This window comes from Ascaphus truei, chromosome 2, assembly GCF_040206685.1.
Source record: "Ascaphus truei isolate aAscTru1 chromosome 2, aAscTru1.hap1, whole genome shotgun sequence".
In the NCBI taxonomy this organism is placed as follows: domain Eukaryota; kingdom Metazoa; phylum Chordata; class Amphibia; order Anura; family Ascaphidae; genus Ascaphus; species Ascaphus truei.
The window spans coordinates 90,023,541-90,095,629 of NC_134484.1; the positions used below are offsets into that span (position 1 = coordinate 90,023,541).

A 72,089-nucleotide genomic window follows, 5' to 3' on the forward strand; every position below is an offset into this window, starting at 1 on the left:
TCCGCAGTCCTATTTTGGTTCATACTTTTCAGCACATCATGTATTCTAATTAGGAATACAGAGAGCTCTATTCATAACTATATATTTTTATGCTTCATTCTATGAGATACAATAGCCACTGTTAAATTTTTATTTTTTTAAAGTTTAATCTTACCGATGCACATTTTACAAATAAGATACAGATTTCAGGTTACCAGTTTGCAGTACCCCTTTTGGCATTGCAGTTCTCTCTGGCCCTGAAAGGGTTAAGGATAGTTAGGATGATATGACTAAATACTGTATGATGTCTGTTGTACTGCAGGTTGGCCACACTGCTCCAGGTTAAAAAGACAACTCAACACAGAGCTGTTAAAATAAGAAATGTGATGTAAATGCCTAAGCAGGCTACAGCCACTCTCTGCATGGCAAGGGAAGCCTCAGTCCGTTCTGATTTTAGATCTACTATTCAGGAGAGATGGATGAGTTCTCTAGGAATGCAATCCTAAATTTTTTTTTATTTTCTTTTGTAACAAAAATGACGCTTAGAAATATTCATTTTTTTTATTCCTATTACAAATCACATACTGTAGTATTCATTTAGCTAAAGAGGAAAATGATTACCTGGATATCAACAAAAAAGAAAATCCAGTTATCAATTTAAGGCCTAGATTTAGTATAGGTATATATTGCAGCATTAAAAAAATAATGTGTTATAAAATATTGGGTTTGCGGCAATATTTTTGGGTATTCTGATGTATTTACTATAAGTTCATAAGAGGGATCCAATATTCAATTTCACTTGCATACACCAAAAAAAAAGCAGTAACTCGGCCTTAAATAATGCTAGCGATGGGGATTGTCACATTTTTCTAGCATAGGTTTATGTACTGTACTGTAATATGCCTTTTAACAAAACCCTATGGCACAGTAATATTTAACCCCTTTGATACCCTAGGTTGCCAATGCACTGCAAGGTAATGCCTTCTGGAAATACTAAGGTGAACATACAACACAAATTCTTTACAAATAAAACACAAAAAGCATATCATGCACATGTTTAGCCTTTAGTAGCCCAAGTGATCGACTAGTCATGGGTTGATTTGGGATTTAAAGGGGATAATATATTAGTAAGTTCAACCGTGTTATTAATATGTCTTTTTAACATGCATTCTATGTTGGATAGTGTTATATTGCCTATGTCTATAGTGGCTATTATATAGAAAGACAAGATTGGTCTAACACCAGCCTGGGTAGGTGATAACAATTGCCAATATTGTTTGGTGACAGCCAGTATCGGAGTTTAGTGAGTAGCATGTGATTTTCAATACTGTCATTAAATGTACCGCTCTTGCATATAAGTGTAAACATGGCTGGTCCAGACTATACTTTCTGCCTCCTGTCACATAAGTCCCAGTAGTTATAGGCAGTGGCAGGCTGTCCTGTGGGGTTTACCACCCCCTCTTGCTGCCTCCTTGACTGACATGGGTGGAGGTGAACTGAGTCTGTGTACAGCCAATCATGGTGCAGACTCTGTGCCCCCCCCCCTCTCTGTGCCTTAGGGAGGAAGTGTTCTAAATTATAGTCAGTCAAGTTGTGAGTCAGGTTGGAGGAGTGGAGCTGAATTCCTCCTGGCCGGGAGGAGACATGCTCTCAGCCCCTTAAGGGGTTGAGGGTAGGAGACCTACCAGATTGCAAGGCCTCAAGATTGTAAGAAGGCCAGTACCATCCAGAGGCCTGGGGCTGATTCTGAAAACCCATGCATATGCTGTAATGACAACTGCAATGGTTGCCTCAAAAAAGGATCCTGTTTTATATACTTCTGCCTAAGTAAAAGTCTATTGGGTAGAGGTATGCTTGAGAACTGTCATGGTGGGGACTGTCACCAGTACACCTGGAGCCTGCTATGACTGGATTCGCTGACACCATGAGAAGAACCTGAAGGATCATCAAACGCCTTTCCTGTTTCCCCTTACCATCGCGGACCCTCAGCATCTCCTGGACTCTCACAGGTATTTAGCACCATGATACCTGTAGCCAAAGCAAGATCTCCCATAGGGGGGAGAGGATGGTGGAAGCAGAGCTACAAGTAATTAGGCAGTGCATACTCATTTACATGCTAATTAAAATTAGTGATCCTGGCTTAAAATGTAGCCAAATTTTATTGCTCCGATCAAACGACAGTTATGTGTTATTTAAGCGTTACACCTTTCGTAAATACAGCAGTACAAATTTATTTTCATTTGACGATTAACACACATTATAGGCTAAAGCTGCAAAATTCCGGGCATTACTGAAATCACTGCTCTCTGATTGGTCCGAATTCTGGGCATTATTAATGCCCGGAATTATTGACAATTTGCCAATTCACATCAAAGCAGAGATACAGGGGCTCGCGCTGACAAAACCGGCAAGTTTAAAACTTAACTGCTCCTCTCCTCACTGATCACACTGAACACAGCAGCACAAGCAGCCTCTCTCCCCCTCTCCCTCACAGCTGCTAGTGCTGTCAGAAGCTGTCTATCCCAACTGGTAACTTTGTTGCTTGCAACAAAGTAATATTTCTCACCACATCTATTGCCAGTGCTACTGTAAGGTAATTTGTATTTCTTTTTATTTAGTTGTAGTTAATATCACAGTCCCCCCACTTCTCTCCCACATCCCCCCTCCACCCACCTCTCCCCCTCCATTCCCCCCCCACCCCTTTTCTCCCCTCACCTCTCCCCCCTCACCTCTCCCCTCTCACCTCTCTTCCCCCCCCTCGCCTCCCTCTTACCCCTCACCTCTCTCCCCCCATGACCACTTCTCTCTTCCCCCTCCTTCACTTCTCTCTTTCCCCCCTCCACCTCTCTCTTTCCCCCCTCACCTCTCTCTTTCCCCCCTCACCTCTCGCTTTCCCCCCTCATCTCTCTTCCTCCCCTCACCTCCCTCCCCTCACCTCCCTCTTCCCCCATCACCTCCCTCCTCACCTCCCTCTTCTCACCTCCCTCTTTCCCCCCCTCATCTCCCTCTTTCCCCCCCTCATCTCCCTCTTTCCCCCCCTCACCTCCCTCTTCCCCCCTCACCTCCCTCTTCCCCCCTCACCTCCCTCTTCCCCCTCTCACCTCCCTCTTCCCCCCCTCACCTCCCTCTCCCCCCTCACCTCCCTCTTTCCCCCCTCACCTCTCTCTTCCCCCCTCAACCTCCCTCTTTCCCCCCTCACCTCCCTATTCCCCCCCCTCACCTCCCTCTTCCCCCCTCTCACCTCCCTCTTCCCCCCTCTCACCTCCCTCTTACCCCTCACCTCTCTCCCCCCACCACTTCTCTCTTCCCCCCTCCTTCACTTCTCTCTTTCCCCTCCCACTTCACCTCTCTCTTCCCCCCCTCCTTCACCTCTCTCCCCCCCTACACCTCTCTTCCCCCCTAAACCTCTCTCCCGCCCCTCAGCCCTCTCATCTTCTACTTTACTACTTTTTCCTACACAGGTATATACACTTATAAAAATCAATGACTACAAAAATGTATCTTTGTTTATGAAAAATTTAAAAAAAAAAAAAAAAACTACAGTTAGCCTATAATAGTAATAATCCCCGAAGAACAGGGCATTACTGGCCAATAATGCCCTGGCTGGGTTAAAGTCCCTCGGCTTCGCCTCCGGCCTTCAACTCTTCCAGCCAGGGCATTATTGGCCAGTAATGCCCTGTTCTTCGGGGATTATTACTTAAACGATTTCAATATATCAAATTTGTATCCAGTTCAGATACCATCTCTAAAATAATATGTGTACTATGCATGTTTATCTTTACTTATATAGCACACACAGATGTACTTAGGGCTTTACAAGAGAGACAATACAGTACAGGGAATTATTGTACAATAAGTGCAACAAACAAGATTATATGCTAGAAAAGAAAATCCCTTCCCCAGAGAATTTACAATCTAAGTGATATCCACTGTTTCTGTATTATTGCCATACGTGAAGAAGAACACTGCAATGGAATGGGAAATTTGGTCAAGATCAAGTCCTCGCCGGCATTTCGCTGCAGAGCGATCCTGCACTGCAGCTGTACTGGACCCTCTGCCGCTGCCTACTTCTACAATAAGAATATATAATACACACTAGAAGGCGCTCAATATCTAAAACACAGTGCAATAAAATCTTAATATATACACTTAGTGAAAAAATGTGAAAATAATAAACACAAAAAAGGTAAAGACACTCAAACCCTTAGACGGACTGTTTCAGGGTCCACACGAAGCACAGGTAAGAAAAAACCAGGGGAGCGTAGATACCTTTAAAAAGAAAAAAAGCAAACATAGTGCAAACTGTAGCAATATGTAAATGGAGCTCCTATGCGGGCACCACAGACTAAGGCAAATGCCAGACCAAGGTGTCCCAGTAAGAACTATATGGAGGAGATAATCTTGAGAAAGAGATGCACACGTGCAAAATAGAAGTAAAATCACACAGTTTATCCAAAATGATAAAAGTGGAGGCTTACAGAATCCCAGTGGGAAAACAGCATTGACGTTGGTGATCGCAAGATCACATCACCGTATCTCTGCAACAGCAAACCGCCACGATACACCGCAGCCTGGAGCCGTCGCGTCACTTCCGGTCTTCCGGTCTTGGGGCCGTCACGTCACTTCCGGTTACGCCGCCGGTAGGAAACCAGCTACACGGGATTCCAGGCAATCTCTCCCTCTCGATCAATAGGGTCACGCTCAACGCGTTTCGCCGTTCTAGCAGACGGCTTCGCCAGGAGTACTGTATTGAATTACTCCCATAGAAGCAGACACTATTAACCCTAATAGTGCCAGAGGGCAGAGGTATGTATGCATGTATATCTTTATTTATATAGTGCTATCCAGGCACATAATGCTTTGTAATATACATGACATAATATTATAACACAATGGCAATAAGCCCTTAAGACAAAGCAAAAAATTTGAGTTCATGCCCCGGAAAAAAGCTTACATCTAACAGGTGGCGCGAAAATAACCAACTAATAACTGTTTAAATGCTAAGGATGAGTGGTGAAGGACAATTTCTACAATATTAAATAATTAAAAGTCAATTTTACTGTTTGGGGTTTTGGTTAATTTCATTCCATGTTAATTTAGTTTTGATGACCTACAGTAAGTCTACTGTCTTAATTACCCGATATACCACGGTTCCTTTGACATTTTTCCCTCTGCTATATCCCAGTGAAACTGGGATAATTACAGAGTGAAAATTTAAACAAAAGACTAACTTTTTATAGCACCATTGTATATGACCTATTATATTCAAATATAAATCTTTGATAAAATAGCCTGCTTAGCACAAAAGCCCCCCATCATTGCAGATAATCCTGCATGTAAGATCGTTGAAGGAATATTAAGTATTTTTTATTCTCAAATGCTGTCTTTTATGACTATCCAATACCCTTTTATACTACATTTTGTATAATTTAGCAGTAACCAATTTCCCATCTATTACAATTTATATGCTATCCCTATTGTTATACTTAACGATACGTAGAATTTAGTGACTGAAAACAAATCTCTATCCTCACATGTGCATAATCAGTATTGTAATACATTAGTTAATTAATGAATATTTAAGTAAAATACTGTATTATACTTAGGGGTAAATTTATTTCTATAAATCTGAAACAGGAAAACGATATTGGGCTATGTGTCCTAAACTGTGTTATTCTATAAGACACCTTCTGCTGGGAGACATAAAGGTCCGGATATATCAAGCTGTGTTAACCTACAAATGCAATACTATCACCACCAAAAATGCATTATTTTTTCAGCAAAATACATCAACATTGCACCTCTAAAAATAATGCATTTTTTATCGGATCCCTTAAAACTTTTGCATTGCATAAAACATAGTAATAATACCACATTTTTAGGTATTATCAAGCCCTACATCATGTTCCGATATTTATCGGAAAGTGCTTGACGCCAGGAATTACACACTTTTTTATCACCTAGTCCAGGCTGCCATTAGCCCAGTCTTGCCTATGTATATAACGGCCAATATTTTGCCCGTTATATGTATCGATAAGATTAGCTACCCCAGCATGGAATCGGTGATAAAATATTACTTTTAATACATTACAGTACATATTAACTACTTAGTAACCAAAATGTCCAACTAGCCATAGGTTTCAATGGCTAGCTGACCACAAAAGGCTACACAGAGGTTAATATCAACATAAAACAACACCACCTAATCCCCTTGGCTCCCTTAGTGGCTAGTAAAGCATTGCCATGCAATGTTTTACTAATCACTAAGGTAATCAAGGGGTTACCCCCTACCACAGACACCAACCCCTGGGGGCCTAACCACCATCCTTGGGACAACTACATTTATCTCTCTTTCTGTGTCTTTGTGTACAGTATGTGTCAGTCACTGTGTGTCAGTGTGTGTGTATTTCAGTGTATGTCCGTCAGTGTGTGTGTATCTGTGTGTGTGTGTGTGTGGGGGGGATCTCTGTGTCCTGCTGCTTGTGTGTCTGTGCCTTCTGCACATGCGCGAGAATGGGGACAGTACCTATTAGGCTTGTGCGTATGCGCAATGATTCTGTAGCCTCCCCTGTCTCCTCCCTCCAATGGAGGTGCAGGGACACAGCCAGTCACCATCGCATCTCCCGGCCGAAGAGAAGATTTCGGGGGAGCCGGGGCATAGGATTATCTGTATTGCGTATGTTTGGGGGTAACAATTGGCTTCTGCTTATACGCACCGCGGCTCACAACCCCTTCTTGTGCGCATGCAAGTTTAGTGTAAGGTCTGTGCAGCCTAGAATGCTGTTTGTGTGCTCATGCGCGAGAGCGACGAGCGCGCACCCATTAGTACCGTGATGTCACTCGCGTTATGGTTTTTTATTACACGGCAAGGATTTTTTTCCATGAAAACTCTGTAGGTGCCAGTAAAGAAGTTTCACTTCAAAAACTACAATGCAACCATAAATCCATTGATTGTCACTTTGGCTGCCTATGCCCTCTCAATTGGGCCTAGATACGGGTAGCCACATTGCCATTCAAAGTTGACATGTACTAGAAATTGGATTACTTATCCAAGCATAGATAAAGGTCATTCTCAAGTTCATGACTGAAGCCAACTGGATCTCTGCACATAACTCTTAACTGCTTCATAACCAATGCACATAAGTATTAATATGTACCTGTGACGGTGAAGAGGTTTACCAGGCTTTATAATAAATGTCATGCCCACTTGATTTAACCCTTACCCATGTGTTAGGGTCTTAGCGTGTCAGATCTGGGACCCAGGTGTCGAAAATGTATTACTGCAACTGCAAACTGAGTTTGCGACAATAAAGATTTATGTGACTTTTGCCTTTACTGGGATGCTGGGATCGGGAGATTTCTAGGCTGTAAGTTTCAGGGTGGGTTTGTCGGAGAGAGTCTTTACAGGATGTGGCTATGTATCGGGGTTCCAAAGTTAAGGGATACCCCAAAAGTTGTATCCGGGGATTGAGTGAGATTCTCGGATACAGCTAGCACGTTACTCCGCCAAACTCTGACTCTGAAAACGTTCTTGCGACTCACCGCCATGATCCCTGCTGCAGCATCATCCAGACAAGGTAAATGGGTATGAAGGAGTTAAACTATATCTGTGGCCATACTCGGTGTCTCTAGTGTAGCAGGGGTTCCCCAGTATAGCAGAGATACCCACATACACACCCAGGAACACTGAACCTAGTTTAGGGGTTCACGGGATTCTCCAGCTAGGTTATAAAGTTGAGCAGGTTTTTAAAGTGTCTAAAAGTTTTAAATGTTATTTTCTCATGTGTGCCAAAAATGAGGCTCATGATTGTAGGGAATATATACACTCACTCCAGTCCTGACACCAGAATAGGAACCCATAGCTTTTAGCACACTGAAAACAGGACACAATATATTTTATTAAATGGGTATAGTTTAATGTGTATATATATTGATAACCTGTATATGAACTGAGGGCTTTCTAAGTCGTGGATTCCGGAAGACCCAGATGGCTATCAAGCATGGTGCCTCTGTGTCTGTCTGAAGTCCAAACTTGAAAGACTCCAGTATGCCAAGGTGTTAGAACAGGAGGGGTACTGCAGTTATTCTTGAGTACCCTCGTCCTGGGCTAACACAAGGCTATCTGATGACCATTTGCCAGAATCTAGAGTCTGTGGAGCTTGAGCAGTGGGGGGGCTTAGTATGTAAAGAGGCAGAGGGGCCAGGTTAGCCCATGCCCCCTTGCTACCTGAGAAAAGGTGCCCTCCCGGTTTTACAATACCGGCAAATCGGTGATTGGCTGGCAGGAGAATTTCCATGCTCTGAAAGGCTGTTCAGGTTAGTGAATGAGAGCCTGAAAGCTTAAGAGAGCCTGCAGCCAATGAGGAGCGCAGATTCCAAGCGCCAACCAACAACAGCAAATTCAAAGATGCTCAGCACTGAATAGACGCAAACCGGCTTCAAAGATTTTCAAGGCAGAAAAGTTTCAAAGTCCAGCTTTCTAGAACGTAGCGGTTGCAGCAGGCATTACATGCCCAAAACAGTTCCAGGACTTTTGGGAGTAACTACCAGTCATTGGAAAGTGCTCTAAAAATGTAATCTTAAGGAATTTCATTCCGGAAACGGATTTATTACTTAGCCCCATTCCCAGTAAGTGTGTTAATCTTGAATTGTGTAACTTTGTGTGTCTGTCTTTTACGAGAAATAAAAAAATATTTATTTTACCATCTCGTTTTGCTCAATCAAATGATCCCAGTTATAAAAAGGTGTTGAAGAACCTGGTCTCCCGTGACAGTACCTACTGTATATGTATTTAATACATTTACCGCTTATGAGATATATATAATATGCAAATATCTGATTTGGACTACTTCACATGATTTAAAAGAAATAAAAGGTAACATGAAAGTGAAACTGCACGTGGACACTTTTTGTGTTGTCTTGTTTTTGTCCTGTATTTATTAGATGTATGTGTGCTAAATATTCACCTGTGCCTGTCTCAGTGGAGGGACAGACTGAGTGCGATTAAGCAGTGTGACGTTCATTTTCTAGTTTGTATTTATTGCCTTGTCTGTTAATTCCTTCTCTGCATCATCTGCCTTAGATCTTATTTTTCTATTTATTTTTTAACATCTGTGTGAAACTCATGGAATCTTTGTAAATCACTGTAGGGACCTGAGGAAGAGAGGAGAAGTCTTGAAAGCTTGTCTTATAATATCAATTGTTAGTCCAAAAAAAAGGTATCACCTAATACTGAAGTACTTATTTAGAGTTAGGAATCTTGTGTGGCTATAAAGAATGGTGTTTGTCTGAGGTATTAAGAGATTGTATATTGTACAGTTAATATATCTATGTTTTAACAAAGTATGTGTGGTAATAAAAAAACATTTCTTCACAATTTCAGGTTGGTGTACCTCATTTGTCTAATCTTCTGTGACGCATATAAATCCTTCTGCAACAATTACTTTCCCTATCACATTATGCATTGTAAAAAGAAATATGGTGTGCGTACAGTAGATCCCAGACAGTCCAGTAATCCAAAAAGTCCCTCCTGCAACTCCAATCTTTCTCCCGCGACCAAGAACGGGGCCAACTAAAACACAAACATACAATAAAGTGAGCACAAAAAAGAACTGTAATTGTAAAATAACACTTTATCTAAATTAAGAACAATACAATAACTCACAAAACAGTTGTCCCTATATCCCTACTCATCACACAGTCTGATGGAAAAAACAAGCGGTCCCACTGGAAGATGTACAGTAATCTAATATGTAACATAAAAAACACACAATGACTACAGTATATGAGTATATACATTTTAGTCATTGTGTGTTTTTGATTTTACATATTAGATCTGTAAGGATTGTGGTATTTTAATTAATGTGTGTTAATGTATTCTTTGTTATTGGGATAATGATTATGTATGTGTCTATGTCATCTTTGTTTGATTTGAACGGCACCTTAAACACTTGGCACCTGAGCACTTTAATTACCTAGATCGGAGGGTAACCAATAATGGGAGACTGTGGGGTACATATGGCAGTCCTTTTGAACCAGTGATTACACCCCATGACAAAGCATAGTGAACGCGAAACACATAGAGGTGATACTGGTTGCCTTGGTACCACGTGTGACGCTGTGACGTCATACGCCAGCATCGTTTCCCTGCTTTCCCTGCATGTACTAGGAGGTTGTTTGGAGCTTGGCGGCCTCTGTACTTAGATCTACTACGGCGGTTCCATTTTGGATCTGAGTGTGGGTCGGGTGATTACATCTTCCAGAGGGACAGCTTGTTTTTTCCATCAGACTATTTGGCAGGCAGGGATATCATGGCACCAACATACTATTTTGTGAGTTATTTTATTGTTCTTAATTTACATAAAGTGTTATTTTACAATTACAGTTCTTTTTTTTGCGCTCTCTTTTTTTTGTCTGTTCACATGTATTGCACATGGAATCATATAAATAAACTATACAGATTAACATGTTAATGTTTGTTTTCATTGGGTGCTGTAAATCTACATAGGGCAATTCCTTTGCATTTTATAATGCTAAAACATTAATAATTATATTTCAGAATGTACAGTATATTATTTGTAAAGTATAAGATTAAGGTAGAAAACATTAAGCAGTACTTTGTGTCAACATTATTTATATACAGGGTTATTAGTGTCACTTAAATATTATTTGAGGAACAAGAATTATTATTATCAGTGGCTGTGTTTTGATGTGTGTGTAGCAAGAGCTCATACAATTAATATGTATGAAAGCAACACGTCATTGGAGTGATATGAATGCCACCTGACCATTCCCAGACACTATAAATATTTTTACAAATAAGCAAAACAACCATTACACAAATCTGATGAGATTTAGTAAACTTTATCTCAAAAGAAGACGCAACAAAAAACACACACACACACACACTCACGTAAGAACAGAAACATTATTTACATAACTTAAACATTTCATTTTCTTCCTCTCTCACAAGTGATGGGGCAAAGTAACGATTCAGGAGACCTACAGTAACTGCTCCGTCGGACCCCACGTGTTTGGACACGTACACAAGGTGGCGAGGGCAGGGGCTGATTGTCAGGTGCAGTTGCCTCAGTTGAGGGAGGTAGCTGCTGGCATAGCTGTGCTGAATGGTGGGGTTTGGGGCCGCCAAATGGCCATCACCTGGTTTATCAGGCCACAGACCTGGTCATTATTTGTTAGAGCTCTTTTCTGAAGCATTTTAGATTCTTTTTTAAACAGTAGTAGCGTTTTTTTACTGCATGACTTCCTTTTTGTTTTTGTTTCCGTGTGATACAATATCCTGGTGAATGGCGTTGACTTTGTGCATTAGCTGCTTTCAATGGTGTACTTGGGTGGTATGCAACTGCACAGTTTCTCTTGAAAAGAGGGGCTGCCTGCGTGTTCTCTGTGCCCTTTCAGTATGTTGGGGCAGACAGGGTTGTACCAGGTGCTCCTCTCTAGTTCCTTGTGGACTTTCCTGATGGTCCGGTGGTGTTGTGACAGTGCCCGCTGGTGGGGATGGGGATCATTCTCGTGAAGAGGGGGTCAGTGGCCGAGTTGGGTGATGTGATGTACATAAGAAGGTAAGAGACAATGTATTAAGTAAAGGTTCAGTACATCATGATATGTGATGGTTTCACATACAGCTCAACCCCGTTATAGCACGATCCGCTGTAACACGGATCCGCATATAACGTGGTTTGAGCATGGACCCGAATTAAAAAATAAATTTTTTTTTTTTTGCACACTGCACACTGCACACTGCACACTGCACACTGCACACTGCACACAGCATACACTGCACACAGCATACACTGCACACACACACAGCACACTGCATACACTCACTGCACACTGCATACACTCACTGCACACTGCATACACTCACAGCACACTCACAGCACACTGCATACACTCACAGCACACTGCACACACAGCACCAGCACACAGCACACAGCACACTGCATACACTCACTGCACACTGCATATACTCACAGCACACTGCACACACTCACAGCACACAGCACACTGCACACACTCACAGCACACTGCACACACTCACAGCACAAATAGCACCAGCACACTACACATACGCACAGCACACTGCATACACTCACAGCATCAGCACGCAGCACACTGCATACACTCACAGCACACAGCACACTGCATACATTCACAGCACACACAGCACCAGCACACAGCACACTGCATACACTCACAGCACACTGCACACACTCACAGCACACACAGCATCAGCACACTGCACACACTCACAACACACTGCACACACTCACAGCACACTGCATACACTCACAGCACACTGTACACACTCACAGCACACACAGCACCAGCACACTGCACACATTCACAGCACACTGCATACACTCCCAGCACACACAGCACACTCTCACAGCACACTGCACACACTCACAGCACACTGCACACTCTCACAGCACACTGCACACACTCACAGCACACTGCATACACTCACAGCACACTGCACACACTCACAGCACACACATCACCAGCACACTGCACACACTCACAGCCCACTGCATACACTCCCAGCACACACAGCACCAGCACACAGCACACTCTCACAGCACACTGCACACACTCACAGCACACTGTACACACTCACAGCACACTGCACACACTCACAGCACAAACAGCACCAGCACACTACACATACTCACAGCACACTGCATACACTCACAGCATCAGCACGCAGCACACTGCATACACTCACAGCACACATCACACTGCATACACTCACAGCACACACAGCACCAGCACACAGCACACTGCATACACTCACAGCACACTGCACACACTCACAGCACACACAGCACCAGCACACTGCACATACTCACTGCACAATGCATACACTCCCAGCACACACAGCACACTCTCACAGCACACTGCACACACTCACAGCACACTGCATACACTCACAGCACACTGCACACACTCACAGCACACACAGCACCAGCACACTGCACACACTCACAGCACACTGCATACACTCCAAGCACACACAGCACCAGTACACAGCACACTCTCACAGCACACTGCACACACTCACAGCACACTGCACACACTCACAGCATACTGCACATACTCACAGCACACTGCACACACTCACAGCACCCTGCACACACTCACAGCACCCTGCACACACTCATAGCACACTCAGCACACAGAGCACACACAGCACACCACACACACAGCCACCCTATCTTTGGTGTCCCAGCCCACCTTTGGGGGCATTGTGGAGCTGCTGGGGGGGGGGGGGTGGGAGGAACGGTGCAAGGCTGGGGGATCGGAGCGGGGCTGGGGGGTCGGTGCGGGGATCAGCGTGAGGCTGAGGGGGTGCAGGGATCGGTGCAAGCCTGGTGGGGGGGGGGGGTGTGGGGATCAGTGCAAGAGGCTGGGGGGGGGGAATAGGTGGGGGGGGGATCGGTGCGAGGCTGGGGGGGGCGGGGGGGGATCAGTGCAAGAGGCTGGGGGGGGGAATAGGTGGGGGGGGATCGGTGCGAGGCTGGAGGATAGTTGCTGGGATCCATGGTGTGCTGGCCCCCCTCCCCCCGATCGAGCACGCGGTGGCCATTTAATTTTTTTTAGCTCGACTCCAGTTATAGCGCGGTCAGATTCGGTGGCCCCCGAGGACCGTGCTATAACGGAGTTGAGCTGTATTTACATTTAGTGGCATTGAAATACATGTACAGGTGCACCTGCCTGAGCCAGCAGGGGTGTGGTTTGTTGATTGCTAACCTAACACACCTGGTTTGTGTGTGTTTGCCTATTTAAACAGAGGTTTCTCACAAATCCTAAGTTTATCTTGAAAAAAGGGGCTGCCTGCGTGTTCTCTGTGCCCTTTCAGTATGTTGGGGCAGACAGGGTTGTACCAGATGCTCCTCTGTAGTTCCTTGTGGACTTTCCTGATGGTCCGGTGATGTTGTGACAGTGCCCGCTGGTGGGGATCATTCTCGTGAAGAGGGGGTCAGTGGCCGAGTTGGGTGATGTGATGTACATTAGGAAGGACCTATAAGAAGGTAAGAGACAATGTATTAAGTAAAGGTTCAGTACATCATGATATGTGATGGTTTCACATACAGCTCAACCCCGTTATAGCACGATCCGCTATAACACGGATCCGCTTATAACGTGGTTTGAGCATGGACCCGAATTAAAAAAAAAATATATATTTTTTGCACACTGCACACTGCACACTGCACACTGCACATAGCATACACTACACACACAGCACACTGCATACACTCACTGCACACTGCACACACTCACTGCACACTGCATACACTCACAGCACAGTGCACACACAGCACACAGCACACTGCACACACTCACAGCACATTGCACACACTCACAGCACACTGCATACATTCACTGCACACTGCATACACTCAGCACACAGCACACTGCATACACTCACTGCACACTGCATACACTCACAGCACACTGCACACTGCACACACTCACAGCACACAGCACACTGCATACACTCACAGCACACTGCACACACTCATAGCACACTGCACAGACTCACAGCACAAACAGCACCAGCACACTACACATACTCACAGCACACTGCATACACTCACAGCATCAGCACACAGCACACTGCATACACTCACAGCACACAGCACACTACACACACTCACTGCACACTGCCTACACTCACAGCACACACAGCACCATCACCAGCACACAGCACACTGCATACACTCACAGCACACTGCACACACTCACAGCACACACAGCACCAGCACACTGCACACACTCACAGCACACTGCACACACTCACAGCACACACAGCACCAGCACACTGTACACACTCACAGCACACAGCACACTCTCACAGCACACTGCACACACTCACAGCACACTGCACACTTTCACAGCACACTGCACACACTCACAGCACACTGCATACACTCACAGCATCAGCACACACTCACAGCACACACAGCACCAGCACACTGCTCACACTCACAGCACACTGCACACACTCACAGCACACACAGCACCAGCACACTGTACACACTCAAAGCACACAGCACACAGCACACTCTCACAGCACACTGCACACACTCACAGCACACTGCACACTTTCACAGCACACTGCACACACTCACAGCACACTGCATACACTCACAGCACACTGCACACACTCACAGCACACACAGCACCAGCACACTGCACACACTCACAGCACACTGCATACACTCCCAGCACACACAGCACCAGCACACAGCACACTCTCACAGCACACTGCACACACTCACAGCACACTGCACACACTCACAGCACACTGCACACACTCACAGCACACTGCACACACTCACAGCACCCTGCACACACTCATAGCACACTGCACACAGAGCACACACAGCACACCACACACACAGCCCCCCTATTTTTGGTGTCCCAGCCCACCTTTGGGGGCATTGTGGAGTTGCTGGGGGGGGGGAGGAATGGTGCAAGGCTGAGGGATCGGAGCGAGGCTGGGGGGTCGGTGCGGGGATCAGAATGAGGCTGGGGGGGGCGGTGCAGGGTACGGCGCAAGGCTGGGGGGGGGGGGTGGTGCGGGGATCAGTGCGAGAGGCTGGGGGGGGGGAATAGGTGGGGGGGATCGGTGCGAGGCTGGAGGATAGTTGCTGGTATCCGTGGTGTGCTTGCCCCCCTCCCCCCGATCGAGCACGCGGTGGCCATTTAAAAAAAATTAGCTTGACTCCAGTTATAGCGCAGTCAGATCCGGTGGCCCCCGAGGACGATGCTATAACGGAGTTGAGCTGTATTTACATTTAGTGGCATTGAAATACATGTACAGGTGCACCTGCCTGAGCCAGTAGGGGTGTGGTTTGTTGATTGCTAACCTAACACACCTGGTTTGTGTGTGTTTGCCTATTTAAACAGAGGTTTCTCACAAATCCTAAGTTTGTGTGTTCTGATCAGTGTGGCTGATTCATTTCAAGTGCTGATTGTATGCAGTAAGAACCAGAAGGAAAGTGATGTGTATACTAGTGTATACTAACATGGGTGGCAGAATTTGGGAGTGAACAGTGGGTTGATTTATTTTCAAAGTGTGTGGTAATTGAAAGCCTGTAACTTTTTTTCTCTCCTGCCTGAGCCAGCAGTGGGTGTGGTTAGTTGATTGGTAACGTAACACACCCGGTGGGTGTGTGTTTCCCAATTTAAACAGAGGTTTCTCATGAATCCTGAGCTTGCGTGTCCTGATCAGTGTGACTAGTTTATTTCAAGTGCTGGTTGTATTATGTGTGCAGATAGAACCAGATGGAGTTTGAACAAGGAAGGGGTTAAACAAGGTATAGTATATTGAAGTACAGTTTATTGTTGGTACTTATAACTTCATAGTTGCAATAATGAGCAGGATTGAGAATGCCACTCAATGCACATCTTGCCACATGTATGTGCACCTGGAGCAGCTGTTCCAAGGAGGATACCACTGAGAAGTGTGAGCATGTGGTCTCTTTAGAGTCAGAGATTGCTGATCTGATGAAGAAACTTGCAACATTTAGGTACACTGGCGACACACTTTATTCGAGCTCGGCTAGTCCCACGAATTCGGGTATACCCGGGTGTATTGAGGTTTGTGACTGTTTTCTGCCCGAGTGCATTGAGGTATTTTCAAGGCAGGGATTGAAGCATTTTATTCCCGTTGGCTGCAATACTGTACAGTATATATATATATACTGCATTACTATTCATAAATTTATGCCATCTGGTAGACATGCGAAGCATTGCAGCCTATTAAATCCTAATCATTATCATTTAACAGATCAGCCGCCCGTCAGCCAGGCATGAACCCAGGCTGGGAAGGCAAATGCAACGGGGCTTGTCAGAGGTGAGGAGCGGCGCATTCCAGGTATCTGCCAGGTACATATTGGGTATTTGCTCGAATAAAGTGTGTCGGTGCAGTACATTGACAATCTTGAAAGGGGTTTAGTGCTCACTGAGCAGGCCCTTGCTTCGACTAGTGGTGCAGACGGTGGTGCTGTTAGTGAGGAGCAGGCAGGTAGCTGAGTAACAGTTAGAAGGGGAAGCAGGGGCAATAGGAAGAGGCAAGCCAGTACTGAGCTGACCCATCCTAATAGATTTGTCATATTGAGTGAAGATATTGGGAGTGTCAGGGCAGAAATGGCAAGGCTAGGGGAGACTGATTCCTCTAGCAGCCAGCGGAATAGTTCCTCAGCACAGAGGGGACTCAGGATGCTCAGGTACCAAGAAAGATTGTGGTAGTAGAGAACTCCATTATTAGGAAGGTAGATAGGGCAATCTGTTGCCATGACCATATGAACCGAACAGTTTGTTGTCTCCCGGGTGCTCGGGTTCGGTACATTGTGGATCAGGTAGACAGATTGTTGGGAGGGACTGGGATTGACCTTACGCTCTTGGTACATGTTGGCACCAATGACAAAGTTAGAGAAAGATGGAAGGTCCTGAAAAATTATTTCAGGGATCTAGGTCAAAAGTTTAAGGCAAGGACCTCCCAGGTAGTATTTTCTGAAATACTACCAGTGCCACGTGCTATTGCAGGGAGACAGTCAGAGATTAGGGAGGTTAATGCATGGCTAAGAAAGTGGTGTAGGATGGAGGGATTGGGGTTTTTAGAGCACTGGGACTCCTTTTCTGAGAGGTGCCATCTTTATGCTAGGGAAGGATTGCACCTCAATGAAGAGGGATCTTCTGTGCTAGGGGAGAGAATGTTAAAAAGGTTGGAGGAGATTTTAAACTAGGATGGAGGGGGGAGGGGAATGAAACAGATAACAAACTAAATAGAATAGATGAGGAAACAAGGGGTTATAGAGGTAGAATGGGGGCAAGTGCGAGTTTGACAAGCAGCAAGACACCCATAGTAAATACAGATAATACTAAAAAACATCTAAAGACCAAACCAAATTGGCGCAGAAAGGAAGGAGCAGATAAGATAATAGTACAAGCTGAAAAAAACTTAAATGCATGCATGCTAATGCAAGAAGCCTGACAGATAAAATGGGGAAGCTTGAATTAATAGCTGCAAGGGAGCAGTATGACATCATAGGCATTACTGAAACATGACGGGATGAAACTCATGACTGGGCAGTTCATTTAGAGAGTTATTCCCTTTTTCGGAAGGATCGAGCAAATAGAAGAAGTGGTGGAGTATGCTTATGTGGTGGAGTATGCTTATTTGTTAAACCGGATCTAAAACCTATTATAAGGGAAGATGTTTATGAAGGGAATGATGGAAATGTAGAGACCCTTCTAATAGAAATTTGCAGTGGAGGTAAAAGTATAAAGAAAATGTTTGTAGGGATATGCTATAAACCACCAAATATCTGTGTGTTTGAGGAAGCTAAAATACTATGGCAAATGAAGAAGGCATCAAAACTGGGTCATGTTTGCATAATGGGTGATTTTAATTATTCAGACATAGACTGGGGCAATGAGATTAGCATTACAACAAACGGAAACAGGTTTTGGGGGTGCTTAAAGACAATTATATGACCCAAATGAACCAACCAGGAGAGGGACAATACTGGACTTGGTACAGTAATATCAAACAATGTAGAAGTAATAGCAAATATTCAAGTCCTGGAAGATTTGGGTAACAGTGATCATAACATGGTCTCATTTGAAATAAATGATCAAAAAACAGATTACTTATGTAGCACTGTTCCCCCCCCAAGCCTCTGGATGGTATTTGCTCTTGATCTTACAGGGCATCTGTGGACACACATCCCACGATGAGAGAGACTCATAGCCCTGCTGATCTCTCTTCCTCCTCCAGAGCAGGACTGCCTAAATTTGCAACTCCCTCCTAGGAGGAACCAGAAGGGGCGGGCTCATGGTCTATACCTGTACCAGATAGGCTTACACATCCCATGAGTCACCACCACACTTCTGTCACTCATAAGAGGGGCATGAGGGGTGGGGGTGGGGGGACAGCCCATAGATTAACCTGTCATAGCCTAGACTGCTTGGAGTTACATGACAGGCTGGAGAGATAGGTCAGAACATACAGACCATGTTACACTTGAGTTTAACAAAAACCTTAAACTTTAGAAAGGCAGATTTTAACAAATGGAGGACTAATCTACAAGTAATACATTGGGATGATGTTTTTGCAGGGAAAAATGTAGAAGCTAAATGCCCAGTCCTTAAAACATTGTTAGAAAAACACACTTATCAGTATATAGCCTTGGGAAATAAGTATAAAAGAAATAAGTCAAAACCAATGTAGCTAAATAAACAGGTAGGGGAGGAAATAGAAAAGAAGAGGAAGGCATTTAGATTTTTAAGTCAGAAAGGAGAGAGGCATCATATCAGAATTATAAGGAATGTAAAAAAAATTGCAAAAGGGCAATGAAATTAGCAAAAAAGGATAATGAAAAAAAGATTGCAATAGAAAGTAATATCAACCCTAACAAGTTCTTTAAGTACTTTACTAACAAAAAAATGAAAAAAGAAAATATACCCTTTCAGTGTGAGATGGGCATGCAGATTATTGTAGATAAGGAAAAAGGTTGACGTATTAAACTAATTATTTGCCTCTGTGTAAGGGATCCGCTCCTGGCTTTGGCTGGAACTCAGCCTTATAGAGCTATAGAGCTTCCAGACAAATCCTTTCCTGAACTGACATTCAGCATCACCTGCTTCTGCAATCACTGCAGTCTGCTTGCCTCCTGTGCAGCTTTGCCCCTATTCACTAGCTATGCTATTTAGAGTCAGCTCGTCCCCCCAGGAAGTTGCTGAGCATAAACTAATTTCCTCTTGGATGTAACTGTGCTGGCCACAAGCACCTCTGCTTGGTCTGTCTTGACCTTCTTTCCAAAGCTACCTGTTCCCTGCAGACTTCTCCTTTGTCGAGCTGAAGCAGCTACACTGAAGCTCTCAGTGTTTCTGTGGCCTATCTGCATTTCCTGTTCCCAGTGACCTTCCAGTAGCCTCCTCTACTCACAGCTGTACCCGGCTAGGGAGAGCTGTTCTGTGCTGAACCGCTGGATCCTCTGTGCTATACCTTCTGCATTCTTCCTGCTTCCAGTAGCCTCCACTACTTACAGCTGTACCCGGCTAGGGAGAGTTGTTCTGTGCTGGAGCACTGGGCCCCTTGTGCTATACCTTCAAGGCCCAGATGGCTGATCCGCATACCCCGCTTCCAGGACTGTCCACGACATCCCGGTACTACCCGCCTTCAAGAGACTATCCTTATGCCGACACCTCTTAGCTGAAGCATATTTTTGTACCAACCCCAGCTTGTGAACTCGACGCCGCTTCTGTGCTGCCTGCCTTGAATCCTGCCTGTGACCTCGACCTTCGCTCCTGTGCCACCTGCCTTGACCCCAGCTTTCCAAGGGATTACCCTGCCTTCTCCAACCCTGACCTGGCTACGCACAACCATGAAATATGCAATCCGGACTCGGCTTCATGGTCTTAGGTCGGTGTAAACCTATCCCCACCTCAGCCCCGCGGTCCGGTCCTGGTTTGTGGTGAGCACGACCGTTGCACTATGTGTTTACCAGGGAAGAATGAATTTCAATAGTAGTGCTGCTGGAGGAAGCCACAGCCTCCATATTAATGAACAATTGGTTAACTGAGGAAGAAGTTCATAGGCAGCTTGAAAACATTTAAGTAAATAAGTCCCCTGGCCCTGATGGCATATATCCAAGAGTTCTCAAGGAGTTAAGTTCAGTAATAGCCAAACCATTATATTTAATATTTAAGGACTCCATTTCCACTGGCTCAGTACCACAAGATTGGCGTAAAGCAGATGCGGTGCCTATATTTAAAAGGGAACTAGATCACAACCAGGGAATTACAGACCTGTAAGCCTGACTTCAATAGTAGGGAAACTACTTGAAGGTTTAATACGGGATAATATTCAGGAATACCTAATGGAAAACAAAAATTTTAGTAATAGTCAGCATGGATTTATGAAGGATAGATCTTGCCAAACTAACCTTATTTTGTTTCTTTGAGGAGGTAAATAGTAATTTAGACCAGGGTAATGCAGTTGATGTGGTCTACTTAGATTTTGCAAAGGCTTATGATACGTTTCCACACAAGAGGTTGGTGTACAAAATAAAGCAAATTATACTCCGTAAAAATATATGCACCAGGATTGAATACAGGTTGAAGGATAGACAACAGAGGGTTGTCATAAATTGAGCTTTTTCAGGTTGGGCTAAAGTCGTGAGTGGAGGTTGGCATCGAGAGCAAAGTCTCCATCTTTGCTGATGATACTAAATTGTGTAAGGTAGTAGAATCAGAGCAGGGTGTAATTTCTCTCCAGAAGGATTTGGAGAGACTGGAAACTTGGGCAGGTAAATGGCAGATGAGGTTTAATACAGATAAATGTAAGGTTATGCATTTGGGAAACAAGAATAAACAGGTGACTTACAAATTAAATGGGGATAAATTGGGGGAATCCTTGATGGAGAAGGATTTAGGAGTGCTTCTAGACAGCAGGCTTAGCAATAGTGCCCAAAGTCATGCAGTAGCTGCTAAGGCAAACAAGATATTATCTTGCATTAAATGGGCAATGGATGGAAAGGAAGTAAACATAATTATGCCCCTTTATAAAGCATTAGTAAGACCACACCTTGAATATGGAGTGCAATTTTGGGCACCACTACTTAGAAAAGACATTATGGAACTAGAGAGAGTGCAGAGAAGAGCCACCAAATTAATAAGGGGGATGGACAATCTAACTTTTGAGGAGAGGCTAGCTAAATTAGATTTATTTACATTAGAAGAGGCGTCTAAGAGGGGATATGATAACTATATACAAATATATTCGGGGACATTATAAGGAGCTTTCAAAAGAACTATTCATCCCAAGGGCAGTACAAAGGACTCGGGGGAATCCCTTTAGAGGTAGGAAAGGAGATTTCACCAGCAACAAAGGAAAGGGTTCTTTACAGTGGGTTACCATGGATGTGGTCTCCCTATATTCGATCATACGACATGATCTGGGTATGACAGCTGTCCGCCACTTTATAGAATGTCCAGGTAGTTCTATACTCACAACTACATTTATTATGGAATCGATACTTTTTTTACTCACCCACAACTATTTTCTTTTTGATCACAAATTTTATTTACAACTTCGGGGTACGGCAATGGGGACAAGTTTTGCCCCCTCCTATGCCAACCTTTTTATGGGGTGGTGGGAGAACACTTTTATCTATGGTAGCACAAACACATATAGGCACAATATTGTTTTTTATAAACGTTTTATTGATGACCTTATCTTTATTTGGCACGGGAGCACTGACACATTATTAGAGTTTATTAATTATTTAAATGACAACACTTCAGATATTCACCTCACTGTCAATTATCATTCACATCACATAAGCTACCTGGATATTCTCTTTTATATAGACATTTACCAAACCATACAATCTGATGTTTATAGAAAACCTAATTCAAGGAATTCATTTCTTAGAGCGGACAGCTGTCACCCAAGATCTGTCATAAAGGGAATACCCAAGGGTCAGTACCTCAGACTGAGGAGAAATTGCTCAACCCACAGCGACTTTGTCACTCAGTCTGGGGAATTGACAAACAGATTCATAGAAAGAGGGTATGATCGGGAGACACTCCAAGCCACACTACAGGAAGTCACTGAAATTGAACGTGAAACTATACTACCGTCCGGATCCAGAGTGAGGGATGGCTCTCGCCTTAATAATAAGAAAAAAGAGACTAAGGAAGATGGGACTTGTCCTTTGTTCATTTCCCAATTCAATAAATCAAGTTATCAAGTGAACAAAATTGTGAATAAGCATTGGGAATTACTAAAAATGGATCCCATACTTCGTAATTACACAGAGAAAGGCCCAAAATTTGTATATAGAAGAGCTAAGACACTGGCCACATTTCTATCACCTAGTGTGATATCTACACCTGTGAAAGATCAAGAACGATTCTCTACTAAGGGATCATACAGATGTAATCACTGTAGTATGTGTAATTTAATGAAGCCTGCTCGACATGTCTTCTCCCATAGTCCACATAGACGTCACACCATATATAGCTTTATCAATTGCAACACCACCTTTGTGGTGTATCTCATCACCTGTGGCTGTGGGAAGAGATATGTCGGTAGGACTACAAGGGCACTAAAAACGAGGATGCAGGAACACTGTATATTGATTCGCAAACAAGACATCAATCATCCTGTATCGAAGCATTTTACGGAATGCAGACAGGGAGGCATAAACAGCTTCTCATTTGTGGGCATTGAGAGGATAATCAAACAAGAAAGAGGGGGAAATACTGTTAAAACATTAGACTGTAGAGAATCCTACTGGATATTCACACTAAACACCAGGTACCCAGAGGGGAAGAATGTAGAATGGAATATTAACCATTTTCTGAAATAAATATATTTAATAATATTATGTTCTAATTAACCCCATTATATAGATCTATCATTCCACCCCTTTTCTTAAAAGTCGTTACCCAACTTAAATATATCCCTATGACATCGCCCTGTTTTATTTGGTATATGTATTCACATTTACCTAACTAATATATTCTGTTTTTTTTGGAATTATGCATATTGTATTAAACGAATCGAAATAAGTTTTGCATGTATTCCTCTATGCTCTCATTGATCTGACCACAGCATAACAAGATTGATTATTAGAAAAACTTTTGTGTATATGGATTAATATCCACAATATACAGTACACTACTCCATAATGCTGTATTAATACTATAAATGCTAAAGATAATATAATCTCCATCCCATTAATGTGAGCAAGCAATCTGCTGTTCTTTAAATATGTGTACAAGATATTACATCTTTTTAATTTGTTTTAATAATATCATATATATATCTATATATATATATTTTTTTTAAACTATATTTCTTTTAATTAATAAAGTGATTTTGTCATAATAGTGTTGTTTAAATTTACATATATAATCAAGTTAGTTCATATATATATATATGTATATATATGTTTTTTCTATATATGTTGATTTGTCTTATATTTTGCACTGTGTAAATATAGGTGTGTAACAATTCTTTCCCTCAGTTGATATATTTTTGAGGTCATTAGTTGGTAAAAACTTTTTATATTATATATAGAACTTTTTGCATATCACTTTTTATTTATGTACAGTTGCACTTTTGTTTTGTTATGTATGTGTTGGTTTGCAAGCTGTTTGCCCAGTTCTTTAGTGCCCTGAATGGCATAACACCTTCCACATAGTATGAATTATTTATATATGTCTCCCCTGGCAGGCTGTGGACTGTCATCCAGGTTTTTGGGCTGGGGGACTCAGAGGCCTCATCTGCGCATGTGCCGAAAACGGGGAGTGGGGGAGGATCCTACACAGCCATCAGAGGCGTGCTCTCAGCAGAGGCTGCACAGAGAGGCATACCGATCCTGATTGAGCTCGGCTGAGGCCTGTGGGGGATCCAGGGACACTCTGGCGCGCGGCGCATGCGCGGCCTGATGAATTCCTATTGGTCGGATGACGCATCATGACGTCAGTTTTGGCGCGAAAACGGGGCGAACAGCTGCATTTAAACTGACTTTTTTACTGTAACAGCACTTCTTGAAAAAGTTCTTTTGAACGAAACGCGTTGAAGTTTGCTGCTGTCCCACAACCAGATGTTTGAACAATAAAGGATTTTTATTGCAAGACCTGCTCTTTCATCTTTGCTGTGCGCTGCACACCCTGGCCTTTGGAATTTTACACTATACAGCAGCACGCTTTGGAAGGGAGACCCTGGGAAGGACAATACAAAGTGAGTACATTACTGGGGGCTAACCCAATGAGGAAGGGGGGGTGTCCTTGGACAACCACCCCAACCTTCAGGGTATCCTATGCCCACTTAAGGCTTAGTACTGCTTATATTATTAATACACCAGTGCATGCTCCCTTCCATTTACACAGTCCCAGCACTTTAGAGCACCATTCACAAACAAACTTCTTTACAGTAAGGGCAGTTAAAATGTGGAATTCATTACCCATGGAGACTGTGATGGCAGATACAATAGATTTGTTCAAAAAAAGGTTGGACATCTTTTTATGTCACTGGGGTTTTTTGTTTGCCTTCCTCTGGATCAATAAGTAAGTTTAGATATAGGATAATGTATCTGTTGTCTAAATTTAGCATAGGTTGAACTTGATGGACGCATGTCTTTTTTTAACCTCATCTACTATGTAACTACAACTCAACCCCCATATACTGAACGCTGTGCTTGGGGTCCAAAGAATCACATTGCGTTATAAGCGGATCGCTTTAGAAATAATGTACAATTGTATTCATTGTACAATAAAGTATTTAAGATATAAATAATCGTGTTGTGAAGTATTCATAAATATGAAAATTGGGAGCCACGCTTGCATCGTGTTATAAGCGTATTTACGTTGTAACGGATCGCGTCATAACGGGGTTGAGCTGTATGTAACTATGTAACTTGCCACATTTGATACAGTATTACACTATTTTGTATTTTTCGTTTTGTTTCCGGTTCTGCGCTCCCCACATTTCCAAGATTGCCACTTCCAGGACTTCATAGGACGGTCCTTTTTGGATTCAGAGCTGACTGGTCATATTTAATATATTTTTATCATGATTTCACAAATCTAAGTCACATTTATAATTATTCATGTTTATATGGTTATATGTCACTTACTTTGTATTTCACTGAAGGTATATACACATTAAGAGCGTCGGGTGATTTTTTTCCACGATTAAAACAAATAGCACAGAATATCAAAAACACTTTCAACTCCTTTCTCCTATTGTGCCCTCTCTACCCCCCATCAGTAATGCCAGTGTGTGTCATGAAATCATTGGTTTATATAGTTTCCTACATAGGATCCTCTTGCAAATGTTTTGTCACCATTTTTTCACTATTCAATTATGTTGCCGTCGTTTTAACGGCAATGCGATATTAATCGCATCATATAATGCAATTCCCATTGTGCGTTTTTTCCAACGTTACAAATATTAATTTGATTTTTTTTATGGAACGAGATATTACGTTTGTTTTAATGGAACTTGATTTAGTCTGACTTAAGTGTCTTATAGTACCGGAGGGTAACTTTATATTACAATTTGCTATTTTTAATGTAAAAGCATATTATAAGAATTTCTGAACTTTTTTAACTTGATACTGTCATTATTTGAATTTAATTAACTTAGATTTAAAAATAATAATAATAATAATAATAATAATAATAAATATATAGAACAGAGCCATGAGTGGCTATTAAATATAATTTTAATGAACTTCTTGCCCTGAAGTGAGTCTGAAGTGAGCCTGCTCCTGAATCAGTGAAGTGAATGCTCAGTGTTGACTTGATGAGGAACGTTGCGAGACTGAGGAAGCAGAACCATGTGAGCTGGAACCCGTGTCAGCATGCTATACACTGGATTTGGCACACTGACACTCAAGCAGCATAGTTGCCACAGATGCCAGTGACTTCAGAGCTGCCATCATCTGTGCCAGGTGCATATTCAGAAGCTGCTGCACCCAGAGTTGCGATCAATACTGATGAAACTGTTCCCTCTGCAGCTGGATTAGTGATCTCACAGCATCATGATGGTCCGCAAGATTGTCAGAGATGCTGTGATGAGAACTTGACATGCTGCCGACAGCACTATCAAGCTGTGACAGCACATTCTCCAAGACTTCAGCCATCCTTTTGCTATAAGGACACATCATCCTGCTGCATATGTTGTGTTTGCCTTGAACGTGTCAAGACAGGCTCATGAAGCAGTGTCACTGTCTGTTCCCCTTGTTTCGGGAACACGATGAGGAGGGGTTCCTTTCGAAACAGGGCTTTCAGCAGGTGCAGTGGGAGTAGCATCTTGTGGAGTATGCTGTTTTTATTGTTGTTTTTTTTTTTTTTTTACTAAAGTCACTCAGCTCATTAATTAGGGAAAAAAAACAAAATAACAATTGCACCAAACTTATTAAAGGAAATATACCCATTGCTTTTAATGGGATTGTTTTTTTTTTTTAATAAATAAGGTGCTAGTTTATTTAAATTTTTTGCACTAGCTCCTATGTTGGAAATCATAAGATGGCTTGGTGAATACAGTAGTGTGCATCTGAGTGCTTTGCCATACTGCGTCTTCCTGGAGCTTGCGTGTACTGATTGATCTGTGTGGTTGGTTAAAGTGTGTGCAGTTAGAACCAGAAGGAAAGGGAAGTACTGGGTATACTAGCAGGGGTGGCTGTTTTTGGGGAGTGTGCAGTGGGTTAATCTATTTTTAGAGTGTGCTGTAATTTGAAGCATGTAACTTTTTTTTCCCTTTCTCCTGCCTGAGGCAGAGTGGGTGTGGTTGGTTAATTGGCTGGCCTAACACACCTGCAGTGGGTGGGGTTAGTTAATTGATAATCTAACACACCTGGTGGGTGTCCCTATTTAAACAGAGGCTTCTAACGAATCCTAAGCTTGCGTGTACTGATTGATCTGTGTGGTTGATTGAAGTGCTGGTTGGTTAAAGTGTGTGCAGTTAGAACCAGAAGCAGTTTGAACAAGGAAGCAGTAATATTTATTGAAGTACAGTTTACTGTTAGTACTTCTAAACTTCATAGTTGCTAGAATGAGCAGGATTGAAAATGCCACTCAATGCACATCTTGCCACATGTATGTGCACTTGGAGCAGCTGTTCCAAGGAGCATACCGCTGTGAGAAGTGTGAGCAGGTGGTCTCTTTAAAATCAGAGATTGCAGATCTGAAGAGGCAAATTGCAATATTGAGGGACATTGGCAATCTTGAAAGGGAATTAGAGCTCACTTAGCAGGGCCTTGCTTCGACTAGTGGTGCAGATGGTGGCGCTTTTAGTGAGGAGCAGGTAGGTAGCTTAGTTGCTGTTAGTGAGGAGCAGGTAGGTAGCTGGGTGACAGTTAGATTGGAAGCAGGGGCAATAGGGAGAGGCAAGTCGTTTCTGAGCTGACACATCCCAATAGATTTGCCATGTTGAGTGAAGATATTGGGAATGTTGTTGCAGAAATGGCAAGGCTGTGGGAGACTAATTCCTCTAGCAGCCAGGGGAATAGTTCTTCTAGCACAGTGGGGACTCAGGATGCTCAGATGCAAAGAAATATTGTGGTGGTAGGGGACTCCATTATTAGGAAGGTAGATAGGGCAATCTGTTGACGGGACCGCATGAACCGAACAGTTTATTGTCTCCCGGGTGCTCGGGTTCGGCACATTGCGGATCGGGTAGACAGATTGTTGGGGGGGGGGGGTTGGGATTGACCCGGCGGTCTTGGTACATGTTGGCACCAATGACAAAGTTAGAGAAAGATGGAGGGTCCTAAAAAATGATTACATGGATCTAGGCCAAAAGCTTAAGGCAAGGACCTCCAAGGTAGTATTTTCTGAAATACTACCAGTGCCATGCGCTATCGCAGGGAGACAGACAGAGATCAGGGAGGTTAATGCATGGCTAAGAAAGTGGTGTAGGAAGGAGGGGTTTGGGTTTTTAGAGCACTGGGACTCCTTTTCTGAGAGGTGCCAACTATATTCTAGGGACGGATTGCACCTCAATGAAGAGGGATCTTCTGTGCTAGGGGGGAGAATGCTAAAAAGGTTGGAGGAGATTTTAAACTAGGATGGAGGGGGGAGGGGAATGAAACAGATGATGAACTAAATGGAATAGATGAGGATACAAGGTGGTATGAAGGTAGAATGGGGGCAAGTGCAAGTTTGACAAGCAGTGAGATACCCATAGTAAATAGAGATAATACTAGAAAACTTCTAAAGACTAAACCAAGTGGGAGCAGAAAGGAAGGAGCAGATAAGATAATAGTACAGGCTGAAAAAAACTTAAATGCATGCTTGCTAATGCAAGAAGCCTGACAGATAAAATGGGGGAGCTTGAATTAATAGCTACAAGGGAGCAGTATGATCTCATAAGCATTACTGAAACATGGTGGGATGAAACTCATGACTGGACAGTTAATTTAAAGGGGAATTCTCTTTTTCAGAAGGATCGAACAAATAGAAGGGGAGGTGGAGTATGTCTATATGTTAAACCAGATCTAAAACCTATTATAAGGGATGATATCTATGAAGGGAATGATGAAAATGTAGAGACCTTGTTGATAGAATTTAGCAGTGGAGGTAAAAGTATAAAGAAAATGTTTGTGGGAATATGCTATAAACCACCAAATATCTGTGAGCCTGAGGAAGCTAAAATACATTTGCAAATGGAGAAGGCATCAAAACTGGGTCATGTTTGCATAATGGGGGATTTTAATTATCCAGACATAGACTGGGGCAATGAGATTAGTGTTACAACAAAAGGAAACAGTTTTTTGGGGGTGCTTAAAGATAATTATATGACCCAAATGATTGAGGAACCAACCAGGAGAGGGGCAGTTCTGGATTTGGTCATATCAAACAATGTAGAAGTAATAACAAATATTCAAGTCCTGGAACATTTGGGTAACAGTGATCATAACATGTCTCATTTGAAATAAATTATCAAAAAACAGATTACTTGGGTTCAACAAAGACTTTAAACTTTAGAAAGGCAGATTTTAATAAACTGAGGTCTAATCTAGTAGTAATACAATGGGATGATGTTTTTGCAGGGAAAAATGTAGAAGATAAATGGGCAGTCTTAAAAACATTGTTAGAAAAGCACACTTATCAGTGTATACCCTTGGGTAATAAGTATAAAAGAAAAAAGTCAAAACCAATGTGGCTAAATAAACAGGTAGGGGAGGAAATGGACAAGAAGAGGAAGGCGTTTAGATTCTTTAAGTCAGAAGGGACAGAGACATCGTATCAGAATTATAAGGAATGTAACAAAAATTGCAAAAGGGCAATTAAATTAGCAAAAATGGATAATGAAAAAAGGATTGCAATAGAAAGTAAGGTCAACCCTAAAAAGTTCTTTAAGTACCTTAATAACAAAAAAATGAGAAAAGAAAATATTGGACCCTTTCAGTGTGAGATGGGTAGGCAGATTATTGAAGATAAGGAAAAAGCAGAGGTATTAAATAAATTCTTTGCCTCTGTGTTTACCAGGGAAGAATCAATTTCAATAGTAGCGCCACAGGAGGAAGCCACAACCTCCATATTAATGACCAATTAGTTAACCAAGGAAGAAGTTCATAAGCGACTTGAAAAAATTAATGTAAATAAGGCACCTGGCCCCGATGGCATACATCCAAGAGTTCTCAAGGAGTTAAGCTCAGTAATAGCAAAACCATTATATTTAATATTCAAGGACTCCATTTCCACAGGCTCAGTACCACAAGATTGGCGTAAAGCAGATGTGGTGCCTATATTTAAAAAGGGAGCTAGATCACACCTGGGGAATTACAGACCTGTAAGCCTGACTTCAATAGTAGGGAAACTACTTGAAGGTTTAATACGGGATAATATTCAGGAATACCTAATGGAAAACAAAATTTTTAGTAATAGTCAGCATGGATTTATGAAGGATAGATCTTGCCAAATTAACCTTATTTGTTTCTTTGAGGAGGTAAGTAGGAATTTAGACCAGGGTAATTCAGTTGATGTGGTCTACTTAGATTTTGCAAAGGCTTTTGATACGGTTTCACACAAGAGGTTGATGTACAAAATAAAGAAAATTGGACTCAGTAATAATATATGCACCTGGATTGAAAACTGGTTAAAGGACAGACAACAGAGGGTTGTCATAAATGGAACTTTTTCAGGTTGGGCTAAAGTCGTGAGTGGAGTACCTCAAGGATCGGTACTGGGACCCCTGCTTTTTAACTTGTTTATTAATGACCTTGAGGTTGGGATCGAGAGCAAAGTCTCCATCTTAGCTGATGATACTAAATTGTGTAAGGTAATAGAATCAGAGCAGGATGTAATTTCTCTTCAGAAGGACTTGGAGAGACTTGAAACGTGGGCAGGTAAATGGCAAATGAGGTTTAATACAGATAAATGTAAGGTTATGCATTTGGGATGCAAGAATAAAAAGGCGACTTACAAATTAAATGGAGATATATTGGGGGAATCCTTGATGGAGAAAAATTTAGGAGTGCTTGTAGACAGCAGGCTTAGCAATAGTGCCCAATGTCATGCAGTAGCTGCAAAGGCAAACAAGATCTTATCTTGTATCAAACGGGCAATGGATGGAAGGGAAGTAAACATAATTATGCCCCTTTACAAAGCATTAGTAAGACCACACCTTGAATATGGAGTACAATTTTGGGCACCAATCCTAAGAAAAGACATTATGGAACTAGAGAGAGTGCAGAGAAGAGCCACCAAATTAATAAAGGGGATGGACATTCTAACTTATGAGGAGAGGCTAGCTAAATTAGATTTATTTACATTAGAAAAGAGGCGTCTTAGAGGGGATATGATAACTATATACAAATATATTCAGGGACAATACAAGGAGATTTCAAAAGAACTATTCATCCCACGGGCAGTACAAAGGACTCAGGCCATCCCTTAAGTTTGGAGGAAAGGAAATTTCACCAGCAACAAAGGAAAGGGTTCTTTACATTAAGGGCAGTTAAAATGTGGAATTCATTACCCATGGAGACTGTGATGGCAGATACAATAGATTTGTTCAGAAAAAGGTTGGACATCTTTTTAGATGGGAAAGGTATACAGGGATATACCAAATAAGTATACATGGGAAGGATGTTGATCCAGGGATTAATCCGATTGCCAATTCTTGGAGTCAGGAAGGAATTAATTTTTCCCCTTAATGGGGTTTTTTTGTTTGCCTTCCTCTGGATCAATAAGTAAGTATAGATATAGAATAAAGTATCTGTTGTCTAAATTTAGCATAGGTTGGACTTGATGGATGTACGTCTTTTTTCAACCTCATCTACTATGTAACTATGTAACTATGATGAGGTTTGGACAACCACTCAATAAATCTGTTAATAATAACGTTATTTCATATAGTGTTTTTTCCCCCCATGGGAAACAATATTCACAATTACAATACAGTGCACTGTAAGCAGCACATATAATTTTTACAGACCCAGTCCCTGCCAAGGTGAGCTTCCAATCTATTGGTTAACTGTTATCTATTGTTTGCCAACCTAATGTTCCTTAAAAGTGCCAATATTCTGCCATTTGTCTTACACATCTTGTAAACCAGCTGTCCTCGTTTTACTTCTGCTTTTAGAAGGCATCTTTTCATAATGGTGGTTCAACAGGAGGTGTCCCTAACAGAGAATACAAATGACTACAGCTAAAAAAATAAATATATAATGCATTTTTATTTCACATTAAACCACAATAATTATTTAACTATTCTGTCAGGCAGTTCAATATACAAGGGAAATCAGGACATTGTATAGCTAGCAGTGCATGGTATTTTTGGTGCAATGGACCAAATGTACTTGATATGATTTTTGAGCTGAAGAGGATATCGAGAGTGTCATTACTGCTTCTGCCTTCTCAGCATTCCCAGAGGCCGTCATACATCATTTGCTTTGCTCTAAGAAAGATAGGCTTCTTTAAAAACGGTAGCAGCACACTATGAGGCTGCAACAAAATTAAAGAAAATACTTTACCATGCAACCATAATGTACCCCGACCATGCTTCAGCACATCAGATAACTATAAATTGTGTGATTTCTACATTCATTTACATACTTTTTTTGTTGCTTTAATTGCTTTTATTATTATTTTAATACTAAAAAGAATGGATTTGTGTTATAAGGATTAGAGTGGAAAATACGTTTGTATTCTGTTTCCATGTAAATGACCAAAAATGGCATAACATAGTCAATTTATTCTATTAATTTGAATTTCCAGTGCAAAAGGGCAAAATTATCTGTATAAAAATCTGTATGAATTAAGTAAATTTAGTAGTACCCGCAGAGCTGAAACCGTGTTAATCTTTTCAATCAAAATATAAATAGGTGAATCGAGTAAAACATTTTTTTTAATATCAATGATTTCAAGCTTGAGAATGGTTCACTAATATGTAGCCACATTCAGTAAAATTTTGACCTATATATTTGTGAAATATTTTTCTGTTAATGATCAGAGTGGTCATTTTGCTGTCGACTGAAGTCACGCTATGTTTATCATTCAACATTGGCTAGTTTACTCAATCCTTTACTCAGTCGATAATCAAGCAACATTGTGGTTTTTATTGTTTCATTATAAAAAATAAAAAAATCTAGGAAGGGGCATGTAAATTAATAAGTACTGCCAGATTACGTAATTGCAAGCTATTTACTAAATTCCAATCACTTATGATATTGGAATCTTGAAGAATATACAGTACCTAAAATCACCTATTCCAGGGTTGTCACTTGAGTAGTTTCACGATGTCTGTACTACTACAATCTATTATCCCACAGAAATTCACGAAGCGATGATGTGAGGTATTGCACCTCGATCCGGCGTTAACTGCCATTGACATAAAGCTTAGTGAAGCCCGGCAAAAGAGTACTTTACCAAACCCTGTCGCTGTCACCTCCACAGTATCGACAGAATCCATCTTTTTCTCACCCCAGAAAGAACCACTATTTGAATCCACTCACGTGACTACTTTAATTTTCTTTTAGTTTAATTTTCTGTATAATCTAGTTGGTCTTCTCCCATCTGTCTCCTCTACAGTCTCTTCAAAATTCTGATAATTTATTTATCTCACACAGAGCTCTTTTTATGCCTGGCATCAATAATATAAATACCATATTCACACTTCAATGTGCCTATGAGCTTCTCTTCTACTCCTCTCTTAACACCTCCTCAGCCATACCTAAGGAATAAAAGACAGGGGTGCCCAAATTCTACATCCAATTGACAAAACATATAAAGTAATAAGTATAAAGTTTAAATGCTTCAATAATAATAATATTTACTTGGTTATTTAGTTAAACCCTTTGGCCAAAGCGTCATAAGCCTGCATACCACGTCAAGGTATAACCAAAATTAATGCAGGTCCTTCACTACACTGTGAACCCTTCCCTTTACCTCTGTATGAGGGGAAAGAACCATAGTAGATCCTGTTCTTTGCAGCAAAGTGAAAAAACCTCCCAAGTGTTACGCCGGTGCTGCCTGCAGACCAGACCCGTCCCCTGAGCTGAAGGGGGAAGTGGTAATACACGCACCCACAGCAAAGGGAGCGTGTCCGGAGTGTGGTATGAAGCGTTGCCAGGCCAGGTGTAGTAAGGTAGACAATACTTGCCGGTACCGGTTGTAGAGATAGAGTGATGAATGCCTTGCCGAGGTCAGGGAGGGGAGAGTGGAGATAGGTCGTAGTCCAAGCCGTGTTCAAGGGGTTACAAGAGTGACCGTTGTCCAAGGGGTGCCGAGATCGAGAGCCAGAGGGGGTAGTCGTACAAGCCGCGTCAGAACCTGTGAAAACACTGAGAGAATCCAGAAGTACTTCCATACAGAGACTATGTCGAGCGACGAGTGATGGGAAGCACAGGCATAAAAAAGCTGGGCAGGTCAATGGGAAAAGGGGGCAGGCCTGGAGGACTGCAAGGAGTCTTCCCTGATAGGAGGGAGGTGTTACAGCCCAGCTGAGTGTAATCCTTGATTTGCATGGAACTGTGTGATGCTTGGGGGCGACGCCTCACTGCAGGAGCAGTGGTTAAAAGTGCTCTGTTAGGCGTGTGCTCTGTAAGCTGGGAATGCATGCACATAACGTCTGGGGCTGGCGTGCGTGTAGGTGTGCGTGCAGGAGGGCGTGGGCGTGCCCGGCGCTGAGCAGAGGAATCGCCGAGGGGAGTGATCCCGCGACGGAGGCAGGGGCGAGGAGCCGTGGAGGCCGGTAAGGCAGGATTGTTTTGTGTGTCCAGGGGCTCCCTGCGGAGAGGGAGTGCTCTGTGTGGGAAGCGAGGAGAACGCCGATTCCTGACACCAAGATAAAAATGTGAGGAGTGAGCTCTGGGGGGAGGTGCCACCTACTTCCATACAACTGTTACCAGTCAGAAATTGATTAACACACACATTCCCAGCTAGCTCAAACTCTTACACCCACCACATCATGAATATATATTTATGTCAAAAAGAGTGCTACTGGGCGTGGCAAATGTTTATATAGCATAGCCTCCCGGTCGCTATGTCTTTTCCTGGGCCCTACCAATGTAAGCCCTGTTAGGTGCAGGCAGTGGATGGGATAATTCCTTCCTAAGGCCTTGTGTGCTTTTGCAGACTTGGATGAGTAAGTATCCATGGGTGGGCCTTAGCAATAGCAAGAGAGTGTCAACCTGAGGGGTGGGTACTGAATGGACCACACACTGGATGTGATGGCCTATCAGTATCCAGATCTGGCTTGTTATGAGTCATAGTTACAGCCACTCCCCAAAGGATATAAATATTGGCACTTTCCTAAATTCTGGGGCCTTGTCATTCTCTCTCCTCTCTCTATGAACTGAGCAACATCTGCTCTCTATCTCATAAGGAGATGTGGGGAGAGGTTAAACAGGCCTGATCTGGGCCTAAAGCATGAGGCAGGGCACAGCTAGAAGGGAAGAATGTAGTGGCTCTGTTATATGATCTTCATGCAATAAAGACCAAGAAAATATAAAGGAGTGTGATTCACTGTCTGTTAAAAGAAGAAGAGGTGTCAGGTCATCCCCTGCCATCACAGAGGATCCATGCTGATTGGAGGCGCTACACCAAGCAAGAAAAAAGGTAACCTGTGATCCTGTCCTGTCTTTCCTCACAACATCGCGGAGCACTCAGCCCTCCTGAATACCAACAGGTACAGCCCAACCCCTAGTGAAGTAGCTGAAGAAGCATATCCACCCCAATCACACTTGGGGGGGGGGGGGGGGGGTACAAGGGCTACATATACAACAAAAATCAGGGGTGCCCAATGCTACATCCAATTGACAAAACATACAAAGTAAGAAGTATAAAGTTTAAAAACTTCAATAATAATAATATTTACTTGGTTATTTAGTTAAACCCTTTGGCCAAAGCATCATAAGCCTTCATACCACGTCAAGGTATAACCAAAATAAATGCAGGTCCTACACTACATTGTGAACCCTTCCCTTTACCTCTGTATGAGGGAAAAGAACCATAGTAGACCCTGTTCTTTGCAGCAAAGGCTGCAGGCTTATGATGCTTTGGCCAAAGGGTTTAACTAAATAACCAAATAAATATTATTATTATTGATGTAATATTATTGAAGTATTTTAACTTTATACTTATTACTTTTTATGTTTTGTCAATTGGATGTGGCACTGGGCAACCCTGTGTTTTGTTGTATAGATTTGCCACGCCAAGTAGCACTCTTTTTGACATAAATATATATTCATGATGTGGTGGGTGTAGGATTTTGAGCTAGCTGGGAATGTGTGTGTTAATCAAATACTTAAGGAATAACCTTACCCACAACAGGTTCACCCTTCACACATTTTAAGATATCCAATCCTGAAAACTCAGGGAAGCCTACAGTATAAAACATTCTCTTGGTATCTCCAACCTTCTTCCTTCTTCCTTGTAAATAGTACTTACAATAGAAACTGTTATCAGGAAAAGAACATCACAACTGCTAGCTACATGGCAACGAACATTTACAAACATACCAACCTCTTTCTTTCACTTTACCCCATGTTTCCACTACCTCTCTTCATCTAGATTGTTCAATCCTTAAATAATGTTTTTCCTTACTGTACAAGCATGTGAGAGTTGTCATCTTATTGTGATTGACTTCACACTGAATTATACTATGCTGTAGAACATGTTGGTGTATTATACATAAATTATGTCTTTACTAAACTATACAATAGGGTGTCTGTTTTCAGCCTCCAATTTGTTCCATGCTTACTATTTTTAATAGTGTGTTTTATTCCTGAAACCGGATAGCAAAACAGAACATAACAAGGCTGATAAGCCACTCCCATTGTGTGTGTCCTGGAACTAGATTCCATATTCTCTGTCTCCCTTTACAGCTTATGGGTTTCATTTCTCCCTAGTTTAGCTGCCTGTTATTTTCCCTGTCCCAGCAGCTAGCTGCATGTGAAAAAGCAACATTATTGTTACATGTTGTTTACACAGTCTGTGTTGGTTGTCTGCATCTCCTATTCTCCTAGCTGAGAGTGGGCTATTCCTACCCCCCTGTCCTTGCTGACAGTTAGTATAGTCTCACTTCCCTTCTAGTGTGACCCTTGCTCCTCACTTCCTTTTCACCCTGGACTCTGAGTGAGTAACTGCCTGCTATTTACCCCAGCGAGGCCTTTCTGTTTTACACTGCCTCATCCTTGATACACTGCACTTCAGACAGAGAAGCACTCTCTACCTACACTACATCTACAAGTACCTTTCTTCCTGTGATTTCCCTCAATAAAACTAAGAAAGACAAAAGGACTTGTTTGTGCTTTGGAAGAGGGAAGGCATGAGTTAAGCTTACTGGAACTATTCATAGATCATTCGTGACCCTAGTTCCAGGAAAGTAAAACAGAGACCGTGTGTTGGGGAATCACACAGGAGCTGCTACTCAAAGACTTTATGCTAATACAGAATAGTCTCTGCACCCCAGGACAAGCAAGCAGCTTTACACTGCCAGACAGGGCAGCAGACTTTATACAGCAAACGGCACACAGCCTGCAGCCTTACAAACAAGCAAGCAGATTTACACTGCTCACAGAGCCTGCAACTTCACATAAGGCAGCAGCGCTGCAGTCAGACAGTGCATCTTACACAGAACTTTGACCGCCTTTTTCTGTCGGAGTTCACCTTCTGCACAGCTCCATAGCGAGGAGCTACCATCTCACCTACCCCTGCGCACCACCAACCACGCCACCGGACACCCGCCAGGACACGGGTCAGAGCCACCGGACACCTGTGAGTACAGCTAACCCAACGCTGAACGCTGCAGAACACCGCTCGGCATCATCTGAGACAGTCGCCCATCGCTGATGCAGGTAACAGACCGCACCCCAGACGCACTAGCTAAAGGCCTACACACACCTACAGCATGGCAGAACTCAGATCCTCACCAGACATCATGCAGGAGAGTGACCACTCAGACACAGAGACGGCTGCGCAACAGCAACAGGCGCAGGCAGACGCAAGGCCTAAACAGATAGTCACACTGACACAAAAGGCCAGTGAAAAATATGAGGCTGACATTTAAGCGCACCACGCCAAGTTAGAAAAGGCCTGGGAAAGAACCGCACTAGAGTTACGCAATGTTGTTTGCATTGGCGATAATGCACAAAAGCTCGTGCAGCCAATTATTCAAATAAAGTCTAACCACTCATGCTACCAAGGGCTGTCAGAGACATACATCACCTACTTGACCAGAGCCAACACCGACGAAAGCCTGCAAGAAAGAGACTTACAAAATAACATTGACTTGACACGTGACAGCCACATGCGAACCGCCATCGCGGACGCCCAAAGCGAGAGAAAAGAGCTCCTCCTGGAGACCGCATCACAGCGCTCAAGCGCAACCAGGCACTTGTCAAGGTCAGCAAGATCAGCGCAATCTAACGCGTCCAGTGCAAGTTCAAGCGCTACCAAGGTGCGAGCCACTGCAGAGGCCACATGTGCCAGGGCCGAATATGGTCGGGGAGAGGCAGCAGTAAGGGCAGAAAGAGCGTGCATAGAAGAAGAGGAACAGACAGATGCCGCTAATGCCGCCGCTGCTACTGCCGCCGCTAACGCCGCTACTGCCGCCGCTAACGCCGCTACTGCCGCAGCCACTACGCACAGGAAAGCCGAATTTGATGCGGAACTAGAGGCACTTAATCAAGAGAAGGAAGCCGCCGCCATAGCCCAAGCTGAAGTCCTAGAAGCACCCGTGCGAAAGGACGGCGGGGAGCAACTGTACTGACGGATAGCCTCAGAGGATCCAGTCCAACGCACCGAAGACTACGCAAGGAGCCTCTTCAGTATAAACACCAGCGCACCATCTCAACACGAAGGGAGTGACTCCACAGACACCGATGACTTGGTAGGTCCACGAGGAGAAGACGCTGTTCCTTCAATGGTATATGCTGCCTGGGATAGCCACAGCCGCAACAGCGATCCACACGCCAGCGCGCACACGGATGCACTACAACAGGCTCGCAATCCATGTACACCCACACGGGGGAACACAGCCCCTCACACTGACCAGCAGTTGTCACGCGTCCACGCCAAGGAAGAGGCGACCGCACGGACCCTCCCAGCAACTACCTCCGAACGTGACCAACACGCCGATGCCTCAGGCCTGACAGACATGGCCAAGTACATGATCCGGTGTGACCTGGTGCAAACAGGACTTACCAACTTTGATGACTGTCCCGAGAATTACCGTATGTGGAAGTTCGCGTTCAAAGACGTAATCAAGAGCCTGGGCATCACAGATATGGAAGAACTCAGGCTGCTAGACAAATGGCTGGGAAAGGAATCCATGGAACACGCAAAGAGACTCGGGTGGCAAATGCAAACTACCCCCAAGTAGGTCTTGACCTAGTATGGGAAAGGCTAGAAGAGTGCTATGGTAGCCCCGAAGCAATCGAAGATGTGCTCTTCAAAAGAGTTGACAGCTTTCCCAAGATCACAGCTAAAGACTACTCGAAGTTACTAGAGCTCGGGGACCTGCTACAGAAGCTGCAGTCTGCGAGAACAGACCATTCCTTGACAGGTCTCAACGTCCTAGACTCGGCTCGCGGAGTGAGACCCATCTTGGAGAAGCTACCTTACAACCTCCAAGAAAGATGGATTTCACAAGGCTCCAAATACAAAGGGGAGAAGCAAGTCGCCTTCCCCCCATTCTCATTCTTCTTGAGCTTCGAACGCGAAGCGGCAAGGACAAGGAACGATCCCAGTTTCATCTTGGGTGCGCAAACCACATACAGTGCAAGCATCCTGAGGAATGAGAGACCAGTGGCGAGATACGGTAACACTCAAACACCCATCTTGGTCCACAGGACGGACGTGTCCCCCACAACCCAAACTACTCCCGATCAGTCGGTCACCGGAGACGAGGAACCAAGGGACCCAAACAGGGAATGTCCCATACACAAGAATCCACGCCCACTTAACAGGTGCTTGGGGTTCAGGATGAAGTCCCTAGAGGAAAGCAAGAAGTTACTCGGAGAATTCGGAGTTTGCTTCAGGTGCTGCAATTCCACGACTCACCTAGCCAGAGACTGTATAGAAGACATCAAATGTGTAGTGTGCAAAAGTGACAAGCACGTAACATCGCTACATCCAGAGGCTCTGACACTCCACCAACTCAACAACCCATCCTCCCTAGCGAAGCATGGCGGGGAGGAAGGAGAAGGAAAGCCAACATCTGTCACGTCTCAGTGCACCGAGGTTTGCGGAAAAGGAAGTGACAAATTGTCCTGCTCCAAAATATGCCTTGTCGCAGTGCACCCCCAGGGACAACCTGAGAAGGCTATTCGGATGTATGCAATCCTCATCAAAGTAACTGATCATTGGCGAAGACGGAATTCTTCAACTTATTCAACTCACTAGACAATGCCTTACCCTACACCCTCAGAACCTGTGCAGGGTCAACTGAGACAACAGGGAGAAGAGCAAGCGGTTACGTCATACGTTCAGTGGATAACAGAGTGAAGATAGCTCTCCCCACACTCATCAACTGCAACCACATGGCCGCAAACAGGGACGAGATTCCCACACCAGACGTGGCATGCCATCACCCGCACCTCAGAGGAATAGCCAACTACGTCCCACCGGTAGAACAAGGCGCCAAGATCTTGCTGCTGCTCGGTAGGGACATCTTGAGGGTACATAAAGTCCGTAAACAGCGGGGGGGTAGTGGGCAATGTGTGCACTGACGAAGGGCACGGGCAAGACTATAATGACGCCCGCAGAACGGTGATAACAGAATGTGGACACACATCCCTTTCTGAACCAAGTCTTGGCCATCTCCAAGTGACAGGAGGGCCAAGTGAAGAGAAGAGACAAGGTCATACCCCTGAGATCAACAAAAACATCCTCACATCATGGGATGTGACAATGGCTTAGGATGCTTAGTGGTTCAGACAACCAAGGATGACGAGTCGACTCCACCGGAGGAAGAAAGTAACCTCCTGAAGGTGACCGACAAAGGGATCGTCCAAAAGACAATAAACAATCGGAAAGTCCTCCTGCGAGCAATGGCACGGCTAAGACGTACAGTTGTTCCTCTCTGCAGAATACCAAGTGGCAAAGCAGCCAGCTGCCACGGTTGGCATAGCCGCAAAAGATTGCGCCTGCAGTTGAAGCCACAGTGGCAAAAAGGTATCCTCTCACACGTCAAAAAAGGGACAGTCGCAGAGACATTTCACAAAGGGATTTACAAGGACAAAAGAGACTGTTCTTCATCATGTCCAGGGAGAAAACAACCTCCTGACGGCAGTTAACAAAGAGACACAAAGGAGTATCGTCAAAATACGTGGAGACGTTCTCGTGCAAGAGAAACGTTCGAATGACCTAGGGTGTACAGCGTTCCAGACAACAACGGACGGCACACAAACAAGTACCATCGAGGGAAGATGGAGAATTCCAGAAGTTAAGGGATAAGGAGCTCTTCAAGGACAGATCGGGCAGTTGGGTGACCCCGCTACCATCCCATTCACCAAGAAGACGCCTCCTAAACAACAAACAACATGCCATCTCTGGGCTCACTTCGCTCCGCTGCGACCTACAAAGGAAACCGGAGACCAAACATAACTTTGTGGCCTTCATCCAGAAGACATTCCTTAGCGGCCACGAAAAGCCAACACCTCCACTGAAGGAAGGTGAAGAATGCCGGTACCTCCAATCATCTGGGGTCTTCCACCTCAGGAACCCGATCAAATCCGGGTAGTGTTCAGCTCCAGCGCTCAGCACCAGGGAGTCTCCCTGAACGAAGCCCTTTTCACTGGACCAGACCTGACAACCAGTCTTCCAGAAGTGTTGATCCGCTTCCATAAGGAGCCAAAAGCTATCTCCTTCTGCCAAACGCCAGGTCATAGAGTGACAGGCTACCACGACTGGCATACCTACAAGGGGATGCACTCTGTAGGTGAAACTACAGAGACAAAAGGACTGTTTTTCCATATGTTTGAAAAGAAACAGGACCAGAGACTTTTGCAAAAGACATTGTGGTGCACCCAGCTAGCCTGGACCGGTGCATCCGCTTGGCATCCTTTGCCGAAGAACCTTGGCCAAAGGACTTTAAGCTGGTGGTACCGGCTGGTATCCCATCGTTATGTGGACATGAACTTTGCATTGTTATGTTGTTGTATTGCACATATGTTCCACATATTCCAGGAATATAGTGGTATCTCCTGATACCAGACAGGGAGTGTCCTGAACTAGATTCCATATTCTCTGTCTCCCTTTACAGCTTATGGGATTAATTTCTCCCTAGTTTAGCTGCCTATTATTTTCGCTGTCCCAGCAGCTAGCTGCATGTGAAAAGGCAACATTATTGTTACATGGTGTTTACATTGCCTGTGTTGGTTGCCTGCATCTCCTATTCTCCTAGCTGAGAGTGGGCTATTCCTACGCCCCTGTCCTTGCTGACAGTTAGTATAGTCTCACTTCTCTTCTAGTGTGACCCTTGCTCCTCACTTCCTTTTCACCCTGGACTCTGAGTGAGTAACTGCCTGCTATTTATCCCAGCGAGGCCTTTCTGTTTTACACTGCCTCATCCTTGATACACTGCACTTCAGACAGAGAAGCACTCTCTACCTACACTACATCTACAAGTACTTTTCTTCCTGTGATTTCCCTCAATAAAACTAAGAAAGACAAAAGGACTTGTTTGTGCTGTGGAAGAGGGAAGGCATGAGTTAACCTTACTGGAACTATTCATACATCATCCGTGACCCTGTTTCCTGGAAAGTGTGACATTACTCAACTTTAAAGAGGCATATATGAGAGCAAAGGCTCAGAATCATACGGTTTCTTTTTTAAGTCTCTCAAGTCTGCATGGCCTTCAGCTCTTTTCTGCCTTGTGGAAAGAGATGGGAGAATTGTTTTGGTGAATCTGAATCTGCAGCGGATTGGCTGGGTCCCTTGGTCTGTGGATTTCAGCGGATCAATCTCAAAAAGGGCGGTTCGCGTTTGGCGGATTTTTTTATTATTATTACCAATACACTCTGCGGATTCCGCAACCCGTGGACTGGATTCTACAAATCAAACCACGGATTGTTTCCAATGGCAGTTTTTGTTCAATTTGCATGGATTAAAACCAGCCAAATCCGTTTGCGGATTTTCCACCACTAAACAAATTTTGAGGGTAACATCAGTGAAAACCCGGGAAATGGATGTGGGTGGATTTACCCATCTTGTGGAGTGGAGCAAGGGGGGATAAACAGCAGAGGTTGCAATGCAAACACTCTACAGCAGGTGTTTGGCCTTCTTACATTAAACTTAAAATAATAAGGTTGTCAATCTACTTTCAAGGTTTCTTTTTCAAAATAGGTCATTTTGGGGTGGGGGGACTGTACCTTTAGTCATCAATGTCACCCCCTTCTTTCTTTTCTCTGAGCTTACATAGCTCTGTTTACCTAATTGCTAATAACTCAATTTGCTCTCCGTGAGAATACATTACTATAAGGAAATACAAATGTTTACGATGTCAGCAAAAGTATACAGTACTGAACTAATTCACCTTGCTATTAAGTAGCATTAACATTTTTGTAATCATAACAAAGGCAATAACACAGCCACAAGAATCTGGAAACCTTTAAGGACACAGCATTTTCTTTTTTTCTGTTTTGCGGAATCAAGTTTCCATGACAACCTTAATTTGTTTGCCTCATGTGCTGGTATCATTCACAAAATGACCTGCTGAGAAATACGGTGTCAAGAGTCTCTAGCTAATTTTCCATCTCATCCATGTAAGCTACAACCAGTGGGCTCATAACTTCTGGTAAAATGTGTTTCATTATGTTGAAAATAGTTTTTAGATAGATTTAGTATTTAGCATAATAAAACATTAGATAAAATATTTTGTGCTACTTTATTCTCTTCCAGTAACCATTACAGCAGAAAGTATATAATAAAAATGACTGAAATAGTCTGAAAAGTGATTGCGACAGCTGAATATATTTCATTTTATTGTACACATTCAATATTTCATATATCAAGTCAGCTACCCCAATCTGTTGGTCCCTGTCTCATTTTGTACTTTTAAAATGGCAAATTTCGTGGAAGACCAATTCAATTGAAACGTGTATACTGTATATATATTGTGTCATATTTGACTTACAAATGGAATCTAGCTGAAAGCAGAAGTTTTGGTAACAGTCTAATTTTTAAAGAAAAGACAGGAAAGGGTCACCTGTTATTAAAAAAAATCCACTTTTGGAACGGTACTTTCAGCTACTGTAGATTGCAGAATTCAGGATTTGGCAAGGTACTAAAAGTGCTTGCTTATTTAAATCTAAACCCTGTGTCTGCCCAGCAACAACAGAACACTGTCCCCTAGCAGGTTCCTCTCCATGGACATATGACTATGCTAATCCAGTAATGAGGCTGTTGAAGGAGGAGGAACTATCAGGGGGAGGGGGAGTGAACCATTAGTCCAGAGGGCAACCATCACAGATCAGATCTGCAAGGAGCAGAGGAAGTGAGGATGTGTGCAGAGTCTCCTGCACAGAGAGACCTGCATGTACCCCAAGGAGGCAGGAGAACTGATCAGAGAGTGAGCCCAGCTGCAGGGAAGCAGAGCAGAAGACCGACGGCTGATGGAGGAGCTACCCCGCGGTGTCAGAGGAAAGTGGTACCGCATTACCTATCTTTGTGAAGCACAGGCTGGCAACTTACATTCTAACACATGAGCTCCAACGAGATACTGGTATCACACAGCACGGCCTGATAACCCAGGATTGGGAGGCCTGATACAGTGACTAACACACACATGCACAGTGCTTGGTTGTACTGTGATGTTATGTATTAGTGTTGTATTTTGGATACAGTGATCTTAGTCATAAGGATCAAGTGGCTACTGATATACTACTCAGGTAATCTACTTCTTCTATTCATAAACCTGTTATGTACATCTTGGTGTGGTGTCCCCTTTTTACTGGCCCCACGCATGTGTGAGGGTTACTACCATTGGACAGACTCAGGCCCCACCTCATAGACTGAGGTATAGCAAAAGAAAGAGGGGTTACATAATTATGTAGATTTTTTTTCTTTTAAACACTGAAAATATATGGTTCTCACTTCTCAGCAGGCCCGCTGACAGGACAGCCCAGGACTACTACCATTACCTTGCACCCAGCAAAGTGTTTAATGGAAGAAGGGGGATTCTGGTGTGCTTAATGGAAAAGCAAGGAGGAAGAGCTGCTGGTGGGTCCAATGTGATGACTGGGGGGAAGGATGCCGGCGGGTCCAATGTAAAAACTAGGGTAAGAGGTGATGGTGGGTTCAATGTGATGACTGGGGGGATGGGGAATACCGGTGGGTCCAATGTGATGACTGGGAAGAGGGATGCCAGCAGTGGGTCCAATTTGATGACTGGGAAGAGGGTGCCGGCAAATCCAATGTAATGACTGGGGGGAGGGGTTCCAGTGGGTTCAATGTGTTGACTGGGGGGGATGGGGGATGCCAGCGGGTTCAATGTGTTGAGTGTTCAGCAAGAGTGGGGGGTAGCAACTGCAAACTATGCCATCATGTGTTTATCTTTACATAACAAAACAGATCAGAAAGGCTTGTATATATATCATAGAACATAGCATTAAATATATCATAAAACATACCATTACATTCCTAGCCTTAGTATTTCTAGAAGGTCAGATTTAATATGTCACATCATCCCAGAGCTGTGTTGTAACATTTTGTTATTCAACAATAAAGAAAGGGGGGAGGGGGCGGGAGGGAGCAGCAATTTTTTTTTAAATGTTTAAGTTTTAAAAGAGATGCGAGACCCCTAAACTTTAGTTTAAATATACAGCATTCATTTTAAACTTCCATTTTTACAGCTTTCATCTCACACATTTCTCTTCATTCTGTACATTTTATTAAATGTAAAAACTGAAAATGTCAATGTTCCAACAAATTATGCTTTTTTGGCCTCCTTTAAAAAACAAACAAATTCAGTTTTCTGAATGTTACGTTATTTTTTATATTTCACAATAACAAATGCACCTTATAATGTAAAAAAAAAAAAATAGATGGAGGGGAATAATCTAGAAGCTGCGATTTGTACATATCCATGAGGAAAGAGCTCTTTCTGATCAGATATGCAGGTTTTGGAATTCTGTAAGCCCTTCTCGCATGTCAAAACTGTGTGGGATAGGCTTTTTTAGAGGCGGTTTCATTACGGCTAAGCAAATCTGGGTGGAATGACCAAAAAAGCTCAAAATCTATTTTTTTTTCAAATTTGCTGGTTTTCTTGCAGTTCTATTAACTCCAAAAGGCTAAACCACTTCAAACAACTCACAGAATTTTTCTTGCCACCCTTGACTTAATAGATGCGTATTTCCATTAGTACAACCAACACAGGCTAATTTTGCTCTGCTGAGCATGGAGTAACTTAGTTAATATATCTAATGAACTAATCTATTCTAATTAATGCCCTTCTAGACAACTCTCATTATGTACATTAAATTGTGACCTCAATATAAATACACACAAAAACATTCATATTTACTACCTGGCCCAAATCATAGATGGACTCCTTAAAAGGCACATAATTAGCTGCCTATTTAAAACCCCACGCAAACACTCATTTTCTCATTGCTAACATGGATTATTGTATGCTGTCTTGGTGTATACTCCAAGTCATGCTACAGAGATGCAGCGAGAGAGATAAGAGTGGGAAGAGAGGGCCAGACAGGGAGAGGAGAGGATGTCTAGGAAAGTGCATAGTTCTCTAGGCCCAGAAGCACCTTGCACGGGGTCACAGAGCAGGAGGTGGGAAGCAGGTACAGGTTGAATTCAGAGACATATAACTCTTTTCGAGTAGGTAAGTGAGACTTAGAGCCCCTGATAGGCTGAGATAGTACATTCACTGGCCTTGTCAAACTGTTAGCTTGTAATTTCTTTGGTATTTGAACATTATTTAGGACTCAATATGAATTCTATTTTATTAGACGAATAAACTCTAAATATGTTGCTTTTAATATTGCGGTCCATAGTTAATGTTGGTAATTGCTTTTTGGACTAAATATAATACAGACGCCACATATGTTGGGTTCTGTATACTGTCTATGAGGTTTTGCAAAATCCATCCTGGGTTTTCTGAGCCCGGATCGGGATTTTGCTCTAGCTCGCCCTCTGTGGCAGGATCCTCCATTTTAGCTCCTGGCAGCTTCCTTTAAAAGAACAGCCCTGTAAGCAGGAAGTTGCCGAGCAAAGTTTTAGTTCATGCTGAGTACATGCAACGCACTTACCTTTTGTCTTCCTCGTTACCAGATCTGGCTACGTACCTCAACCACAGCTGTCTTCCGCCTGCCTCGACCTCTGCATTCTCACCGACTATACAACTCTGTTGCCAGCCCTGACCTTCGGCTTATGACTCACTACTCTATGAGGACTCTGTCCCTCGGCTCAGGTTGGTTCTTTCATATTCCTACCCCTGCTGGTCCGTTTCCTGCTTGTGATGAGCATCGTTACAGTTTGCTCGGCCCAAACATGGACCCCGCTGAGGTAGGATGAGCCGTTACCCTGCAAGGACAATACTTGGGGGATCTTGAACAATGCCCTGCCCTACACGATCAACAACTGGCACAGATATGTGAAGTGGTGCAGGACTTAGTTACCCACTTTGGCACCCATCAGCCGGACTTGAAGGCTACAGATGCGGTTCCAATACCGCTTCCGTTATCTCCTGCGATCAGAGAACCTCGGATCCTGACTCTTCTACGGTACGGGGGGTCCTATGGCATGCAGGGGATTATTTAATCAATGCTCTATCCAATTTGAATTATAACCATCCATGTTCACCATGCACCGAGCCCAGGTGGCCTACATCATTTCTCTTCTCACTGATGAGGCACTGGCTTGAGTCTCCCCACTTTGGGAGAGGGAATTGCCCCTGATCAGCGACTCCCCTGCTTTCATCCATATGTTCAAATTGGTATTTGAGTCTCCTGGACGTGTATCTTTTGCTTCAGCTTCACTCCTGCAGATTCGGCAGGGATCTCGCACGGTAGGCTAATACTCCATTGAGTTTCGTACCCTGGAGTTTGAGACTGGCTGGAATAATGATGGAATAATGGCTCAATTAGCGGCCTTTTGGATGCACAATTACTGTTATTATTCATTAATCACCTTAATGATAATCATTTACATTTACACATTTACACTTTACACATAATTATGATTTTCATCATATCCATTACCTGGATCTGTATTTGTTTATTGATCAGTATAAAACTATTCAAAGTGACATTTTTCGAAAGATTAACTCTCGCAATACGTTCTTGAGAGCTGACAGCTGCCACCCCAGACCCTTAATAAGAGGAATCCCAAAGGGACCGTTTATACGACTCAGGCGCAATTGTTCCAACCATGATGACTTTGAGAGACAATCATTAGACCTCTTCAATAGGGTCTTGAATAGAGGGTATAAAAAAACAGATCTCAATAGGGCCTATGAAGAAGTTGTCCTTATGGACAGATCAACCTTATTTAACGAAAACAAAAAAATTCATAAAGATAAGAAAAACAAATCATTTAAAGCACCAATGTTCAAGCAGAACAGATAAAAAAATATTGTTAAACTACATTGGAATGTTTTATCGGTTGATCCGGCTCTAAAGGATATCTTTCAGGAACCATTTCCAACTTTGTGCCCCCTAGTTTATTTCAAACAATTGGCACTGTGAATACTTATCTACCCATAGGAACATATAAATGTTCAAACTGCAAAGTTTGTCAATATATGAATACAGGGCCTAACTTTTGGTCAGCAGCGACAGGTTGGCAGTATAGAGCCAGAACATTTATTAATTGTAATACATGTTTTATGGTCTATCTACTGACCTGTCGCTATGGAAAACAGTACGTGGGTCGCACCATTCGAGCTCTTAAAGTGAAAATAATGGAGCATGTGCGACTCATTGAGAAGGGGGATCTAACATACCCAGTTTCAAATCATTTTTCCTATTGTAGTCAAGGAGGTATAGGAGCATTTTCAGGAATTGAACAAATACCATTGCCCATTAGGGGTGGCAATAGAATAAATGTCCTGGATCGTCACAAACTGTTCTGGATATTTACTGTGAAGACAAGGGTCCCATTTGGTCTAAATTCAAACTGGGACCTAGGTCCCATTAATGACAATTAAGTTCATATTTTATGAACCAGGGATTCTTGTCTTATGTTTTATATCCATAACAGTTGTTCTCTATAGTCCGTCTCTATAGTCCGTCCCTATTCGTTCATTTACATCATTTAAATTACTCATATTATTCAAATTATTCATATTTCAACTATTTGAATTTATTATGTTGTAGTCCAATATAGTTTCCCTCATACTTATAATGATCTCCATTTCTATTGTTGTTGTATCTCCTTGTTCCTATTGTGGGAAAAGTATCTATCAGTATCTCATACTATGGGGACTGGATTTGATTATGTATTGTGATCACATATATATTCAGGTATTTTTGAGTAATATGTTCAAGCTTCCATTTATTTTGGGGCTTATTATTCACTTACATTAGTTGTTATTCTTAAAATGGTTTGTGTGGCCATTATAAATACATACTGTATATACATTATTGTAGTATATCTTTTGATTTTGTTTCTCTGTTTATTTAGCATTTAAAGGCAAAAATAAAGGTAAAAATAAATCAAAATTAAATACAGAGAAGTTGAAAATGACCAGTGTACCCTTTAAAACAGCTACTGAATTTGCAGCTTCATATACATTTAGCTCTGGGTGTTTATTTACACATGTATAGTCAATTTGTTATACAAACTATCTGATTTATATAGGGGTGTACCGAGAACTCGGAATTACCCTGTACCCGGCATTACCCGGCACATTTCCAGCTACCTGGACATTAACCGGGCCCGGCAAATGAGAAGTGGGCCCGGCGCCGGGTAATTTCAGAGTAGCTGAAAATCTAATGATTTACCTTTCAGCCGGTGTGAGACAGCAGAGAGAAAGCCTGTCCTGCGCTCAGGCAATTAGATCCAGCACCCGTAGGTGTCAAATAGGGTCACGCAGAATGGAGCAGGAGAGTGTATGACGGACCTGTGGATAGGTCAGAGCTGGGATGGGAAACCTTACCTATGTAAGCTCACAGACCTTGGTCCCGCTCTCCTCTGAGCCCCGGTTCTTGATGTGCAGCCTTGAAGACATAAGACATGGAAGAAAGGAGTTCCAGCGCTACTGTCCATGACAAACTGGAAGGTACTTCCGGGTTAGTAGAAAAAACTTTATTGAAGCCTCACAGACACATGGCTACACCACGTGGTACCTTCCAGTTTGTCACAGACAGTAGCGCCGGAACTCCTTTCTTCGGTGCGAGACAGCAGGATTATATAGCGTAGGTGGAGCGGAGGTGCGGTGGAGGTGGTGCGGGGAGGAGCAGAGGTGCGGCGGAGGTGGAGCGTAAGTGGAGCAGAAGAGGAGCAGAAGTGGAGCGGAGGAGGTGCAGGTGGGAGTGGAGGTGGTGTGGGTGGACAGGAGCAGAGGTGCGGAGATGCAGCAGAGGTTGAGCGCTGCTGCTGGCAGGCTGGAGCGGATGTGCCGAGATGGTGCGGGCGGGAGCGGAGGTGGAGAGGTGTGAAGATGGGGCGAGCGGGCAGGAGCGGATGTGCCAAGGTGGGGCGGGCGGGAGCGGAGGTGCAGAGGTGTTGAGATCAGGCGGGCAGGAGCGGAGTTGGAGCGGCGGTGAAGGAGGGCAGGAGCCGAGATGCATCGGAGGTTGAGTGCTGCTGCTGGCGGGCATGAGCGGATGTGCCGAGGTGGGGCAGGTGGGAAAGAGCAGAGGAGCAGAGGTGGAGTGGGCGGGAGCGGAGGTGCAGAGGTGCGGAGATTGGGCAGGTGGGTAGGAGCAGAGGTGCGGAGGTGGAGCGGAGGTGGAGTGGTGGTGCAGGTTGGCAGGGGCGGAGGTGCGGAGCTGGAGCTGTGGGGCGGGCATGAGCAGATGTGCCAAGGTGGGGTGGGCGGGCAAGAGCGGAGGAGCAGAGGTGGAGTGGGCAGGAGCAGAGGTGCCGAAGTGCGGAGATGGGGCGTGTGGGTAGGAGCAGAGGTGCAGAGGTGGAGCGGAGGTGGAGCGGTGGTGCGGGCGGGCAGGGGCGGAGGTGCGGAGATGGAGCTGTGGGGCGGGCAGGAGCGGAGGTGCGGTGCGGCGGGCGGGCAGGAGCAGAGGTGGAGTGGTGGTGCGGGCAGGCAGGAGCAGAGGTGGAGTGTTGGTGCGGGCAGGCAGGAGCGGAGGTGGGGCAGGCGGGGAAGTGCGGAGGTGGGGCGGGCGGGAGCAGGGAAGGAGCGGAGGCTCATTGTTGGGGTCGGTGTCCAATAGGAATGCTCCATCTCCTGCTCTGGTCACGTGGTTCCCCGGCGGCTCACACACACACACTGCTTACCTGCTGCGGTGCTGTGTAAGGGATTCCTGCTGTCCCCCGCCGACTGAAGACAACTCCGATGCTTCCACCGCCACAGGGCCGCTGCTTTTTGTCCTAGATGTTGTCAGGTAAGTGTCAAACCAGGTAGCTGGGTACCCGGCCAGGAAGAACTATTGATTTTGGCCGGGTACCTATTACCCGTTTTTTTTTTAAATCGCTACCCGTTATTACACTAGTTTTATGATAAGTGTTAATAGTGACACTGATGGTTTGTTTCTTTAAAATATACTTTTGTCTTTTTGTATTTTGTAATTAAATTTTTATTATTATTTTTCATGTGGGATGTCATGTGTGCGCTCACGGCAAATCTCATTTTGGTGGGCATGCGCATCTGTACGTGACACCGCTCCCCTGCTTTCAGGTGTTGAATCTCATGTATTACGGTGAGCGTGCCAGGAGTTAGTTACTTCGCAAGCGCATACCTCCTAGGATGACGCTCACCATTGTGTTTGTGAACGGCACCTGGGTCGGGTTAGCGTTGTCTGTGCTGGTGCAGTCTTTGTGACGTCTGTGTTGCATGTGTTATGCATGTGCGCGCCTGTGTCTGTAACCTCCCCTGATCTGTGGCACTCTCTATGGCTTACACAGTGAGCATTTTAGCAGTTGGTTGTTGCGCAAGCGCGAACTATTATTGCTCATGCTCACTGTGGCTCTTGGATTGGGTTGTCGAGGCGGGGCTGGTGTGTGTGCGGCGCATGGATGATGATTGACGTGCCATGGGGTGTGTCCCAATTATGTTTTGTGATTGGTTAATAACTTTATTCCTTACCTATAAATATATTGTTGACAACATGATGTGTATACCTTGAGAAAGCATTTCTTTTGGCTCAAAACGCATTGGTGGGGCAACACCATTGCCCATTTTTTGTCTCATGACCAATAAATAATCTTTTTATGGAAAACGCACTTTCCCTTTTATAAATTCTTTTTTTCAAGTTTTAACACTCCTAGTTACTCTCTTCAAACCTTCTCATCCTGCACTCCACGACGGAGGCACACTTTGAACACCTGGAGCCTTGGAAGACTTGGACGTTGCAGCACATCAGTGAGTGTTTTGCTTGCTACTTGTTTTTCTGTCTTTATTAATGGACATCAGGTACTTATTATAGTGATTCTATTCCATGGTTCCAGGATAAAGTGTGTACCATACCTTCATTGCATTACTATTTGTTGGTTAACCAACCAGGAGGTCACTCCTAGTACCTGTCCTTACTTGAGCAGTACATTATTCAGGGTTCACTTTTGGAGTATCCATTTATATATATTGCATTATTTTTGCTTTATTCTGTATACGGTTGTGACGGTGAAGGGGTACCCAGGCCATTAATAAAGGTATTTGGCCTAGCTGGGTGCCCCTGAGACATATTGGGGAATTGTGTCAGCTCTTCCACCCAATCATGGCATGTAACTGCATGTATAACAAAGATGTATGTGTACTCTTACTGGTCCAGGAGTGCCAACCAGCGGAGATGTGCAGGGCGTGAGTTTCAGGGGTGATTTTACGGTAACATTTTGTCATGGTGTTTTTGGGTAGAAGGGGGCCAGGGTTGCGGGCTACCCCAAAACATGTACTCAGGAATCTCCCCAGATTCCTGAGGACATGAGGAACACAGACCACCGGATAAAATCCTCCCTAGAAAGCAGTTTGCAGCTCACCGCCAAATCCCCCTGCTTCAGCACAAACCAGGACAGTAAAACCGGGCAGGGAATTGAATTACATTAAACATTCTCAGCGTATGCCCAAACCCCAGAACCCAATGGGAGGTTCCGTACATCTCTCACCAGGTATAAGGCGAAGAGAGTTATAGGGGTTTTAAGTTAAAGTGTAGAGTATCAACTCTGCGACCCAGTGAGGGCTGTAATACTGTAATTATATTGGGGACCGTCTGTGTGTCTCCCACCAGGGCTAAGGGGGTGAGAATCATATCCTATTTTAACGGTATGGGTTATTGTAACAATGTTTTTCTGTATTAAGGGAAAAGAAAATGCTTTTTAACAATTCCCAAAGTTTATATTTTTATTCCAGTACTGTTCAAAGGCATTTAGTATGGATAAAAATCCATTTGTATAGGAAGCATGGGATGCTATTCCACCTCTGAGCTTCAAAGAATCAGCTTCAAAGGCCATCCAGGATGAAGGTGTTAACTATGGGTTAGCAAGGATATGGAGATGTTAACCATTTTGTAGCAGGGAGGAGAAAAGGAAGAGAAGTTCAATAAGCCATCCTGGCAAATGGCTACTCGGTCCAGACTCTCTGGCGCTGAGCCAGCAAGGGGTCTCGCATGACAAGTGGGGGAAGATGGCGGTTCACACATTTTCAGTTGCTATACTGAAGCTCTCTGCCATGTTCTGTAAGAGACTGGCAAAACCTGACGATACTGGTATGTGGGTTATTTAGTTCCCACGCAGCTGTTGGCTGCAGACTGTAAAGGTAGGGATCAAGCTATGTATGTTCATTTTGTAAATAAATCACAATTTATTTTATCTCACGTTTTGCTCAATCAAAGGATCCGGGTATTAAGGTGTTAAAAGTTCTGGTCTCCCGTGACAACAGTCTCTAGCACCACGCATTTATTTTTGCCGTTTCTTTCATATGCCTACCTCAGCCCTGCGGGTCCATTTCCTGTTTGAGACGAGTATTGTTACACTGTCATCCATGGATTTCAAAATCAGGGCTGCTTTTTGGCAGTATGGAGCTACTCCACTTGTGACAGGAAGTCCACTTTTCAAAATGGTGCACCTGTCACTTAAAGTGTGTAACGATGCGCTGAACACGCCCCCTGCGGCGTGTTCCTTCCTTACCTGTTAACTTCTGATTGCCGCCCTCTAGCTGCGAGTCAAGATCCTGTGTCTTTAAGGATTCTGAAGCAAGCAACGCCATCTTGCTTTCTGGCAAACCCTGCCCTCTTCCTCCTGACAGGAAGTAAGCCTCTCTTTGACTTTCTCTTTGCATTTAGTCTTTTGCTACCAGCCCTGGTGCCTGCTAGTACTCATCGCATACTGTTCCTGTCTGGACCTCCTTGGGACCTTTACTTATCTCCTGTGGATTCCGGAAGACTGGGACAGTCACTCTTATACTACTGAGGTTAGTTTATCGTTGGGTAGTGTTGGTACCTGCTTAGTAGAGTTCACCTTGACGTGGTAGCAGGCTTATAATTCCTTGGCCAATGGATTAGACTAAGAACCCTTATGTTATGTTTAGTTTCGCTGCACCTTGCTGTTTCTGTCACTATGCCTTTAAGAAGTCTGGACGTTCTCCAAGAAGCAGTCCTTCTCTGGATGTTACCTTGTGCTCTGGACTCCATGTTCCATGTTTCCTGGTTTCCGTTTCCAGACTCCTGTGCTGAAGCATTGGCTTCCCGCAACCCCCGCATTGGTTCCTGAGAGCGCGCGCATTCCCGCTCTGCTGTCAGAGCGTGCGCGCGTGTGCAGCTGGATCACTTGTGTCTCTGAGCAGGCACCGCACCTCCGGACGCATCGTGCATTCTCATGCGCGCGGTCACGTGACTGCGTGCGCCGATCCCCAGCTGCACGGCAACTTACTCCCTTCGTATCCCCTGCGGCCTCCCCACCTCGCTAGCGGGTCCTTCCCTTTCTTCCCTGCGCTTGTGAGGAGAGCACAAATGTGACAAAGTGCTTGCAATTTTCTCTGTTGCGGCAGCCTGTCTCTCCTATGCTTTCAGCTGCTTATATTGATACTGAATAACCACATTGAGTGCAGCATTGTTGGCCTTTATGTGACATTTTCTTTGATATCCTCAAACAAACCTCTTAAGTACTGTAGCATCCGCTCCTGAGAATGTCAGGTTAAGAACATTACATCTGGTTCCTGCATACGCTGCTGCACCTCTTCCTCGACTGAATGTTCAGCTGCTTCTTCAGGGACTGGTGATGCCTCGGAGCATCCGTAAGTGCCCTGCTCTTCCAACTCTTGAGAATGCTCCCTTGGCTCCTCCAGCTCTGGACTTTCTAAGCCACTAAAGAAGATCGGTGATGTGTGGTAGTCTTATAATGGGGCGCCATGGTGTGACGATTCCTATGATGCTCTAGCTTAATCGTGTGCTAAATTTGTTCCTTTTAGGAAAGAAGGTAGAGAGGAATGAGGGAGAGAAGAAAATGTCACGCTTGTGCTCTCCTCACAAGCGCAGGGAGAAAGGGAAGGACCCATTAGCGAGGTGGGGAGGCCGCAAGGGATACGAAGGGAGTAAGTTGCCGCGCAGCTTGGGATCGGCGCACGTAGTCACGTGACCGCGCCGCGCGCGTGAGAATGCGCGACGCGTCCGGAGGTGCGGTGCCTACTCAGAGACACGAGTGATCCAGCTGCATGTGCGCGCGTGCTCTGACAGCAGAGCGGGAGTGCGCACGTACTCAGGCACCAACGCGGGGGTTGCTGAGAAGCCAGCGCTTCAGCACGGGAGTCTGGGAATGGAAACCAGGAACATGGGCATGGCATGGAGTCCAGAGCACAAGGTAACATCCAGAGAAGGATTGCTTCTTGGAGAACGTCCAGACTTCTTAAAGGCATAGTAACAAAAACAGCAAGGTGCAGTGAAACTAAATATAACATAAGGGTTCTTAGTCTAATCCATTGGCCAAGGAATTATAAGCCTGCTACCACGTCAAGGTGAACCCTACTAAGCAGGTACCTACACTACCCGACGGTAAACTAACATCAGTAGTATAAGAGTGACTTTCCCAGTCCTCCGGAATCCACAGGAGATAAGTAAAGGTCCCAAGGAGGTCCAGGCAGGAACAGTATGTGATGAGTACCAGCAGGCACCAGGGCTGGTAGCAAAAGACTAAATGCAAAGAGAAAGTCAAAGAGAGGCTTACTTCCTGTCAGGAGGAAGAGGGCAGGGTTTTCCAGAAAGCAAGATGGCGTTGCTTGCTTCAGAATCCTTAAAGACACAGGATCTTGACTCGCAGCTAGAGGGCGGCGATCAGAAGTAAACAGGTAAGGAAGGGACACGCCGCAGGGGGCGTGTTCCACGCATCGTTACAGTACCCCCCTCTTAAGGATCGAACTCCGAGCGATCCAAGAGACTTAGGGGCAGCGATGCATAGGAAGGTAGGCTCGCAGCTAGAGGGCAGCGCCCGCCACACAGAGAATCAACAGGGAATCTTGACTCGCAGCTAGAGGGCGGCGCACGCCATACAGGGAGACATCAGGGAAACTAGGCAAGAGGGCAGCGCCCGCCACACAGGGAATCAACAGGGAATCTTGACTCGCAGCTAGAGGACGGCGCATGCCATTCAGAGAGACATCAGAGAAACTAGGCATGGGTAGAGAATACGCCACAAGGCGGCGTGAAGTTGACTCGCAGCTGGAGGGCGGCGCACGCCGTCACGTATACGCGCCACGCGTGAGAGAATGCGTGATGCAACCGGGGGTGGCCGGGCTCCGTGCTACGAGTAGGGAACCGCGGGTGCGTGCATGCTCTATAAGGAGAGCGGGAACTGAGATGCGGCAGGTAAGGAGGGAGCACGCCGCAGGGGGCGTGTTCCCCGATTCCTTACAGAAAAGGGGAAAGTGGAAGTGGAGATAGAGGAAAGGAGGAAAGAGGAAAGGGAGTAAGAGCGAAGAGAGGAATGGGGGGAGAGAACAAAAAGGGAAAGAGAGAGATATGAATGAATAATGATAAAATATATCTTGAGGCAGGACTGGATTTAGACAATTTGAATTGCCTTCTGGATCTTCTTCAGACTCAGATTACTTCTTATCCAATTAAAGTTGTACATGAATTAAAATACACAGGATGTGTTTAAAGGAATGTTTTATTTTTGTTTGTTGATAGGCCAGTAATGGTATGTCAACTTTGAACGATTTCTATTTATACATTAGTAGCTGCTTCAGTATAACACACTTGAAGGAGTAAAGGCACTGACTGATAACAATGACACTGAGTTTGGAGCAAAGGGACCTGGTTCAAATCCTGGTGTCAGCTCATTGGGACCTTGGAAATGTCACTTTATCTCTCTGTGCCTCAGGCACCAAAAACATAGGATGTAAGCTATCTGGGCAGCGACTGTGCCTGTAGAAATCCGATGTACTGTGCTGTGTACCATGCACTATAGTGTCATTGTGAAGCACTTTGAGTCTCATTGGAAGAAAAGCGCTATATGAAATAAAATTGTTATTATTGTTAAATAAATAAATATTAGAACCTTTAATAATGTCAGAGTACTCACCTGGCTCTTCTTCAGACTCTAGTAGTCCGATGTCATGTTCCCCCTCAAGGCCTTAGACACCCTTAGGGGAGAGGATAGAGCTCAGTGTGTCTTTCATTGGTGTCAGTTGAAGGGCTCTTAGGGAACTTCCTCCTGTACCTAAAGCATGACTCCACTTTCTCCCTCACTTTCCTTAGTGAACCTTTTATTGCAGTTCTCAAAAAGGCTTGACATATGGTAACAGATAAGGCCTAGTGATGTCTTATCTGAGGATTTGGTCATTGTTGCAGATAGGAGCAGAAATATGGATATGATGTAACTATAGGTTTAGATTATAAACAATTTTTGTTACAGTACTGCACTGACAATTCTAAAACATACATTTTGTGCACCATTGTGCAATGTTAAAAGCTGATAGAATTATAACTTCTGTATATGTGTTCTAATGGTCCATACTAAAAGAAGGTTGCTATAGTTATTGGACATCAATACTTTGTCAAACTGAATTTTAAGATATAGGTGTAATCATATTTCTTTAATCTTAAGGTCTTTATTGGACTTTACAAAGCACTTGTGCAGTTTAATCTAAACCTTGACCCCTTCATTCCTTACCACAAAAACCTTAAGCCATTGACTCCTTACCATAAAAACCCTAATCCTAATTTTTTACCCTAAAAACCTTAAGCCGTTATCCCCTTTCCCTTAAAACCTTAACACCTTACCCTAACAAACCTAACCATAACCCCTAATCGTAACACCAATCGCCTATCTCATGGCCAGCAGCTAAATGGCTGAGGCCAATTGTCCCTCGGCGGCTGCGGAAAAACGCTGTGTCTAAAACTCCCATTCCATTGCCTGAGCCTCTCCAGGCCTCCTCACCTCCTGCCCATCTCCTCTTCTACCCTCAGTCACAACTCCACTCCCCACCACTCTACTCTTCTGCTCCTCACACCTTCGCTCCTCACACCTCCACTCCACCCTCCTCACACCTCCATTCCTCACAGCTCTGCTCATCACACCTCCACTCTTCACACCTCCGCTCCTCACACCTTTGCTCCTTACACCTCTGTTCCTGACACCTTCACTCCTTACACTTTCACTAGCAAAATATAAGGACAGAAGAAAACTCACTCAAAATTCGCTAACAAATCGCACCAAAACACATACTACCAAACTCCTAGCCCAGTCTGTCTCTCCTTGACACCCCACAGCACTGACACACTCTGTCATAAATGGCCACTTAATATAGTGTGTATGATACGTTATCTTACGAGGTTATTTTCACTCTGCTTCAAAACACAACCTGCATGTATTGTCTGATAACTGTGCGGTTTGTCATTTTTTATAGACGCGGTTTAAACAATATGATTTGAATATGGAATATGACTAATTGACAACTTTTATTCCGCTACTTATGACCATATCAAATCAAGTGGTTTGGCAAGGACAAACTCACACCTATTAGAATATGCTCTGTGGACCCATGTCAACTGCATTGTACTATACAGAGAATTTTAGAACTTGTCTAAGATGACAGAATTGTTCCTTGAATTTTTACTAGTGAATGCCTCAATTTTTAAATAGGGTAATTTGTCTAATGTTTGTAGTGGTTTTTCATCAAATTACGTAAGTGGTTTGGTATGGATGATGAGCATAATTTAAGCTTTGAAATCTCATAATGAGCTTATTCAACTATATTCTATAGCCCTGTTGCATTTAATAAATTGTGAAATACAAACTGTTTAAAATGAATAACTTTATACCATATATACCTTCTCATTTGGCAATTTAACCTTTGAAAAAATCTAAGATGCAGTTCCACCATTAAGCAAATGGGTCATTCACACTGGAACTGTTTTTATATAATACAACTGTCATGTCTGTTTATAAGCTCTTAGCACCACACCATTTTGCTATTTTTTCATTAAGCAAATTGAACTGGTTATTTAATTATGTAAAATCTATGTAGATTTGTTGTGCACTTTAAAAACTGAGAGATATATATATATATATTTACATGTATAAATATTGTATATACATTTTTTTAAATAAAAATGTAATAATTTAATGAAAGGGTAAGTGTATGTCTACATTTTAATTCAAGATTGTCTAATGTAAGATTGCCTAACAGTTTCTACTGTGTTTTTATGATTGGGAAGAGCAATGTTTGCAACATGTTTTATTTAAAGTGTTTAAAGTTTTCCAAACATATATACTTTCATTATGTAAAATAATTAGTGTTATTACATAATTTTTTTATTTAAAAAAACGGTGTAATAAAAAAAGTCACATGGTTGAGGGATGGGATTGTGAAGATTAAATAAATACAATTAAACTGTTGCAAATGTTAGATGTGTACAATGATTCGAAGCACAAAAATAATTTAATAATGCTTTTACTTGTTTATAGTTTAATAAAAAAAATATACAGTCACCAAATTGTACCACGTCGTGATGCAGTTTGTCGGGGTAAGACAAGAAAATGCAGTAATGACTTTCAAATGAGGCAGAACAGCCATGCTAATGACTTTACAAAAGAGGAGGGTTGTTTGACTGCATTGACTTCAGTAAATATAGCGGCATGGCATCTTACAAACGGCATGATTTCACTGGAGCATACAGCTCTGTTTGAGGCAGTTTGTATCACTGTATAATAACACTGGGTCATGTTCCCCAGGTATAGGTTGTTTTGACATAGAAGTTATTGGCGGACTAGCACTTTATTTACATTTTTTTTTAATAAACATCTGTTTATAAGCACATACATTAAATAAAAATTGGTAGGTATAAAAAGTGACAAAAACCTTCCAACGTACAGTGTACTATAAATAAAAATACCGCTTGTGGGAACATTTGCATGTCTCAGACAGTTCTGCAATCCTGTCTTAATACATAACTTTAGACTTCAGTGCCTCTTGAAGAAGCACATATCTAATTTAATTTTTTTTCACAGGTGTACACAGGTATCTGCGATGTAGTAGAGGAAGACTGGTAGACTTTTGGTGATTCCTCTGGTTCTTTCTTCTTGGTGTCAATGCCTCCAGACATAGGGGGCTTCATCAAGGCTGAAGGCGGTCCCCGTTATGACAGTCCTTACTTTTAATACATCCTACCACACAGACTGCCGCAGAGCCAGAAGTATAAATGAGGATAGTCTTTATTACAGCAGCCACTGCTGGTGTTGGTACAGCGTATGCCCCAGTTGATAAGGTAATTCCTGGCTTATGGATGGTACTGGCCTGCTGGTAAAGGTGAGGCCTCTCTGGGTTAGATTAGTGCCTCAGCCCATGAGGGACTGAGCACATGTCTCACTCACAACCCCATGAAGGGATTGTCTGGAACCCCAATCACTAACTGAAGGACCCACCCCTAGGACCCACCCCTAGGACCTGGTCCTAGGTGGTTTACCAATACCACTGCTGTATCTGCCTTGTACTGTATATCCGAGATCATTAGTTTAACGCTACTTAGTGGCTTACTATTTAGATCAGATGACAGGCAGTTCGTCAAACCGTTCGTCAAACTTATTTTAAAATTTTGGTTACACCTACATTATCGGTAATATATGTTTTATGTAATGTCAATAAAGGTTATATTTTATATGTAAGTGGTGTGCATTTAAGTGAATTCTCTACTGAGTGCACTGTCTTGTGTGCTCTCCATTTTTCCTGATTCACTTCAGTTCACAGTCTGCACCCACCTGATAATTATCGATTTTTCATATAATTAGTATGGCGCTTAGTTGATCACTCCCTATCCCCCCTTTTTTTGCTTTCTGTCATCGAACTGGTTCTGGTAACTATATTTTTATTTTATGCTCTACGTGACTCCTTCCCCTCCCTGCCTGCAGAGAACCATGCACAGTGTGAGAGAGTTTGAGTAGATGGAGAGCTGCTGTGAATGTGAGAGTGAGTAGATAGAGAGCTACAGTGAATGTGAGAGTTTGAGTAGATGGAGAGCTCCAGTGAGTTTGTGTGTGTGTATGTGTGTAGGGGGAGTGGAGCTGTAATGTGTGTGTGTAGATGGAGAGCTGCAGAGTTTGTGTGTTTGTATGCATAGAGGAGGGGTGCAATGTGTATTTGTGTATATCGAGGGGGGTTGCAGTGTGTGTGTATATAGAGGGGGAGCTGCAGTGTATTTAAATTTAATTGTAATAAACAAGTACAGTAAAAGCACATAAGAAAATGTAGAATATCATATTTATAAATATCAATATGACTGTACAAAAGTGTGTATATTTGTAATGAAAAATGTAAAAAAAAAGCATGCATTTAGCCAACAATATTAATTATCCCCTCAGAACAGGGCATTACTGGCCATTAATGCCCTGGCTTGGTTATCTTTGTTCACCTCGATACTTCAACTCTTCCAGCCAGGGCATTATTGCCCAATAATGTCCTATTTTTCGTGGAATATTAATTTAATAACATTTTCCATATCTAATTAAATGACCATAGGTTATTCAAAGAATATAGAATGTGTGTGGGTTCTATTCATGGGCTGTGTGCTTCCAGTATGGGGAGCCTACATTGTCTCCCGACTTTCACATACTGTGAGCATGGCTTGTATCTAATCCGTTTTCCACTTTTGTGATTTATGATTGTAGACTATCATATAAACATCTTAATGAATCCCTCTGACTTGGAGTGAAATGAAAGAAGATTACATTGTTTATCTAATGGCTATCCACTGTATATATTACAGTTATGTAACATGGGTAGTTTGTTTCTGAGTTTCATGTATTCCTGTTTTCCTCATCTGGCCATGGGCATGGAATGCTTATAGTGGTGAGTTGCATTGTCTGCCTTCTCCGCCTGTTTTGGTTGAAGTCTTGGGATAATTAACCTCTTGCTGCTAATACGTTCTGCAACAGGATAAGAGGCAAAATAAATAAAAGGAGATGTTTGGGATCTCTGCCGCGGAGAACTTATAGTATATGATAAATTAAATAATGTATTTTAATATAATTATAGTTCTGCACAGTTTTTTTTTCTCCTTTCTCTACTGAATTTGTAATGAACACATTTTTAACAAAAAAGTTAATAATAAAAATAAAAAATGAATAATAAAAATCTAAATGTTTAATATTTATAGACGTTCCCTACCTCACACAGTAACCCCCATTTCCTCCTCACACACTAACCCCCTTCTCACACAATATCCCCATCACACATTCAATAACACCCCCTCCCCACACACAATAAACCCCCCCCACCCATCACCCAATACACACGCAGACAAAAAAACACAATACACACCGGCAATAACACCCAACCCCAATACACACACAACTTTTACCTTACCTTGGGAGGAGGCCACCGGTGTGTGCCGATCCCGTGGATGAATGTGGAAGTTGGGCCCAGTGTCCGTCACGTACACTGGGGTGGAGCTTCAGTATAGGTCAGGCCGCAGGGAGAGCTGGGGCCCGGCAGCCAACATAGGCCCAACAGCTGGACGCGGATGTTGGGTCCAAGCTCTGGCCGGGCCCAAATTCCAGCACCGGCCAGCTTGCCCCCCCGCAGCCGCCTGGCCTAGGATTGTTGTCCATCTCTCCCCCTGTCAGCGGCCCTGATCCTGTATCCTGTGTCAACATCGCTCTGAAAAAAAGGTGCCACTACACTGATTTTTTATCATTCCGATTATGTTACTGTTTGTTCAGATTAGTAATAGAGAAACTTCACTTATGATTTCTATGGTCCTGAAAAACTTACTATTAAATGTGGCATCTAAACCATAATAAACTTAAGTGACATCCAAAAAGCTGACTATGAGATTTAAATTGTATAAACCCTTTAAAAACAGTTTTCATGCACTCCATCTGCCACAGTCATTTTCTTTTTTCTTTTTTTTACATTGTAATTGATAAATAAATAAAGAAGTATAAATGCATGAATATAAGTATATTTTCATGCATATTTTTTCCTTCTCCATTTCGCTTTGAAAGAAAGCAGACCCATGTCGGAAGTGTTTGAAACATTGGGTGGGTTTACCCTCCTGCTAAATCTAACCTTATTTAATGATGATCACATCTCACAAACAAAATAGAGTTAGACAAAGCAATTCCTGGCTGACTGGCTTTGATCTAAACCAGAATATTAGTAAATATTTATTAAAAGTACATGGCATTGAGGAAAATACTTTTACTTTGCTTGTCAACAACAGACGACAGAGAAGCCCAATGCTACATCCAACATGACAGAAATACACAGTAAAATACTTATATATTCTCTTGAAATAGGGTCATTTAGTTTAACCCTTTGGCCAAAGCGTTGTAAGCTTGCGAGCCACAATTTTAAGATCCAACTCATCTAATTACAGTCGTCAAATTCTCCAAAATAGACATACCTGCAGTTTTTTTTAAGGAAAGCTGACACTATTTGAAACAAACACATTGCGTTATTAATAATTCATTTCTGAAATTTTGAAAAAAAAAAAACAAAAAAAAAAACTAGCTAGAGATGTGTGAACATCTTTAAATTAGCTTAGAAAAATCTTTACTGCTTTTTGCTTATTTTAAAAATAAATTGCGAAATTTTGCAAATGTTCGCGTTGCCTGCACTTCTATACAGCATTTTCTGCCAGGTTACTGTGAAATTTGACTTTTGCCATTATTTTGAGAAAATGTAAGTATACTGTATAGTGTCCCATGTGACCTGGTGCCAATTTGCTTCTGTGTTGGAATATGCAATGTACATTGATTTTTAATGCTTGGCAAATTTCTTCCATAGGTTGCCATTTTCCTAAGATTTCTGCGAAAACAAAATCGTCAACTTTCGCCTTGTTTGTGTGCTTCTATAAAATAAATGACACATCTCTACTAGCAATTACTAAAAGCTTCGTGTGTAGCTGCAGAGATTATATATTATATTATATTTTTTGTCTATCTATTTTTAGTGTTCAGATGAATTAATCATTTTAGATCATGTTACCTTGTAAAGAGTGACCCACAGCTTCAATGATTCTTTTACTTCATAAAAGTAAACATCAACTCAAAATGGTATCTCTTTTATTTTTTAGTATGTCATGGAGGTAAACAGCAAACCTGTTTTTATTTTTTATTTCTGACTTATGGGGACTGGGCTTAACTGTTTGTTTTTGTCATCAGTCTGACCTTGCAGCTTTGTGCAGAGTCATTATACCCTGGGTGCTGTCTTATGTTCATAACGCAGCCCCCACTACTTGATTCCACTTCATCTACTTCACGGACACAGACATTTGTTAGGCTTATTAGCTCAGCAGGAGCCTTATCATATTTTGTATCTTAGGCTGTTGGAGATGTCAAGAGATGGAAATGCTGTGTAGCTTTTTATCCTCCTTTCGTACACTTTCTCCTACAGACCTACAGTGCATTTGGATTCAATACTCTCCTGCCACTGGCTGCCCAGATCTCTTTAAATATGTCTAGCTTTGCCATCTGTACCAATAACGCTTGCAAAGGCTTAGCCATGATTAGGCTGTCAAGATTTATTAAGTTAAAAAGTATCAAAGTTTCTTGCTGCAACCCCAGACCTTTTAAGAGTCCACCTTCTTTTATATCCCTTCCCCCCCAACACCACAGTCAATGTGCTTCACTTGACCTTGACCAATATATGCACCCAGGGAACACTAATGAATTTGGGCCAATTCATCTTGGAACTCCAAATTTAATCAAGCTGACATGTCAGGGAAAGCAGCCTACAATTAACTCATAGCATTTTAGGTATTCTGTAAATTATTGTAAACTAAACATTTTCATATTTTGCGTGCTGTTGACCAGTTTGGGATGTGACTGGCATAGCTGAAAAACAGCAAAACTTCTTTTTTTTCTAAATAAAATATGATTTGTGATGTGGAATATGTTCACAGTCAGAGAAGAGATACTGTATGCATTGTGCATTTCTTTTCAGTATAGGTGAAACAATACAAGAAAACAAAGAATACCTTTCACCATGTGAAAGGAACAGGAATACATAGTTAACATTTCAACAATGTTTAATAACATTTTTTAATAATAATGTATAGCATTGATCTGTTCTCAAAGTGCTGTATACATGTATATATAATGTACATTTGTAGATGTAAATAATTATTCACTTAATTAGATATGGGTAAATATTCCATGTAAGATATGGGTAGATGACTCAATGACTACCATCAGCTATTGCTGATCTGAGGAGATCTCTTCGAAGAACTTATATTATTAGTGGGTTTAAAATCATCCTAATGGAATGTGCCTTACTTCTTAACAAAATCCTAAACTACAGGAAACCCGTTGGATATGAAGAATAAAAGCAAGTTAAATTGAGCAGCTGGACCAGCTGCTGCACATTCAGATGAAGAAGGATTCATAGATTGTAACAATGATGATTTATACTGTATTATTCTACCTCCTCTTTACTATTTAGTTGTGATAAAGAAAAACATACAGTACCGCTCACTCTACAGAACACCTTACTGCACATTATCATGTTTTCTTTCTTTAATCTAGGATATGTTATATCTGTGTCTTAAATGTTGCAGTGCGTACTTTAGGTACTGAAAAGACTAGCTGTAATAATAAGAAAAAATCACATTGCTTTCTTGCTGTAAAAAAAGTGTTTTACATTTCTGGCTGAAAAACAAGTTAGCTCATGTTAATAGTGTATTGGTATTTGACTTCATTTCCTGCAGGAAATGAAAAAATATTAGTTTTTATGGATTATTATTTAAAACAGTAGATTTTATTATAAGCTTCCTTTTTAACCTTTTTGCTGATGTGGTAGCTGTAACTGTGCACTGTAAATACCTCCGGTGATATAGGAGTTAAATGTGTGTAAGAATCTTATTAAGAACTCGATATGTTTGCAGATAGTTTTGCCTTTTAATGGGCCAACATGGGAATTCTTCTCAGATGTACTTTGTACATGAGCTTTCTACGTAGATTGCAGCTATATAACATATTTCTTTTTAACCTCACTCAAAGCAATTAAAAACATAGTTCACTGAAGTCTGTGCTGTCAATAAAAAAAAATCTTCAAATAGCTGGTTTAACTGTAAAAGTAAATAATGCAAACTTTAATTAGAAGATGTCACCAAAGATTAGCCTTTGTTACAATTTTTCTCTAATTTATTAAATACTTTCACTTTTCCATTAATTTAGCTTTCTTGCAATGTATATTCCATCTCTAACTATCACTAAAAGACCATGGGGAGTTATCGAAACTACTACTGAAATCAAAGGCTTATTAAGTATTACACTTAGAGAACACTATGCCTATGCACTAAGCGGCGGAAAAAAAATCGCTGGGCTGTTTAAATTGCCAGTTTTGAGAGCGTTGCTATCACGGTATGCAGAAAGCCCAGAAAACCTGTGATAGCAACATTTGCAAAACTGGCGAGTAGCCGGCGACGTGATGATCACCGCTTTGAAAAGGGCTCACCCAGCGAAGACCCGCCTCTCCCTGCGCAAATCATGCCAGAGATCAAACATTTTTAATTTAAATTGTATTGTAGCAGGCGGTCTCCGGAGCAGAACCTCATTGATTTGAGGTCTGGGGACCCCCTACTTCCCAAGATACAGGCCCTGTTATGGGGTGCCAGTATCTCCAATGCATTTTATTCCCATGGTCACGTGTCACGAGACATTTAAATGCATAGGAGATACCGGCACCCCATAACGGGGGCTTTATCTCGGGAAGCAGGGGGTCCACAGACCTCAAATCAATAAGGTTCTGCTCCGGAGACCCACTGCTACAATACACTAGTATTTAACCCCCCCCCCAAAAAATGTAACTTATTCGTTACTGTAGCGGTTATCTGCTATGGTAATGAAGCTGCTTGAATGTAATTTTTATTAATAGTGTGATGGAGCATGGGGTCTCCTGAGATGAACCGCATTGATTTCAGTCTCAGGGACCCTCTGCCTCCCTAGCTACAGGTCCTGGTCTGGGGTGCCAGTATCTCCACCAGTATTTAAATCCCACGGTCACGTGACGCGGAAGATTTAAAAAAAGGCGGCAATACAGGCACCCGATGCCTCATTCCAGGTCTGTAACTCTGGAAGCAAGGGGTCCCTTAGGCAGAAACAAAAGTGGTTCAGCTCAGGAGACCCCCTGCTCCTGCACACTATAAATAAAAATGACATTAAAGCAGCTTCATTACCTTAGCGGATAGCCGTTAAGGCAATGATGGGTTTAAGGCACAATAGCAGGTTTATTGAGGCAGAGGGGGTGCGTTAAGTGGATACTTGGCCATTCACTCATCCCCTCTGCCTCTAATAAACATTAGAATATGTACTAACCACCAATACACAACCCTTTGCCCCCAAATAAAAACATTTACATTTTTTCTGCACAGGATTGATGCAAGAGGCCAGCAGGGTCCCCGGGTGGTCCCCACGAATGTCCGTGGGCCTCCAGGTGGTCCCCGCGGGTGTCTAAGGACCCTCGGGTAGTCCTCGTGGGTCCCTGCTGGCCTGCGGTACCAATCCTGTTGGGAAAATAAATGTGGAATACATTGCAATAAATACACCTCCCCCCAACACATACAGTAATGGGCAAAATAACTATTATCCAGATATGGATAATAGCTCATTTGCCCATTATTAAATCAAACATTAGCCAGCCAGCATAAAGAAAGTAAAGAAACCTTTCTACTGATCCCTGCCATCATGAAGGGCGTCCTCGCCAGCATACTAAAGGTCCATGTCCTCCAATGCCAGAAAGAATACAAGAAAAAATACAATCTAATGGCCCTTAAACCCTTATCACCTTAGCGGTTAATAACCGCTCTAGTTATTAAGATGTTAACCCACCCTCCCCCGCTACCCACTCGGGAGGCTTAACCACCCACCCAGGATCCACTATACTCACCCTGTACCCATTGATTGGCATAATGGTACACCATGTCCATATAATATAGGCATGATAAGCCACTATAGCAACCAATGGTCACCCTAATCAAAAAGCACGAAGGCCAAAAATACACATTAATAAAACATGTACACAAGCACCTAAACACCACAATTGAAGAAATAAGAGCACTTGCCAACCAATTAATTAATTTTAAACACTAGCCAACAAAACAATTAATTAATAAAACCACTAGGCAACACATCAATTAAAACCAGTAGCCAACAAAATAAATTATTAAATGAAAACGCTAAACAATCAGATAATGAATTTAAAACAAGCCATCCAAATTACAAACAATTTAAGCCAAACAATAAACAGAAAAATAAAAAACAACATCAATAGAAAAAACTCTTTTGCCAAAAAATGCATTGACCTTCACTGTATTTATCTGTACCCTAAATGGCCACAGATTAATACATTATCTGTCAATGGGCAATGAAAATCATAAAAAGAAAACAAATACAATAAAAAAACCTGAAAAAAAGACATTTACATACATTCAATATTTTTTTTACCTTTAAAAGCATTAACCCTCCAAATAACAGTGTTTCTGCAAGCTTTCGTACCATGATATCATCAAAGTCAATCCAATGCCAGCCACCTTGAAGATCCAGAACAGGTAAAAAAATCTTCTTTCTTTTATCTTCTATCACCTTCTTCTATCTTCTTCTTTTATATTTTCTTTGTTTTCTTTAACGTTCTATCTTCTTTCTTCCTCTGTCAATCCAACCCCATGGTAAGTCCCAATGGATGTTGTCTCGTTGTCTTCTTCCTGTTAAATGAGATGTCAAGGACTTATATGTGGCGTGTGATGTCACATTTTCAAGTCAGATGGTAGAGCTCCAATCTGATTTGGCACTGTATCATGTGCCCGCCTCTTTTTTGTTAAGGATTTGACATCATCTACAAGGGAGGTACGTCACACCCTTAAAACCCCATGGCTATATCAAATGGCATTACAGCCAATGGGATACAAGACAATAACATTGGTTGCTTTAACATGTGAAAGGTTACATTAGTTCAAAAGGATATGACGTCACTTTAAGGGATGATGTGACATCCTTATGAACTAATGTAACCTATCACATGGTACAGCAACCAATGGGATTTTCTTCAATTACATCTCATTTAACAGGAAGAAGACGACCAGAGAACATCCTGTTCTGGATTTACCATTGGGTTTTGGATTGACAGATGAAGATAGAAGATTAAAGAAAAGAAAGAAATAATGACAGATGAAGAAAGAAGACAGTGATAGAAAATAAAAGAAAGAAGAATTTTGTTACCTGTTCCGGATCTTCAAGGTGGATGGCAATGGATTGACTTTGATGACGTCGCTGTACAAGAGCTTGCAGAATTATCAGGATTCGGAGGGCGAACGCTTCTAAAGGTAAGAAAAATATTGAATTATGTAATTTTATTTTTACAGTTGCCCATTGACTGATAATGTATTAATCTGTGCCTGTGTAGGGTACAGATAAATATAATGACAGACAATGCATTTTTTGGCAAATGCTTGTTTTCTATTGATTGTTATTTTTTTTATTTCTGTTTATTGCTGGGATTAAATTGTTTTGAATTTGGATGGTTTGTTTTTAGTACATTTTAGGATTGGTTAGTGTTTTTAATTATTTATTTGTTTTGTTTGCTACTGGTTTTAATGAATTAATTGTTTTGTTGGATAGTGTTGTAATGTAAATTAATTAATTGTTTTGTTGCCTATTGGTTTTATTTGTTTAATAGTTTGCTTGGATAGTTGTGTATTTCATTGTATTGTTTTGGAATAACATTGTTGTTATAATTTAGCTATTTTGGTGAGAGATAATTATTTGTGTACTATTAGGATATTTAGTTATTTTATTTTTGGGGTGTTTAGGTGCTTCTGTATTTATGTGATTATTGTGTATTTTTGGCTGTCATTATTTTTATTAGGTTGACCATTGAGTGATATAGTGGCTTATCATGCCCATATTATATGGGTATGATATACCACTGTGCCAATCAATGGATACAGGGTGGGTATAGTGGGTCCGAGGTTGGTGCTTAGGCCTCCCGAGGGGGTTGCGTGGGACAGAGGTTAACCCCTTAATTACTATAGCAGTTATTAACTGCTAAGGTGATAAAGGGGTTAGGGGCCATTAGATTGTATTTATGCATGTATTCTTTCTGGCATCAGAGGACACGGACCTGGAGCATGCTGATGAGGACACCCTTCATGATTGCTGGGGTAAGTAGAAAGGTTTATTTACTTTATTTATGCCAGCTGGCTAATGTTTGATTTTATAATGGGCAACTGAGGTGTTATCCATATCTGGATAATAGTAATTTTGACCATTACTGTACTGTATGTATGGGGGAGGGGGGATGTATTTATTTTAATGTATGCATATATTTATTTTTTTAGGCACAGGATTGGTATCGCAGGCCAGCGGAGAGCCCCAGACACCCATGGGGACCACCTGAGGACCCCCGGACACCCACAGGGACCACCTGGATATCCCCAGACACCCACGGGGACCACCTGAGGACCAGCAGGACACTCATGGGGACCACCCATGGGGACCACCTGAGGGCCCATGAACATTCACAGGGACCACCCGGGGACCACCCGGGGACCCCCGCCATCCTCTGGTATCAATCCTGTGTATGAAAAATAAAAAAATGCTTTTATGTGAGATTCACAGGGGGTGGGTGGGTTGTGTATTGGTGGTAAGTACATACAGTATTGTAATGTTGATTGTGGAGAGAGGGAGTGAGTGAAGGCCCAAGTACCTGCTTCCCTCACCCCCTCTGCCCCAATAAAGTTGCTGTTGTTACTTAACCCCTTCATTGCCTTAGCAGTTAGCCGCAAAGGTAATGAAATTGCCTGTAAATGCATGGATTCATGCCTGGGGTCTCTGGTGCTTGTATTAATATGTATCAGCTCCGGAGACTCCCAGCATCAATCTGATGAAGAAAAAATGCATTTTTTTTCTAAGTCCCCTCTCGCCGCTTATCGGCAGCTTCTCACTACCTTCCTGTCAACTTTTCCTGGCAGGGGGATTTTGAGAGGAAATCGCTATTCAAGAGACGCGATTAGCATTGATAAGCTAATTTGGGGCTACTACAATTGCACATGTTTGAGGACCTGCTGATAAGTGGCTTCTCGACGCTCGTTTGGCAGAGTTTTTTTTCTCAGAAAAAAAATTGCCGTAAAGGGCATTTATCGCCGACTTATCGGGGCTTACTGAATAGCAGTAGGCTTTTTTGGCGAAAAGGCCTCGATAAGTGGCTTATCGGCGCTTAGTGCAAAGTCCCCTATGTATTTTCTTATATAATTTACTTACTTACTGACTACATAATTGTTGTGCCAATGTTTTTTTTATGTAACAAATGGAAACTTAACTGACCTTGTCTATAAATGTGCAGTCCCCGCCTCCCCCAAAATAACCTATATTGAACGTGAACACAGTCTGATGCCATTGAGGGCAATGCAGATTGGCAACTTTATTTCATATTTTTAATAGAGGTTTGCAGTTTGTATCTTAATTTTTATTTTAATGATGGCCCAACGCCAGCAGTAGTGGGATCATGCGGAAGCCTCCGCTGTTTATTCTAATTGCTTCACCCTGCC

At 42.9% G+C, this 72,089-nt stretch overlaps 1 long non-coding RNA gene across 1 annotated transcript; it reads left to right on the forward strand.

Moving 5' to 3' along the window:
• The first annotated feature begins 1,582 nt into the window (after positions 1-1,582).
• Positions 1,583-49,343, forward strand: LOC142488535 (uncharacterized). Its single transcript, XR_012799479.1, has 3 exons — positions 1,583-1,988; positions 45,086-45,263; positions 47,272-49,343. It is a non-coding gene; the product is annotated as an uncharacterized LOC142488535 (long non-coding RNA).
• The last annotated feature ends 22,746 nt before the right edge of the window (positions 49,344-72,089 follow it).